At 33.8% G+C, this 72,089-nt stretch overlaps 1 protein-coding gene across 1 annotated transcript; it reads right to left on the bottom strand.

Annotated features, from left to right (window-relative positions):
- Nucleotides 1-26,895: 26,895 nt before the first annotated feature.
- On the bottom strand, nucleotides 26,896-58,117 carry LOC131800511 (dendritic arbor reduction protein 1-like). Its single transcript, XM_059119424.1, has 3 exons — nucleotides 57,156-58,117; nucleotides 36,108-36,848; nucleotides 26,896-29,040 (listed from the first exon to the last, which is right to left on the bottom strand). The coding sequence occupies exons 2-3, from the start codon at nucleotides 36,814-36,816 to the stop codon at nucleotides 26,897-26,899; spliced, it is 2,853 nt and encodes a 950-aa protein (XP_058975407.1). The 5' UTR covers nucleotides 36,817-36,848; nucleotides 57,156-58,117; the 3' UTR covers nucleotide 26,896.
- Between the last annotated feature and the right edge of the window lie 13,972 nt (nucleotides 58,118-72,089).

The following is a 72,089-nucleotide window of genomic DNA, read 5'->3' as shown; positions in this document are numbered from 1 at the left end:
TTACTTATTTGGTTAATAGCTTGGCTTAAGGTCATTAAAAAACTATGTTTTTATTTTTGAATTTTTCCTTTTTTATTCATCCAATATTTCGATTTCCTCCGGAAATCATCTTCAGGGATCTGTTTTACAAAAAACACAAATTACAAACTGATTTTAACAATATATAACACAATAAATAACATACATTTTTAAAGTAAAAAGCTCGTCTATTGAGTTTAAATGTCACTATCAAACTAAGTTTTCTTTCGTCGGTGTTTATGAACTAGGCTTCTGTAAATGTGAGCACAATGGTCTGTATCGGTTTTATAATTAATTCGTTTGTCATTTGGTAAACTTATAGTATGTAACATTTCCAATGTAAATCGTCTTTTGTAATTATTTTCTTGTGCTAATATGTCGACGGTTTTAAGGTCGGGTTTATGTCCTGTCAATGTGCAATGGGCAGCTAAAGCAGTCTTCTGTTCGAGTGGCTTGTCACTTTTTTGATCCGATTTATGTCCGGAAAGTCTAGTTTTTAATTTCGTCTTTGTCGTGCCGACATATGACTTTTGGCATACGTCAGCGTCGTCCCCATTACATGTTATCCTATAAACTACATTGCACTTGTCCTCATTCTTAATTTTAGATTTTGTTTTACTAAACAGACTGTCGACATTATTACGAGATTTAAACGCTAATTGATAGTGGTCCTTATTGTAGATGTTTGATTTACCAAGTCTTTCTGAGAATCCCGTGATGTAAGTAACAGCTTTATATATCTTTTCTTGTCTTGCCTCCTTTATTTGGTCCGTTTTTGCGTGTATAATTAGGTCGTCAATGGTGCTTTTTGGAAAATCATTTTGGCTTAATATGTGGCGTATTTTTCGTTCGTTCTCTGAGTGGAATTGTTCGTCACTTATATTGAAAATCCTTTTGATAAAATTAGTCGCTGTGTTTATTTTTATTCGTCGGGGGTGTTTAGAATAAAAGTTAATCAATCGTCCTGACGCCGTTGGTTTTTGGTACCAATCTAATATAAGTTTTCTTCCTTGTCTGATTATTATTGAGTCCAAATAATTTATTTATTTTAATAATTTTTAATTTCCAAATTCGTTCCAAATGGTGGAGGGCATTCAAAGTTCGGCCCGGCCGAACTTACTGCTTTTTAACTTGTTTATTTTTTATACCCTCCACCATAGTATATACGGCATATTAAGTTTTCATTCCGTTTGTAACACCTAGAAATTTACATTTTATACCCCACATAGTACAGGGTTGCCCATATTCGACGCACCCATCTGGCAACGCCATAACTTTTGACAGAGATGTCACATCGCTTAATGACATAACGCGTTTGAAGCGTCAGTCCAAGCAGATTTTTACCATGAACCAATGGGCCCAAAGGTCCGTCGAATATGGGCAACCCTGTATTATTATATTTATAGGGTATATACCTGTCGACTGATATTTTTATACCCTACGCCACAAGGTGGGCAGGGTATTATGTCTTAGTGCATTTGTTTGTAACAGGCAAAAGGAAACGAGGTAGACCCATAGTTCCTTTTGATGATCTGCATAAAATCACATTCTGAGTCGATTTATGCATGTACATCCGTCCGTCTGTCCATGTATTTTTGTAAACAAAGTACAGTTTGTTTTTATTGCCCTATCCAGATGAAATTTTGCACAAATCATTTGTTTGGCCCAAGGACGAACTCTATTGAAATTGGAAAAATTTAGATATAGCTCCCATATATATTGTTCATCCGATTTGTTATATTTGTCCTCCGCAGCCGTAATATGCACTCTGCAACAACAATATTTGGGGAAATATATCAAATACAGCTCAGAAATACATTTGCTAAATTTTATTGAGATCGGTTTTATTTTATTGTGCGCCAAAAGTCTAATATTTGTCCAAATGGGATGGAATTTGGCGCATACGACCGAATTTGGTCTATAAGGTAGTATGCCAAATTTGGTGAAGATCGGTTCAGATATAGTTGTAGCTCCCATATATATTGTTCATCTGATTTGTTGTATTTGTTACCTACAGCCGTAATATGCACTCCGTAACAGGGATATTCAAGGAAATATATCAAATACAGCTCAGAAATATCTTTGCCAAATTTTATCGAGATCGGTTCAGATTTGGATATAGTTCCCGTATATATTTTTATCCGATTTCAAATTAATTTCGCTCCAAATGGGCAATACAAGTCCGAATTTAAAAGATACAAATGCTTCGGCATATTTAGTCCTTTGAATTTTAAATTATAATGATAATCATAGCGTGTATGATTGAATTCTCCCATAAAAACTTTTAATTGTTATGTGGAGCTCTACTAAATTGACAAAGTGGTGTGGGTATCATAAAGTCGGCCTCGCCCGACTTTAAGACTCTCTTTACTGGTTTTTACTTGTTTATATACAACTTTCTATTTAAATTTGTAGGATAAAGTGTCCGATACGGTTCATGTTACGACACCACCATATATTCGATATTTTGAGGGTTTTAAATACATAATAGAACTGCATTGGCATTTAGGATTGTCAGCAATGAAAAACAGTCTTGCAAACAGTTGAACTGGTACATCGGACACATTTTCCTTCCTGTGGTGGGTATCAAAAATTAGTGCATTTTTCTTTAAATTTGTTTGATTTTCAAATATAAATCTTCACATTTCAACAGTGCTTGCATGACACCTCTTCTAACTTTACTAAATCCATTCTCTTTTTCACAGCAGAACACCATACTGAAGTCTCCAGTCATGTCCAATTGGTCTAATTACACTCTTGTGAAACAATAAAAAATAATCTCCACACAATTTGAATTAAATCTGCTTCTTTTATCTTTATTACTTTTATCCAGATACTATTTCGATGGTATTTTCATGTTTACTTTCAAAAACTAATAAAAATTTAACAGCATTTAAATCAAATAATTGAATTATTTAATATTTTCCACATCAGACAATGCTGTGGTGGTCTTTATGGGTGAACGCAATTCTCCAAACTCCAAAAAGTGGAATAGCAGTTATTTTCTTTAAAAGATTGAATTTGATGAATTTTTTATGGGTTTTTAATCTTTATGATACCGAATGAGTGATATGAACTTAATGTTCGACCAGATAAGCATTTTTGAAAGTTGCGTATTGAATATTTTTTTGTTGCCTATTTTCAAATAGATTTAAGTTTGATAACTTACAAAGAAAATCATATTTTGAAAACGAAATATATTTATATAGACAATTTATAATTTTTTTCCTCCCCTCAAACTAAAGAGTACCCTTTGTTGAATTACATAGCATCGACTCCACCCCATTTGATATTTTCTGTAAAAAATGTGAGACAAACACTGCTTTCTTAATTCTCTTAATAACTTCCTTGATCACTTCTGCAGTCCACTTCATCGGTCTCCATCTAACATTGCATGTTGTCTGCTGCAACATTCTTACAGTTTTTACAACAAATGTGTTGTTATCTAATCCAACGGCAACACGTATATGTATGACCACACCAATGAGTTGTGTAAAGGTCAGGTTTTGAGACCGAAATGTTAATGACATGCAAACAGAAAACTAGACCAACCGACCGACCGACCATTTACCAACAATGTTCTCTCAATTCTATTACAATTCTATTGTCGTCAACAGTGTTTTAGTTAGCTGTTGCAACGTGCGACATATCGCTGTGGCGTGGTGACCAACATTTGTTTTCACACCTTCCTTCCATCTATCCATCCAACTATCCATCCGTCCTGTGATTGTATGCCACACGTCGTGATTGTTTTGGCCCGACACTAACTCGAGGTAGACATTAAATTTACATTACTTGCGGAATATGTGCGCTCGAACTTTGACCCCATAAACAATAAACGTGAATGTTACAATACAATTTTTTTTGTTTAACTTATTTTTGTGGAATTTAACAAATCTATATTCGTGACCTTAATAATAATGAAGGAAATTACAACAATATTGGACATAATGACATTACGCTCTGATATTTTAGCCTAAGTAGAACGGATGATATGTGTAATGGGCAATACAGGGTTAGATAAAAAAACTGCAACAAAGTCAAACGCCATAATTTTTACATTTTTATACCCTCCACCATAGTATGGAGGGTATATTAAGTTTGCATTCCGTTTTGTTTAGCGATATCCGTCCGTCTGAACGTCTGTGGAAATCACTCTAGCTTCCGAACGAATTGAAGTAAATTGATATAAATTCACTCAAATGTATATTATGTCTGCAGGACTTTTGGTATTGAAAATGGACCATCTAGGTTCACGTTTTGGTATAGCCCCCATATAACGCGACCTCCCGATATTCGGTATTTTGATGATGTTTGCGACAATATTCATTGGAATTCTTTCAAATTTGGTATTTGATGTTCGTAGTGGATACTACAGCCTATGACAGAACATCGTCTGCGCAGGTGCACGTCTTCGTATAGCCCTCATATAACGGTACCTCCCGATATTCGATATTTTGATGATTTTAGCTACATTATTCACCGATTTTTTTTAAGTCTCGTATATCGCATTGGCTTTCGACAAAAGTTACCTATGCAGGTCTATGTCGTCGTATAGACCCTAATGTAACAGCGTACATTCGGTATTTTTAAGATTTTAACAGAATTTTTAACGGATTTTATTGTTTTTGAGAATTACCAAATTCGTTCCAAATGGTGGAGGGGTATTCCAAGTTCGGCCCGGCCGAACTTATAACTTTTTTACTTGTTTTTTTATTTTATTGAATGAAAGCAAAAAATGTCGCAAAAAGCATCAAATTTTAGAATAAGTTTATATTTGTTCCAATTGGCCAACTTTGGCACGAATTATGGCCAATGAAACAGTCACGCGCTGCCCAAATGTTGCTCTGCGGTATTTTGGCCCATTCCCAGCGATGGGCTGGTTGACAACGAATGTTTTCTCATCGGAGAACGGAGAAACCCAAATTCGGCAGTTCACTACTTTCGGCCAAGCGAAGCAACGTTTTAGTTCTTTTGAGCCTATTTTCTTTCTGTTGCGATGTAAGTTCTTGCACTCTTTAGAATTTTAATGACTTTACCCCGAGCTCATTTTTCAATATTTGCCGAATGGATATTTCGATATGTTCAGTTCACGGGGCATTTTGCGGCCACTGCGACACGGGTTTCGATCAAGTCGTTTCTTTGCTTTTCGAACCATTTCTGCTGATGTTGCTGTTTCTTCCGCCCACGTCCACTTCCTTGACGTCGGGCTACGCTATCAGTATCACGGTAACGAGCGATGGTACGAGGCACCAAAGATTTATTCACATTTAAATGCTAGGGTGCTCTAACGATAGCCACTTGTGGTTTTCCAGCCAAATATAAAGAAATCACACTATCACGCTTGAATTCCACCACGAATAACTTTTGTTTTTGGAAAATGCTCACCAAAATGCTCTTGTATGCTTGTAATCAATATAATGAGCTGCCATTGGTATAACATTAACAGCTGTCGTACGAATGGCTTAGAAATCACAGCAGTCTGAAGTTGGTTGCACTTTTATAATCTCTTTAATTAAGAAATTTGAAGCAAATTTTCGAACTTACTAGGGGAGGAACTGTAACGTGGTTTTTTAGGCGGCTGAGATAAGCTGGATTGGGATGTGGAGGTAGTTTTCGAAATTTGTAATTATGTGCACGAAAAGTGCTAAACTTGGTACAATTTCGATTTGGGTGAATCAAAGATTAAGAAGATTACTATTGCATTGTACGATTGAGGTATGTAGCTGGTTTTGGAAATTCGTACGTATGTGTACTAAATTGCACTAAATTTGTTACAATTATAGTTTAGAAGAATCGATAGGAATAGAATCCTGAAATTTGGAAGTAAGATAGCAATTGCATTGCTGTATTGGAGTTGTGGAAAGTCGTATTTACGTGTACTAAATGGAAATAAATTTGGTAAAATTCAAATTTTGGAAAACCGGAAGAGATAAAATCTTGAAATTTGTAATTTGGATTTCTATTGGATTTTATGATGTACAAAGTTATGAAATTTTGTACTTATGTGTACTAAACGGTACTAAATTTGGTACAATTTGGATTTAGGTAAACCAATAGAGCTGGTATCCCAAAATTTGGAAATAAGAAGTGCACAAAAGGTACTGAATGTTACTAAATTGTGTATTGCGTGAACGGATATGGCTTGAAATTTGGATCACTGTTCGTGTGTAGTTCTGACATTTGTAGTTGCTTTTGGAAATTCGTGCTAAAAAGTTCTAAATGGTAGTAAAATTGGCTTTTGGGTAAGGGACTGAGTTGGAAGTCTGAATTTTGACATTAGAATCACCTTTTGTACGGTTTGATGATACATGGAAGAGGGATTTGGAAATGCGTACCAAAAATGTACAAAAAGTACTAAATAGTATTAACTTTGGAATTTGGGGAAGAAATAGAGTTGCAAATATGATATATGGAATGAGATTCTTTGATTTTGTATTGAATAGACAAAGTAAAGTTTTTTTTTCCGAAATTCTAACAATATGTGCACCAAAAGTACTAAAATGCATTCAATTTAGTACTATTTGGAATTATGGTAACGTTAAGCGGTAAAATCATTAAATTTGCCATAAGAATCAATTGTTTGAAATGGAGTTGTGGGAGGTTATTTGGATGTGTGTACTAAGTGCAAGAACAGTTCTAAATGGTACTAAATTGGGTATAATTCCGTTTTGGAAGAAACTGGTAATTTGAATTGTTGGTATGGGGGCACTGATGGTCGATAGGGTTAAGATAGATATTTGGGGTTGAAAATTCGTTCTGCAGGCGTACAAAAGTTATCAAAGTCACTTGGAAATGTATGGGTAAATCATTTGGGAAATCATTGAGGTGGGAGTCTAAAATTTGGCATTAGAATCGCCTTTTGTACGGTTTGTTGATACATGGAAGGGGGATTTGGAAATAAGTACCAAAAAAGTACAAGACAGTTTAAACTTCGGAATTTCAAGAAGGAATAGAGCTGAAAATCTGAAATTTGGAATGAAAGACTTTAATGTTTTGTTGGATAGACAAACTAAAGGGGTTTTCGAAATCCGAACAACACGAGTACAATAAGAACTATAATGCACTAAACTGGTACCATTTGAAATTATGTGAAAGGATAGGGGTAAAATCTTGAAATTTATCATGTAAGGAGGTTGTTTTGGATGCGGAAATGGGAAAATCATTGGGTTGGAAGTCTACAATTTGCGATTGGGATCACCTTTTGTACGATTCGGTTGATACATGGAAGGGGGATTTGGAAATACGTACCAAAAAAAGTACGAAAAGTACTAAATAGCATTAACTTTGGAATTTTGGCTAAGGAATAGAGCTGGAAATCTGAAACTTGGAATGAGGGTTGCGTAATCCAAAAATTCTAAATATTGATCGAAATTAGACCCTGGGAACACAACTTTTAAGACTACCAACGAAAACCCTTTGACATGTATGTTTACCCATTTGCAGACGTTACCAACCATCCGACATTGTATGGAAGTCCCCTCGTTTTTGTAATTTTTCAAAGAGTTAAACTTTTTTGGTTAATAAATGTACAAATTGTCCAATAATAGTACCAATCATACTTTTTAGACAAACTTGTAGTTAAAATATCTTTATTTTACACAAGTTTCAGATTTCTGGTTATTTATTTGTGGTTATTGCTCAATCGCATCAGGTGACAAATGGACAATAAATAAAAAATACATTTCGTAATGAAACATTGTTGAATGTTGGTAATCAAAAGTTTCCCTTTCAGAATTCAAATAAAAATATGAAATTATTAGCAGACGCTTAAGATCGCCGGCATTTATTTGCATGTCTCACATAAAGGTCAGCATTCCTTTGGTTTAACTGATGTTTTCACACTTTTGAGATTTGTTTTTTTTTTTGCATATTTAACGATCGCACAGTCGCGTCAGTCAGTCAGAGTAACAGAATGACCAATGTGTATGTGTTGTTGTTTGGGATGTTTTTTTACAACTCATGTCCGTCATTATTAAAGTCACTATAAAATTGGCACGCATGTTGGTGTCGCAGAAGTGGGCAAAAACAAAACAATTCTACAGCAACAAAAACAATGCATCTGACCAACAAAAACAAAAAATCTCCGTTGTTGTTGAACATCATGTTTCACAATGACACTTTAAGGAAAGGTTGTTAAAATTAATGTTATCACATTCCGAACAATATGCGAAAATACAGAACAAAAACAAACATGCCACAAAACAAGATTCTAAAATTAAAAATGCCGAGTATTAGCAGCTCCACAGGGTCTGCGCATTCCTCGTCCACTTGTTGTGCGTGGCTGCTCTTTTGGCTTATTAAAGTTAACTGTCTTTAGTTTAAATGCTCACATTTTAATTCCTTTGGAGGATTTACATGTCCCAAACAGCATAAAATGACCCTAAGTGGACACGAGAGAGAGCCTAAGGAGGAAATCCAGAACGATGAGATGGACAGACAGACAGTCTATCGCCGTTGAGCAAATAAAAAACACACATTAAACCGTCGTAAAGGTCACAAATAATGATCACTTTTTGTATGCATTTTTAAGTGTTGTTGAAAAAAGAACTAAAAAGACTAGAGTTGCCAGGTATACTACAATTACACCCTACATGAGAGTATGGAACACGAACGAGATTAAAATTGGCAATCTACCTTCAGATTTGGATAGAACTACCATATAAATCTTATTACGATTTCAGGTTTACTGTGACAAAAATATGAAAAATCCGACCAAATAGAGTGGGTCTTAATACATATTACCAAATTCTGTGCAGAAAGAAGTCCGACCTACAGATGAGCCATATAATATAAATGTGCTTCGATTTAACTTTGAAGCCCTTTCAAAGCCAAAATATATACTTTAATACATTGATATTTAGTACGAAAAATTGAACACACTTTGGAATTACACCTCTGGAATTTTACTGAAATTAGACCGGTTATAGGAGTAATTATTCCACTGTGCAACGAAATTATTTTTTTCAAAATTTTTTCAAAATTAATAAAAAATATTCCTAAAATTTAAAAAACACTGGAGTTTACCATTATAAACAGACGACCAATTTTTTAACCTAATATTCGTTAAGTAATCCGTAGCACTCAAAAATTTTTCCTTTCAAAGTCCTTTAATAATTCTTTTGAAATAAATTTCAAAATATTTAAGTCCGATTAAGGGGCCAGAAGTCTTTAGCCTGAGAACCTAAAACTCTTTTGCTTTGCGTTTTAGACCCTAGTTCTCTTTGCATCAAATCCGTTTCAGGACATTTGGAGTCGATCTAGGGGTGTCCGACTTTCCGACTGACTGGTGGACGATTACTTTCGAAGGAAGTATCTGATTTGGTCCAAACTTGGAACATCGTAATATTATTATCAAACTTAGATCGAGTTCAGATATGGAGAACATCGCCCTGCACCTATTCGTACCTCCCCCACAAAAGTTCAAACTTTTCACAGAAAATAAGTTACCTTATAGAAAAAAAGCTGATCGCATTTTGTGTTAATTTGGCAATGCGTAGGGTGCGCCAATGGGAAATATTTCTCCACTCCAACAAGTACCTCCCCACAAAGGGTAAAAATTTGAACAATTTTAACTCTTATCAAATGTGAAATAAGAGTCCGATTGTCTCCAGATCTGTTGTGAAGATTTGAAATACCGATCCACTCCTTCTAGTAGCTCCCCCAAAACGGGTCAATATTTTGAATATCCATGAAGCTCCTAAAACGCAAAATGTTCAACCGATACCTCTTGCACTCGGTACATCCCAATATTCTATCAACACAAGATTTGGTGTAAAGATTGGACAGAGGGTTAATATTTTGAATAAGCGAAGTATCCATAAAATGTGAAATAAGGATCCGATTAATTCTTCTCATCAAATTTCACACTTCTCAATATTTCTACCAAGACAAGGCAAGTAAACACGATCATTTTGTTTGTTTACAAACTGCTGGAATCGAAAGTTTTCTCATCGGAGAAAACCAAATTCGGCAGTTCACCACTTTCGGCCAAGCGTAGCAACTCTTTAGTTCTTTTGAGTCTATTTTCTTCCTGTTTCAGTTTCGGTGTAAGTTCTTGCACTTTTTGAAATTTCAATTGCTTTACCCCGAACTAATTTTTTCAATGCTTGCCGAATGGAATATCACGAGCCATTTTTCGGCCACTACAACGCGGATTTCGATCAAGTCGCTTCTTTAGTTTTCGAACTATTTCTGTTGATGTTTCTGTTTTCTTCCGTCCACGTCTACGCTACCAGTATCACGGAAGCGAGCGATGGTACGAGACACAAAAGATTTATTCACATTTAAATGCTGGAGTGCTCTAACGATAGCCACTTGTGGTTTTCCAGCGAAATATATCACACACTAAATCACACTATTACGCTTGAATTCCATCACGAATAACTTTTTTCTGGAAAATTCTCACCAAAATGCTTTTGTACGCTTGTAAACAATATAATGAGCTGTCACTGGAATAATTTTAACAGCTGTCGGACGAGTGGCTTAGAAATGACAACAGTCCGAAATCGGTTGCAGTTTTTTTCTTCTCAACGGACGGACATACATAGCTAGTCGACTCAACTCGGCGAGATAGGAAGATCCATATATAGTTTCCTATGTCGGGGACCAATATTTCGAGGTGTTACATAATTTTTGGCCCACTCAAACTTTTGATACCCCCAACACATAGTGTTGTAGGCTATACATTTGTCTAAATTGGGGTATCCATTACGAATAGGACCGACTTGTCGCATTTTTTAAACCAAAGATTCGTAAATTTCTTATTTGAAGCTCGTAATGGATACTACAGCCTAAGACAGAAAATTACATATGCAGGTCCACGTCTTTGTATAGCCCTCATATAACGGTACCTTCCGATATTCGGTACTTTGATGATTTTAGCGACATTGTTCACCGGAATTGTTTCAAATTTGGTTTTTGAAATTCGTAAAAAATAATACAGCCTATGACAGGAAATTGCCTGTGCAGGTCCACGTCTTTGTATAGCCCCCATATAACGTCACCTCCCTATATTCGGTATTTTGATGATTTTAACGATATTATTCATCGGAATTGTGTTTTGGTATTTGAAGTTCGTAATGAATACTACAGCCTATGACAGAAAATTGTCTTTGCAGGTCCACATTCTAGTATAGCCCCCATACAACGGTACCTCCCGATATTCGGTACTTTGATGATTTTAGCTACATTATTCACCGAATCTTTTTTCAAGTTCCGCATTTTAATATTGTAATGGTTTATGCCAAAAGTTGCCTATGCAGGTCCACGTCGTCGTATAGACACTAATATAATGGCTACATTCGGTATTTTTAAGATTTAAACAGAATTTTTAACGGATTTTCTTTTTTGAAAATTGCTAAATTCGTTCCAAATGGTGGAGGGTATTCAAAGTTCGGCCCAGCCGAACTTACAGTTTTTTAACTTATTTTTTAATCAAAAACTAAACTATTCTAAAAAATCAGATCGATTAGTTGTATGAAAGTAAAATAATGGGTTGGTAGCAGTTACGACTACGAAAAAATGGATAGAAAACTCATTATTTGGAATTAGCAACGATGCATTTGAAGTTCATATCGATACACCTATCTGATATCCAACACAATTATGACAATATTTAAATGTAGGGCATTCGTCAAGTCATTAGTGCTCAAAATCGAGAGAAAAAAGTCCTATGTAACCTTTTTTAGATCGAGTGTTTCAGTTTAAGTCCAAAAATATGTCATTAAAGAATAGTAAAATTTTATTCATATTATGGTTTTATGACTTAAAAAGGTTAGTATATGACAGTTGTTTACGTTTTAATCCCTTAATATCCCAGAGAATATTGCAAGCTAAGGGGGAGAAGTTTGGACATGTTTTTAAACGCGTGTTTTTTTTTATTCTTCATCTTAAATAAAATCTAGTCATATTCAAAACTCATACAAACCTTTGGCATTCCTTTTCCCCAACAGAAGAACAATAAAAATACACATTGTTTTTTTTCTTCCATTTTAATGAATCGTTCCATTCAGAAACATTATGTTTTTATTGTAAATTTTCTTAAAGATTTGTAGTGTTTTTTTGTTTTTTATTTTCAGAAAGTCTAAATATATATGTATATGTATGTAAGTGTATATTTATAGTATGCATGTATATGGAACATATATATAAAAAAGACCAAATAATATTTGTATGATTAACATTCAACACAATCTTAGAGTACAATATGTAGAAGTAGTTATTATTCCGTTAAGAGTTAAGCACAATAGTTCGTTTATTTTGGTTTTTAAATTTTGTTTTCAATTCACACACACACATAATACTCTGAGTACCATGTTTTCAATGTTTTTTTTTAGATTGATTAAATATTTCATTCAAAACTTACATGAAAATGATTTTAAAATTTGTTTTCTTTTTTTTTAATTTTTGTATTTTGGTATTTTAGTTTTATGAACTAATCAATTTTAACTTTAGATGTAAACAGAAGTTTTTTTTTAATACGCAGTCTTACTAATGGAATAAATTATGAATTTATTGTTGTAAATTTTTAAAGAGACACAAATGTTCTGATTTTTTGTATATGTACGTCCAAGTGCTGGTAATAGCCTAACTCTTAAACCACTGGAAACTTTGTAAATTTTGTTTGTTTTTTTTTTAATTTTCAAAAATGTTTCAGATTTACTATTTATTGAGATATCTCATTAAATTTTCCATGTGGTTTAAGGTTTAAATAACCATGCATAAGTCTTTATTAAAATTTAATTTTTAACTGGGATTCATTTAATTTTGGGTTTTTATTTAATTCGATGATTTATTTAAATGGTTTATAAAAGAAAATACAGCAATATAATTTATGTATTTTTTATTTGTTTAGCTGATTTACACAGGTTAGTTTAAAAATAGAGAGAAAGAGAGAGAGAGGGGGAAATAGTGTTCATTTTCGAAACATACACTTTTGCATAAGAAATGACCACGATTTGTGAAATGCCAAGAAATCAACCTAGCAAAATCGTAGGAGCTGTGAGAGTCTAAAGGCTCATTTTAAAAATATAATAACGGCACCTCTGATGACCGCAGTATCCCGCAAATGTAGTTAACATTTAAAATTCAATAATGTCAACCGAAACTGTATTTTCCAAAGCAATGCGCTTTAATATAATGCTTTATTATCGGAAAAAAATAAAAGCCGACACCAAATGACAATGGTTTTAGCGTTTAAGATTTTTATAATAATAATAATAATAATAATAATAATAATAATAATAATAATAATAATAATAATAATAATAATAATAATAATAATAATAATAATAATAATAATAATAATAATAATAATAATAAGAACAATAATAATAATAATAATAATAATAATAATAATAATAATAATAATAATAATAATAATAATAATAATAATAATAATAAAAATATGAATTTTGCCATGATCTCACACAGGAGTTATGGATTTGTTAAAAAAATATCAAGGCCAGAAGTTGTGCATTTTTTAAAAATATTTTTAAGTACTTCCCGGCGGATTTTTAAAAATAATTGTTAATAAATTTGAAACAATTTTCAATCAAGAATTTTTAATTTTTTTACTCAGGATTTCTTACCCCTTTTTTAAGACAAGAATAGTGATTTTTTTAAATATATTTTTCTAAGCCAGGAATCGTATTTTTTTATAAAGTAACTAAGGAATTCCTGCCTAAACAGCGAGTTTCTAAAATTTTTAATTCACATAATCATCCAATTTTAAAAAATAATTTTTCAAGAACTTTTTTACCAGAAATAGTGGACTTTTGGAATATATTTATAAATTACATGGAATTGCGGATTTTAGAAAAATTAAGGATTTCCGGCCAACGAATTGTGAATTTTTGAAGAAATATCTAAAATCGTGGATTTTAATGAAATTTTTCAAGGAATTTCTGGCCTGAAATCGTGGATCTTTTTAATATTGTCCTATTCAAATTCAACAATTTATTGTATTCTTTATAAATTTATTCAAAGATTTCCTAGCCTGTAATCGTGGATTTGGTAATATATTTTTTTTAAATACAAAAAAAAATAGTTCATATTCAAAGACTTTGCATCTAGGAATATAATTTAAATTGATTGTGATTTTTCAAGGAATTTCAGTTCTGGAAGGATTTTAAAAATCAAGAACTTTTTCAAAAGCCTCCTGGTCAAAATCCCAATTTAAAAAAAATTGTTATTACAAGCCTCCAAAAAACTTGGGCATATTTTAAGAATATTATTATCGAGACATTTCGTTGCAAAAAAGAAATCGTCGTTGATCATCAAATCTTGAAGTTTTATACAAAGTTGTCCTATACCAAAATATCGAATCATTTAAGATAAATGGTTTGTAATATCCCTAAATACTTGTCGTAGACACCATAAAGTATATATTCATGATCAGCAAAAAAAAATTGAAAATCCTAGTCACATTTAAAGTTGTCTATAGAGGTTTCAGTTTTGCTATGGCCCCCATACAACGGCATCACCCACTTTATGCATTTTTGAAAAGTTGAACACCATTAACCAAACCATTCTTACTGGTATTTGTAGTTGAAAGTGGAATAAGTTTGAATTCAGATACTTTTATACAAAAACGTTTTTTTTTACCCAAAGGTGGAAGGTATTAAAAGCTCGGCCGAACATAATTTTTTCTTACTTGTTTCTTTTTTTTTTTTTTTGAATATTTGAATTTTGGAATTTCCGTCCGACAGCTGTTAAAATTATTCCAGTGACAGCTCATTATATTGTTTACAAGCGTACATAAGAATTTTACAAAAATAAAGTTATTCGTAATGGAATTCATGCGTGATAGTGTGATTTCTTTATATTTGGCTGGAAAACCACAAGTGGCTATCGTTAGAGCACTCCAGCATTTAAATGTGAATAAATCTTTTGTGTCCTGTACCATTGCTCGTTACCGTGATAGAGATACTGGTAGCGTAGCCCGACGTCAAGGAAGTGAACGGAAGAAAACAGCAACATCAGCAGAAACGGTTCGAAAAGTAAAGAAGCGACTTGATCGAAACCCGCATCGCAGTGGCCGAAAAATGGCTCGCGAGCTGAACATATCGCAATATTCCATTCGACAAATATTGAAAAATGAGCTCGGGGTAAAGACATTGAAATTCCAAAAAGTGCAAGAACTTACACCGCAATAGAAAGAAAATAGACTCAAAAGAGCTAAAGAGTTGTTTGGTGAACCGCCGAATTTGTTTTTCTCCGATGAGAAAATATTCGTTGTCGAGCAGTTTGTAAACAAACAAAATGATCGTGTTTACTTGCCAAAGAGGTCAGCTGAAAATGTGCACCTTCGGTTGGCCACCAGAACTCAAGCGCCGGCCATGGTGATGGTGTGGGCCAGCCATAACAGCCGATGGTCGCTCTCCGCTCGTGGCATCAGAATAAATGCCAAATATTATCGCGAAAATATTCTGGAGAGTGTATTAAGGCCTTGGGCACGCAAACATTTTGGCCGCAGACCTTGGACATACCAACAGGTCTCAGCACCTTCGCACTCAGCACCCTCCACCCAAGAATGGTTACAACATGAGGTTTCTCGCTTCATTTTCAGCGCAGAATAGCCACCAAAATCTCCGGATACTAATTTGTTGGACTATTGTGTCTGGAGTATTTTGGAAGGCAAGGTTGGCACTTAAAAATACCGAAGTGTCGATCACCTCAAGCAAGCGCTTCCACAAGGAATGGTCCAAAATCAGCAGAGCAATCCTTGGGCACACAAACCTTTTGGCCGCAGACCTTGGGCATTCCAAGAGGACTCAGCATCACGCGCCACCCAAGAATGGTCACAAAATGAGGTTCCTTACTTCATTTCCAATGAACAATGGCCACCAAAATCTCCGGATACCAATCCGTTGGGCTATTTTGTCTGGAGTAGTTTGGAAAGCAATGTTGGCACTAAAAAATACCAAAGTGTCGATCACCTCAAGCAAGCGCTCCCCAGGGAATGGGTCAAAATACCGCAGAGCAACATTCGGGCAGCTTGTGATGGTTTCATTGGCTATTTGATGCTATTTCCGACATTTTTTGCTTCCATTCAATAAAATTTAAAAAACAAAATTAAAAATTACGGCGATTGACTTTGTTGCAGTTTTTTTTTATCTCACCCTGTATATGTCTAATATTGGCACTATTACACTTTCAATAACCCTGCATAACCTAAACGTGGGGAATTTAGTTTTTTTTTGACAATACATTCGTCACCTCTCTCATTTTTCCCCCGTCAATCTAACCTGTGTATGTGTCTTTTTTTGGTATCCAGTGTTACTTTGATAAATTTGTAGTGATGTGTTTTTGCAGCTCAATTCAAAATGAACGTTTTGTATTTTTAATTCAATTTTAATTATGATTACAACAATTAAACATTTATTAATAAACACTATCTACAATAAATATGGGTATATTAGCTACGGAGTGTATAAGTTTTTAGTTCTGGTATACATATGAATGCTTCAGTTTTTTTTTTACTGTATTCATTTTTAATATTTATGTATATGAATGTGTGTATAATTTAATTATATATTGGCAAATGCATTTGGTTTTTTTCTTTTTTTGGTTTATGTCAATAAAAGTAATGAACATATTTTGTTTATTTTAAGATAATTAAAAACAAAGTTATGCGATTTTTTGTTTTGTTTTGGAAATAAAATATTATTTCGTTTGATAATTAAAAATGAACAAGTTTTTTTTTTTACAAATTTAGATGATTTGGTTTGTTTTTTTTTTTTCTCACTCGATCTAATTGTTTTTAGGTTATTTTGCTTAGAAATTGTTTTTTCATTATTTTCTTTCTTTTCAATATATTTACACTAAATTTAACTTTGTTTTAGTAAAGATCAGCATGTTTTTTTTATTTTAAAATACCACTGAAAATATTTAATATAGTCGATGATGATGAATTTAATTCCAATAAATTGTTTATATTATTTATGTATCTTTTTCAAAAGTTTCCATTTTGTGCCTATTTTTTGTTGTCATTTGTTTTGTAGAATTTCACCTTCTTTGGCAATTTTTTGTTTTTGAAAAATACTAATTCACAAAATACTTGTTTCTAATTTTAGACTCATTCTCATTTATTTTCTGTTTATTCGGTTATTATTATTATTATTTTTTTTTTTAATTTTTATTTATATATCATAAGTTGTTTTGTTTCTATGAAGGCCAATTAAACCTGCTTCATATTTACAATTACATTTTTAATGTAGAAATTAAAGGGAATATTTTAATTTATGGTATGTATAATTGTGCCTATTTATTGACTTGATATAATAAAATAAATATTAATTTAAACAAAATTCTATTTAATAATTATATATAAAATTAGATGTAAATTATTCTATCTACAACAATAAAACAAGCAACGTATCAGATCGACAAGCGAACCTAATATTTAGGACATGAAACGCCCGGCTACAATTAGCGTTTATTATATTGTGAAAGCATAACAAAAACCGAATTAATATGTCGCATTCGATTTTTTTTTTTTTTTCAAAATTTGCAGAAACAATATCTAAATTAATTTCAAATTTTGATCGAAGCAATGTTTATTCAAAATTTTGTACCATTTTTGAGGGAAGTACCAAAACGATTTGTGCACCTGAAACGAATTTCGTACAAATATAATGTTGTGCGAAGATTGGGCTTAGTCGTATTGGGTTTAATCCATGACTTTTTTGACCGTTTGACCTCTTCGCATTAGAGCTAACGTTGATTGAGATATAGAGATGCGCAAAGTTCAAAGAGGATAGAGCTATGGTTACTATAAATGTCGAACATATGGGAGGGCCTGGAGACACGGTAGGGAGGATCTGCCTCTTAACCGATAAAACCCGTTTTAAATCTCACAAGGTCGAATATTTGTAATTAAATAAGGATCTTTAAGGGTGGAAGAAAATTAGGGGCTTAATTTGACTTCTATGATTTTGGCTATCCTATGTACGTCACTATGCACAAAGCCATGAGATTTAAGATTTTTTTTAAAATGTTGACCATTTGTGGACTGATGTAGTCGATTTTAGAAATTCGTTTCGAAAGGAATATTCGATTTGTTCCAAACTTGCTACAACGAAAGACCTATACGTAACTTAAAAAAACAGTCCCAATAAAATTCAATCTGGTCATAACATGTGTATTTTCCCAGTAGGCGGGTTAAGTTGGTAAATGGGCCATGTCGGTCTACGTTTTCGTATAGTCCCCATATAACGGTACCTTCATATATTTGGTTTTATGATGATTTTAACGACTTCATGAACCCGAATTGTTTCAAATTACGCATTCGAAGTTTGTAATGAGTACTACAGCCTATGCCTAAAAATTTCATATCCAGGTCCATGTCTTTGTATAGCCCCATATAGCGGTATTGTTTCAAATTTCGTATTTGAAGATCTTAATGGGTCTATGACAAAAAACTACCTATGCAGGTTCGCTTCTTCGCATAGCCACCTTATGAAGCTCATCATTTTTTCGGAATTTGTTGAAATGTATCAAATTCCTTCTAAATGGTGGAGTGCATTAAAAGTTAGGCCCTGCCGAACTTAGCTTCTTTTTTTACTTTTTAGTCTATCTATTTTGCCCCATCAGCTACAAAATTCCATTCGTTTGTCCTTTAAAATTGGCCAAAAAGCCAACTTCGGTTCGGTGGAAGGCTGACGCTACGGAGAAGAAACCGCAACTGGTTAATCGTGAAATTGGCATTTCCAACAAGAATCGAGATAAAGGGGAAATTCCTCAAGAATGGGTTAGTGGATACCCAATATGCAGAGCCATACATTGAGTGTAAAGATATCGGAAGATCTCAGTGGGCAAGTCTGCAAAGAAACCACAGGCAGGGTTACAGTATTTTAAACCACAAAGAAAGGAACACCAAACCATATAATAGCCAAATTGAGTTCTTTAACGTAGAACTATTCATATCCTCAACCATATGAAAAGTAAGAGTAAAAACAAATATGTCTATAAATAGAATTCAAAGGACCGCCTTCAAAAATGTGGCTATAGTCACCAAAATATCGAATATCGGATGGTATCATCATATATTTTCTTCTCCTCAACTTAATCCTCTATGAACAGTTCTTTGCAAGGGACTCGTACTGCCAATTAACAGAAAATTCGGATGAAAACTATAAATAAAACACCAAAAATATAATCGCCCAATGCCATTGGTGTATTTCCGAAATAGTGTATTTTTAGATGTATTCAGAACATTTTCCTTTAAAAATTACATTTTGTTTCTTTTCGGATAAAGACATATATGGATATAGCTGGATATCTGAACCAATCTTGGTACATTTTGACAGAAGTATTTCTCAGCGGTGTCTGATGTCTGGTATCAAATATCATTGTTTTGAAGTGTATGTTACGAATAAGGGACTTAAGCCAACCAAATCGGAAAAAACACGTATAAGGGAGTTATAGATATATCTTAACCAATTTTCACAAAGTATTGCTTCTAGGCTAAATTCTGTCGTATGTTCAAAAATCCCCTCCATTTGAGCTGATATTTACAATTTGGTGAACAATAAACATAAAATCGGATAATGATATGCATAGAAGAGCCATATTCAAAATTTGATCCCATCTTGATGATATCTGCTTCGAAAATACATATATAGAAATTTATCAATGCGTATGCTAAAGCCCAGAGAGAAAGAAAAATATTTTTCCTCCCTATAAGTGGTATTTTGATGACTTTAGCGACATCAAAACTGTTACAAATTTCGTATTTCAAGTTCCTAATTGGTACCACCAACCATAAATGAAAATTGCCTATGCGGTCCATGTCTTCGTTTGGTATTGCCCCCTCATAACGGCTCCCTATATTCGATATTTTGTTGATTTTAGCGTTACTATTCACCGGTATTGTTTTAAATTTTGTATTCGAAGCTCCTAATGGGTACTACAGCCTATGATAGAAAATCTCATATTCAGGTTTTTTGTCTAGACCCCATATAACGGTATCTCCCTATATTCGGTATAAAGTTGATTTTAGCAACATTATTCACTGGAATTTTATAAAATTTCGTATTTAAAGTTCCTAATGGGAACTACAGCCTATGACAAAAAATTGGATATGCATGTACAGGTGTTCGTATAGCTTCCGTTATAACAGTACCTTCCTGCATTCGGTATTTTAAAGATTTTACCATTATTTTTCAACTTTTTTTATATTTTGAAAATGTGCAAATTCAATCCAAATGCTGCTCCTTCAATTTTTTTTCTCTTAATCTACAATATTTGTCTCAATTCCACCTCCTCCGAAAGATGGCTTGATTATAACAGACATTTATATTTAGCTGTCTCGTATGTCTATATCCACCCTTTCACACATCCAATTTTCTTTTAATGCCGCAATGTTAAAGTCCATTTATTTTTTTATTACCAACCAATTCAAAATCCCCATTAAAACCTCTTCAAGATTCTATTTCAATTTTTGTCAAGGTATCATATTTGGCCTCTGGCCAATTTTCTCCAATTAGCCGGACATAGCTTAGCTAATAAATTTATTTAATGGCATGCATAAATTTTGCTAAAGTAAAAAATAAATACACAAAAGAGTGTGAGAGAGAGAAAATAATAAATAAAACACATATTGTTGTTTAATATTTTTCAAAAACATTTGTTATATATTTTTTGTTTTTCTCAAAATAAAAAAAATAATATAAATTGGAAATAAAAAATAAATTATAAAAAAAGATTTTATTTTTTCTATGAAAAAAAAACATGAGTAGAAAATAATTTATAAAAAATAAGGAGGGTTGGAGGGGGGAACATACACTTTCAGTTGATCTTAGAGATAGGGGAAGAAGTTCATAAATTTTAAATAATAAAATTAAAACAATAAAATATTTAACAAAAATAAAGGGGGGAAGAGCCGCAATAAACAATTTGTGTATAATACAAAAAATGATTTTATCATATTTATAGTATAGAAGAGAAAAAAATAATAATAATATTTAATAAAAAAAAATAGTTGTGGAAGGATGCCGTTCGTAAATTTCGTTTCGTTTTTTTTTTAATTTTTTTAACAATAAAAAATATAGTTACAATTATCTTGTGGCACAGTTGTAATTTTTGAGCTTTTTAAAAAGCAAGAAGAAAAAAATATATATAGTTTTTTTAATTTTTTGTTCAATGATATGCTATAACAATTGTTTTTTTTTATTTCATAATTTTATGGTAGTTGTTTTTTACTTAGAAAACTAATTATTTTTCTTAAGGGGGGAGATTTTGTTAATTTAGTGGCTTAAAAATTAATTTAATTTAAAGTTTGTTTGTTTTGCTTAAAATTTACACAAAAAAAAAACTTATTAACTACTTTGGGCTAATGGCAAAATAATTATTATTCTTTTGTGTTTGTTTTTTGTATTAATATAATATAAAGTATTTGTTTTTATTTTATAATTAATTAAAAGAAAATAAGCAATAGTTTGTTAATATTTATAAAAAAATAATTAAATTAGACAAAAAAAATATAAACATTTAAGAATAATTGGCTAAAATTACATTTCTTTGTGGGACATGTGTGTGGTCGTGGTTTGTGTTTAATGTTTGAGTGTATGTGCGAGTTATTTTTTTTATATATTTATATATCGATATATTAAAGGAAAATTAGTTTAAAATTATTCGTAATTTGTGAGGGCTTTATTAACAAAATAAAAATAATAATAATAATGATATTAAGGAAGAATTGTATTAATAATTTATTACACATGAGATCACAGTATTAGAGATATAAGTATGTTTTTGTGTTTTTTTCGTAATATATAATATTTATAATAATAATAATAAATTAGTTAATGTGTGTGTTTTTAGCTTTGTGTGTTTTTTTTAATAAATTAAGCCTTGTTTTTTGTTTGTTAATAAGAATCTTGTTAGCTTTTTGTGTGTATGTGGTATTTTGTGTATTGTTTTAAACAATACGTTTTTTTGTATATATTTTTTAATATTTTTTTAACTAAAATGTCTTAAACTTTGTTCGTTTTTGTTTCTTCATTCAGCAATTTTTTTTAATAATTATTTTATTTTTAATTTATTTTTTTAATCCTTTTTACAACCTATTACTTTGTGTGTTGTCCAGGATTGAATAAATATCTTTTTTTATTTTTTCTATATAACATCATCAATAAAATCCCATATTTTTCTTGTTGTTGTTGTAAGTTAGTTGAATGTTCTTTAGCTACTCAAAAATTTGTATTTGTTTTATTTTAATTGTTCATTTTATTTTTTAAGAAAAATATTGGCACAAAAATACAGCTCTGTGTTTTGGCTTGAAAAGATGTTTCCACAAAAAAAGAGCCAGAGAGAGATTAAATTACTTAGGATGTTTTTTAACTGTATACACGCATGGAAAAGTACGAAAGAGAGAGAGAGAGGGAGAAGGAGAGAGGCAATAATAAAAAAAACGGTCGTTAATAAAAGTCACTGCAAATTTACCGCCATGGCGCCCAAATGGTGAGATAATGACTAGGGTCCGAGAAAACAAAGAAAAAGAGAGAGAGGAACAAAAATATATAGTGAGTGAGAGAATTTTAGCTCGTGTTGAAGGAAGTCTTCAAAATAGCTTGTAGACGGCCTTTATTAAAAGACACTAAAATTTTACCGAATTGGTGCCTAAATGGGGAGATAGTTACCATGATCTGAGAAAACAAAAAAAGGCGAGGAGAGAGGAACTAAAATGTAGTGAGAGAGAATTTTAGCTTGTATTAAAGGAAATCGGTAATAAAACTTGTAAAAGTCCGTTATTAAAGGTCACTGCAATTTTACCGCCATGGCGCCCAAATGAGGAGTTAATGACAATTATCTGAGAAACAAAGACATCGAGAGAGAGAGGGTAAAGAGATAATGAAAGAGAGAGTTTCAGCTTGTATTGATGGAAGTGTCAATAAAAATTGTGGACGGTCGTTATAAAATAATAAGGAGTTAATAACAAGGATCTGAGAAAACAGAGAATAACGACAGAGAGAGTGACAATGATTTAGTGTATGAGAGAACTTCAGCTTGTATTGAAGGAAGTCGGCAATAAAACTTTTAGACGATTGTTAAGACAAGTCATTGCAATTTTGCCGTCATGGCGCCCAAATGGGGAGATAATGATAAAGACAAGAGAGAGGGAAAAAGAGACTGTAAAAGAGAGAATTTTAGTCGGCCGTTTTTAAAAGTCGCCAACTGGGAATATAATGATAATGACAAGAGAGAGAGGCAAAAGGTGACTATGAAGGAGAGAATTTTAGTTTATCATCAAAAACAGCAATGGTGCCCAAATGAGGAGATAATGAGAATGACAAATGAGAGATAGAGAGAGGGAAAAGTGACTGTGAAAGGGAGAATTTTAGTTTATATTGAAGGAAGTTGTCAATATCCGACATGGCGCCCAAATGGGGAGATAATGACCAGAATCTAATAAAACCAAAAAAAAAACGTATAGGATCTAGTATTTGATATTGCACTATCCACTAAGAAAATGAATGTCCCAAATGGGAGAGCAGCAACTCCAAAGCTCAAGGCAAATCTACGTACGTGTGCCTTCAACGAGCGTAATTCTCTCCACGCTCACAATAAGAACCATTGAAAAACGATTTAATCAGAAAGTAACAAAATTTGGAGAACAAAAAGAAGTGACTTTCTGACCTGTCCTGGTTTAAATTGGACCCGCTGTTATAGATGTGATCATAGTGAAAACCATATTCGAACTTGGAAATAATGCCGGGGACTAAAGCAGAGCAAGGCAGAGAGTCAAACATTTATGTTCTCCTAATTTTTTCCGCTGTTTGGTTGCATTGTTTTGAAATGTTTCTGTGAAGAATGTTGGTGTGGGGAAAATTACTCTCAGTGAAAAAATGCGCGCCTACTGTTGCCTGGCTGTGGTTAAAAGCTGGTAAAGTGCCCGGGCGCAGTCCCTTATCTCATAGCTATTTAAACCTAAACCATTGGTAAATCCAGCGATATGTCAAGTAAAAAAAAAATTAATTGAAAAAGGATGCCATACCAAGTTCCCTTAAGTGGGAAAATTTTCCCCTTAGGAATAAAGGCGTAAGAGGGAATTTGAAACCAATATGGTTATTTATAAATAACCATTTTTATATTTATGGCCACTTAAAGCCTGCACTTTGAGGTCATTTACAAAATTCGGATGATGTTAATCTCAAAATAATTCAAATTCTTTCCCAAAAAAATTTTTTACAATTGATAATTTTTTGACATTTATTTTTGGTGCGGCCATAATTTTACAGCTTTTTAAGCCGGTTACTCAATTCCACACAGGCCACTCACCCAGGGAAATTTGCTGGTATTCACAAAATAATAAACTCAAAATCATTCCTTTGGTTATTTTTTTTCAAAAATTTTCATTTTTTGCATTTGGTCAATCATTAAAATGTCGACTATTATTAAAATACATTTTTATTGTCCCGCCATTCATCCATCCAGCCAACAATTGCTAAATGCAAAAAAAAAAAAAAAAAAAAACATTTCAGTGTCAAACAAAATGTTAAAAACTTGTTTCGCGTTTTTTTTTTTTTTCACTCTTTAAATTTTTGCGGTATTTATGAGCGTGAATATTCGTTTTTATGGCCGATTTCCGTTAGGGAACAACAAAAACAAGACACATTTAATGTCGAATGCAAAAATCAAAAAAAATGGGAGGAGTTAGAGCCATCACAAGCAATCAATTGATATATTATTTCAAACAAAATAACAGGTGTTTTAAAATATTTAAAAGAAAAAACTGTGGCATAAATTTAGGGGCAGTTAAAGGACCATTTTTTATATCCTACACCACAAGGTGGTCAGGTTATTACGTCTTTGGATATTTGTTTGTAACTGGCAAAAGGAAATGAGATAGACCCATAGTTCCTTTAGATGATCTGCATAGAAGCACATTCTAAGTCGATTTATGCATGTCCGTCGGTCCATCTGTCTGTCCATCTATTTTTGTAAACAAAGTACAGGTCGCATTTATTTCCCGATTTAGATGAAAATTTGCACAAGTCATTTGTTTCTAATATCAGCCCAAATGGGATGGAATTTGGCACTTTTCACCAAATTGAGCATAGAAAGAAGTATGCCAAATTTGATCGAAATCGGTTCAGATATAGCTATAGCTCCCATATATATTAATCATCCGAATTGATATTTTTGTCCTCCGCAGCCGTAATATGTACTCGCTAACAACGATATTTGGGAAATACTTCGAATACAGCATGGAAATACTTTTCCCAAATTTTATCGAGATCGGTTGGATATAGCTTTCATATATAACTTCGTCCGATTTGCCTTTTATTGTGCACCAAATGTGTAATATTAGCCCATGTAGGATGGAATAAGGCACTGACGACCACTGATTGAACCTAGAAACAAATATTCACCTATTCGGTAAGGGAGCGCTTTTAAATTTAGTTTGTTCTACGAATCAGCTGTTTTATGTTTATGCTGTTTTATGTAAGGAAAATTTAAGATGCCTTCAGCCTTTTTAACTCTCCCTCCCTCTCTCTCTCTTTCCTTTTATCCATATCTCTCTCTTCAACTCCCTACTCATTAGGACCTAGGAGCACATTTGAATTAAGTTACCAACAGCTGTTTTATGTAGCAATCAGCTGATTTATGTTGTTCTGCTGAGAGAACGCATTTTAATTAGGTTGCCAACAGCTGTTTTATACAATCAGCTGTTTTATATTATTGTTGGTGAGACATTAAGATGAAGGTATGAATATTTGAATAAAAGGAAAACTTAAGATGCCTTCATCGTTTCTCTCTCCCTCTCTCTTTCCTTTCCTCTCTCTATCTCTTCCTCTCCCTTTCCTAATTTTTTCTCCATGTTCTGTAGAGTTTTCTATTTTTTTAAATAACTTTAGCTGACTATTTTTGTAATTTCCATATGATTTGTAATATTTTCCTTAATGATTTTCCTGTTTCTATTTTCGTTTTGGTTTTTTTGTTTCTTTAACAAGGTAAAATTTTCTGAGACCTACTAAAATTTAGTTAGTTATTGTCTTTTTACTACTTCTTTAGCTTCTTTGTATAATTTACTTAAAACGTGTTTTTTTTTCTTTGTTTTTTTCATTTTAAATTTTAGTTATCTGCTTAATTCATTAGGGAGCTCTATTGGAATATTGTTGTTAGAGGCGGAAAAAAGAATAACCTTTATCTCTAGCTAATTGTATGTAGGTATGTTTGTGTATATGTATGTGTGCATATCTGTTGTATGTATGGGTAGGTAGCCATATCCCGCAAAAATCTACTCGGTAAGGAACAATATAACCATATCGTGATTATTTTCACCACTCAATATGGCAATGTGTTTGTTGTTATTTGCTTCTCGAGATTTCTTGACATTTACCAATTCCATTGTGGCACAACCACCTGGACCCGGTTCTTCACTGCCTGCTCGTTCGGGTGAAGTCGTAAGAATCGTATCATTTGAATTTGAATTGGAATTTTCGTTTGCATTTTCTTCCATTAAATCCAATGCCATTTCCAATTCAGAATCTTCAATGAGTTCGCCCTCGGTGCTGGCGGGATCATTGTCCACATCCTCATCCACCTCCATTGCCCTTAGGTGGTCCATACCGAATTCAAATTGTTGCTGTTGTTCACTTTTTTTCAGCGACAATTCGGCCGTGGGCATTGTGTCGAGCGGTGTGTTGGGCGAGAGCGGCGAGTGCCATATGGTGGTGGAGAAATCGTCGGGTTTTATAAGCGGTGGTAAGCGTTTGGCCTCATTCACAGCTCGATAGATTTTCAATGAAGACCCCATTGCCGTCGTCGTCGTCGTCGCCCCCGCCGTTGTTAAAGATGGCGGTGGCGGTGGTGGTCGTAAGGGTGGTGGAGACGGCGACGGCATTGTTGCCTGGGATTTCTTCTCCACCTACAAACTGGTAGCACTGGATGTTACTATGGAAATATCGGCGGAATGAAGCATATGCGAGTGATGCGAATGATGTTGATGATGCTGCTGGGCTGCCGACGACTGGGCCAACTGGGCCTGCATTTGTTGCTGTTGCTGCTGCTGTTGTTGTTGTTGCTGCTGCTGTTGCTGGCTAAGCTTTTCCTTTTTCACCCTCTGCTTCAGATGAACTTTGGCATGCCTCTTCTTTTCATCGGAACGTGCAAATTTCCTGCCACAAATGTCACAAGAGAATGGTTTCTCACCCGTGTGCGTTCTAATGTGGGTGGTCAGGTGATCGGAACGACTGAAGGAACGCATGCAAATGCGACATTGGAATGGTTTTTGCCCGGTGTGGATGCGTATGTGGCGGGTTAGTTCATCGGAGCGGGAAAAACGGCGATCACAGTTCTCCACCGGACAAGCATAGGGCCGCTCATGCACCGGTGTCTTGCTGGGACGGTTGGGATATTTGCGCGGCTTCACCGGGACCAGTTTCAGTGGCATGGCACTCTGTTGATAGACTTGGGAAAGGATTTCATGGCCCTTGCTGGTGGAGGGACTGTATTCGGCCAGTTGGACCACCGAGAATGAGGCCTGAGATCCAGTACCGGCCGGTCCACCCGAAGATGAGCTGGCCGATTGCATGTGGTGGGTGGGCGTGTGTGTGGGCTCAGCATAGGCTTCTTGTTTGGGTATAATGCCGCCACCCAAGGCCGTGCTTGATGAGGCGGAAGATGGGCCGGGTAGAACCAATGTGGCCGTTTGCTGGCCACCCGTTGAGTATTCTGCCGGTGAATCAAGCCATTGATATTTCGGTGTGGCCACACCCATTTGCTGGCGATACTGCTGCAAATCATGGGCATTTTGGGCCTGCTGCTGCATATCAGCCAGGCTGGTGAAGGTGCCGGCACTTCCATAACTGGGCGGAGCTGTTTGCTTGAGGAGTATGGGGGAGCAATCCATTTGCAGGCCCAAAAGCTCTACATGACGATCGTCATAGGCGGCGGCAGCAGCAGCCGCAGCTGCAGCGGCATGCATGTGATGTTGGGCCGAGGGTGAGGGAGTTGAGGCGGGAATGGTTGACTGTTGCTGATGGCTGGCATAGTGGGCTTGGCTGGCATTTTGGGGTCCAGGACCCAGCAGACTAAACATTGGCGGTTGGAAGAGGGCCTTATCGGGACTGGGCAGATTCCAGCTGTTACCCAAACCGGCCGAAGGTGGGGACATGGGTCCGGGCAAAACAGCCAGGGAGGGTGAATGCATCTGGGATTGTTGATGTTGTTGTTGTTGTTGGCTGTGTTGCTGTTGTTGCGATTGATGATGTACATTGACAGCAGAGCCGGCGGCGGCTGCTGCAGCCGCAGCTGCGGCGGCCGATGCGGCATTTAGGCCACTCATGGCGGCGCTATTACCTGTGGTAGTAAAAATGCCACGATATGATATTTTACCACTACTACTACTACTAGAGGAGCTATTGTTAATTGCATGCTGTGATTGTTGTTGGTCTTGTTGTTGTTGTTGTTGCTGCTGTTGTTGATAGTGATGATGGTGTTGGTGTTGTTGCTGATGATGGTGATGGCTGTGGTGTTGTAACTGGTGTTGGTGTTGTTGCTGTTGATAGTGTTGGTGTTGTTGCACATGCAGTTGGTGTTGTTGTTGTTGCTGTTGCAGGTGTTGTTGGTGTAATTGATTGTGATACATTTGGTTTTGTTGTTGTTGTTGTTGATAGTGTTGATGATGTTGTGGCGACTGTTGGCCCACATGCATGTGTTGTGTATTATGTTGCTGTTGCTGATGATGGTGTTGATGATGCAGCTGGTTGTGTGGCGTTGTGGTATTGCTTTGTGTTGTATGTGTTTGACTGGATGTGGCCGGTGTCTGACTTAGTTGTTGCTGTTGATGATGATGTTGTGTTGTTGTTGTATTGTTGTGTAAGGTTGCGGCACTTGTGGTGTTTGTGGTGGTGGTTATGGGATACATGGTACAACAATTATTACTTGTCTCTTCCTTAACAATTGTTAATGTAGGCGGGGTACTGCGCTCCTCCTTCAGGGGGCTGCACAACACCGGACTGGCGGCCACCGGGTGTGGCTCCAATGACAAATCGTCAGATTCAATTGAACCTGAAATGAAAAAAAAAAAAAAATAAAAATGAAAATTCAATTAATAAGGGAAACATAAAAATTGAAAGGGGTATTGTGAGTTTTGAAGAAAAAAAGTCTACTTTTGGGGGTCAAGTAAAAAATACATAGAAATCTTCAAAATTTTTAAATCTTCTCTTTTAAGAATTTCTTCCATATGGAAATGAAAATACTTGCAATTTTTGGTGTCTATTTTTAGGAATTCAATTTGGTGAAATATTTTCATATTTGTTTCTTTCCAATAAAATATTGAAAAGGGTTTAAATTTTAGGTTTTGGTAGATTTTTAAAAATTAATTTGTCATTCAGAAGTATTCGTCAGAAACCCCAACAAAGATATGTGTTCCTGATCAGAATAAATTGATAAGGCGATTTAGCGATGCTCGTCTGTCAGTCTGTGATGATAGAACCCCCATTCTTTATTCGATAGCTTTGAAATGTGGCACAAAGTTTTATATTATATGCCGGCTGATTGGTATTGAAAATGGGCTGTATTGATCCACATTTAAATATATTTTCCCTCCAGAGTTTCTATATTTTGATGGTTTCTGACACAATTTCCAACCAAATTAGCTGAAACTTGACAGTTGGGGTTCTTCGTAGGTCTGTTTCTCTCTTAAAAAATATTCTCCACAGGCCCAGTAATTGGTATGGCCCCCATATAACGGTACCTCCACATTTTCGGTATTTTTTAGGTTTCTGCTACAATTTCCAACCACATTAAAAGAAGCATGACAATTGGGGTTTTTTTCTCCATGCAAAAATGTTATATTCCAAACCATATAAGTTTATCTCCCGATTTTCGGCATTTTTTGCAAAAAATATTCCATTCATGTCCACTAATTTAGCGCCTATATAAAGGTAACTTCCGATTTTTTTGCATTTTGAAAGTTTCTGCCAAACCCGATGTGGTGCCTACTTATGGGCACTTGGGCTACCAGCATTTCCAAAATATTATTTTTTTTTTTTTTTTTTTTTTTTTTTTGTTTCAAAACTTCCTGTAGTTTGATTTCTTTCCTTCATTCCAAAATCCACCAAGTGTTTTGTCTTTTGTGACAAAACAGAATTCCCTGAAATATTTCTCTTTTGAAACTAAACATTCCTTGTCATAATGACACTTTTGGCGTTCGGCAAAATAACATCAAATGAAATGAAAAAAACCGAACGTGAATTGAAAGTGAAGCCTTTTCCATGTCTAGAAATGTAACGAAGATCATTTAAAACAGAGACACTCAGCTTCGGCGAGAATTCCTGGGAAATCACCTTACGGGAGGTCTAACTTAAAGGAGGGTTTATTTGTCTCCGATGCTATTTTATGCTTGGCACTTGGGCTTTTGATTTGACGGTTCGATCAATTACATTCTCAGGAATTTACAATCATCAGCATCAAGAAATGTCGTTTTTTGTTTTGCCAAGATACGGAACAGAAGCAGTATAACTGGTGTCAACTCAATAAACAGAAAGACAGACGGACGGACGGAGAAGATTGGAGAAGACCAACCCAGCAGCCAGTCAGTCGGCCAAGTGTTAGTTGAGACATCTCAGCTGTGAGTGGCAAAAAAAAAAAAAAAAACGAAACAACAAAGTCAAGTAGAAAATCACAGCTTTTGCTTGATCGCAATAAAGGCAAATGGAATAGCAAAAAACCGCCTCAAACCTTACAATCAAAGCAATTGCAATGGAGTAGAGCATTAATAGTTGCAATTGTTGTTGCTGTGGTTATTTAAGCTTTTGTTGTTGTTGTTTTTGCTGATTTCCCCCTACAGTGGCGCTGTAGTTAATGATGATGCCAAGCTAAGAAAAAAACAAAAACAATGAACCCTCCAACAACCCTCCTTCTTATCGCACTCACACGCTCAGCTTTAATGGAAGCTGTATGGAGTATTGTTTTATCGTCTCAGTCATTTCTTAATGTGAGGTGACATCAATCTCTTGGAGCGTTTTAAGTTTTTTTGTTGTTGTTTTTGCGTTTACATTCAATTCATTTCATTCATTGTTTATGATCATTTAATATTGGTTTTCAACAAATGACGGATATTCGATGTTGGGAGTTGTTTTTTTACGGGGTGTTATGGTCCTGTCCGGCTCTCCGTCTGTCTGTCCGAACACTCAGACCAATAATGACTTTATTTATTTATGCATGTGTAGTACAGATGACGAATGACTCGTTACAAGTTTATTGACATACTGTACTCAATGTCAATGTTAATGCCTGCCGGCCTGGGAGAACGTTAAAGATAAATAAATCTGGTGCAGTTTTTTTTTCTGCAGTTTTATCGCAGAGTGAATAGAGGGGAGGGGGTTTCGTTGGGAAAATAAACGACTGTAGAAAAATATTATATAATATTGAGAGTTATTACTTATGGTGATGTATTGTGGGAATAGAAGTTGTAATAACATTTTTTGTAATTTTCTATTTAAATGCAGAACTGTATGGAGTTCTGAGTAATTTCATTTTAAATATTTTTTCTGAAAAATTAAAGAAATTGGCGTTTCTGAGTCTAAAAAAGGCGAAGTTGAAGATTTTCAAAAAAAAAAACTTTATGTAAAGGTCAAAACTTGGGCGGGGTCAAATTTGTGCATCATCGGCCGGGCCAAACTTTCACTTCCCTTTGATAATAAAACAAATACAAATCGGAATATCTGAATGTACAGTTATGAGGCCCATCAGATATAACTTATATATAAATATGAGAGCTATAGCTATATCTCAAGCGATTTTCACCAAACTGTAAGTACTTGCTTCTAGGCTGAGTTCGAACTACAATTGCGAACTACAAATACTAAATTTGAGAAAATTCTGTTGAAAAATCCTTAAAATACCGAAAATCGGGAGGGATCTTTATATATAGGATATACAAATAAATGGAGCTGTAGCGAACATTTTTCGCAGAGAGAAAACAGACCTACCTAGAACCCCAAATGTAAAGTTTCAGTTTCAGCTGATTTCATTGGAAATTGTGGCCAAAACCTTCAAAATACCGAAAATCTAGAGGTATCGTTATATGGGGGCTAACCTAACCGTAGATCAATACAGCCCATTTCACACACCGATAAGCTAGCATATAATATTAACCTTTCAAAGCCCTAGTTTTAATAATGTGGACTCTGTCGCGATTTGTGATATCACACTTTTGGAGCACAATAACCTTGAAATTGGATGAAGATATATATGGAAGCTATATCCATATCTGACAAAATTAAGCAAAGGTATTTCTGAGCTCTACCTTATATCTGGTTCTAGGTATCATTGTTGTAGAGTGTATATTACGAATGTGAGGGACTTAAACATTGGATGAAGCATATATATGGGAGCTAGAGCTATATCTGAACCGATATTCATCAAAATTTAAAGTACTTTTTTCTGGGCTGAATTTCGTCGAAAGGGCTAAAATTAAGTCAATTTGGACTGATATTAGCCATTTGGTGGGCAATAAACCTGAAATCGGATAAAGATATATATGGGAGCTATATCAACATCTGAACTGATCTCGATTGAATTTGAAGGAGGTATTTCTGAATTGTATCGGAAATCTGGTACCAAATATTACTGTTGTGGAGTGCATATTACACATGAAGCGTATATATGGGAGCTAGATCTATATCGAACCCATTTTCACCAAATTTGAAGTACTTGCTTCTAGGCTGAGTTCAGTCGTAAGTGAAATGATGATTTTGAACACTTAAAATTAAGTCAATTTGGACTGATATTAGCCATTTGGTGGGCAATAAACCTGAAATCGGATAAAGATATATATGGGAGCTATATCAACATCTGAACTGATCTCGATTGAATTTGAAGGAGGTATTTCTGAATTGTATCGGAAATCTGGTACCAAATATTACTGTTGTGGAGTGCATATTACACATGAAGCGTATATATGGGAGCTAGATCTATATCGAACCCATTTTCACCAAATTTGAAGTACTTGCTTCTAGGCTGAGTTCAGTCGTAAGTGAAATGATGATTTTGAACACTTAATTTTTTAAGACCCCTTCAAAGCCTTCTTATTTTGGGCATTTTATTTCAGCTACAAAATGCGTATGGAAATGGGGATTACATGTTATCCCCCCCCCATCCACTCAAAACCGTTCCAAAAAATTCAAATAAAAATTTATTTCCATAATGCCAACAAATCTTAACTGAAGTTGTCATTGTGGAGATTTTTTTTTATTTATATTTTTTTTAATTCTCTTGAGCAAGCAAAGCGTGTGCATGTATTTATTTATGTATTGCGCTCGTTTTTGACATTGATAAATCAGCTTTTAATCGTAAAATTTGGCAAGCGAAGCTCATTTATTAGAAATGACATAAAATCACCATAAATACCCTTTAAGATAATAAAGTGGCGGAGAAAAAAGCGATGGAAAAAGAAACAAGAGCAAAGCGACAAACAAGACAAACAAAGTCGATTTTAAACAAAACGCAATTGTTTGGCAAAGGACTGCGACAGCTACTTAGTAGTAGATGCTTTGACCCCCCGAGTTAAGATAATAAAATAATATGCTGGAATAAGAAAGTATTTTTGGGGAAGGGGCGGGGGTGGAGACTTAATCAGCCAATATGAATAATAGTCAACGACAATAATTCAATGAAATGTCAAAATAAAATATATAAATTTGCCAAAAAGCCAAGAACTATGGGATTTTTTTTTTGGCTGGAAATATGCCATCAATGGCATTTCCCAGAAAACTGCATGGCATTTTCATTGTCCATCCTTGGGGATCTATACATTATTATGTCTTGTGTGAAATTTTATGGCTGCTTGTTGTCGGAAAAAAACTAACAACATTTATGGCTTTTTATTTAAATCATTTGTAAAGTTATAATTGCTTGGTGTTACTCCCAATAAATATAAATTTTTTTTTGCGGGGAGGTTGACTGGACCATTATTTTGTCATAACACATTTAACTAGTCAAGTATTAAAACAAAAAAAGTTTTGTTTTTAAGAGTAATTAAATTGGCTGTGATTTATGGCGAAACTTATTCTGGTAATGAGCCAAGAATAGGGGGAGAACAAAACATTTGTATTTTTGGCTTGGCCAATAATTGGAGGCTAATACAAAAAGACTTTAGAATTTACAAATTGAGTTATGACTTCATTTAAAAATTGGCTTTAATAGCTACAAACCATATCCCATTAAAAAATAATTCCAAACCAATTTTAATTTTGTTGCAGAAAAATTGAACTTAAATTCAGAATTTCCTATAGCAAAACAAAAGGAATTCACTATGCACAATTAATATAATTTATAGTAACATCCACAACTTAGGGGAAAAACTAAATACAAACTATTCCGCATTAAAAAAAAAATAAAATCCGCAGCTACATAATAACTCTACAACATGATCTCGTGTTCAAATCTTCATTAATTCAATTAGAAAAAATTACTATAATGCACATAATCTGACCAGACCTCCTCTTCTACAAATCTTTCAACTACTAAATAATATTTAATTATCAAGATTTATACTTTGGGTTTTCATATGGGGTTTCCTTGTTGTTGTTGTTCTTATTGCTCTAATAAAATGAGCAACATGCCATCCGAACAATAATTTGTTGAAATGTAATTGAGCAAGTGACCAAGCGGGCAGTCAGCTAGCCCGCCAGCCAGCCAGCCAGCCATCAAGGCAACCACTGCCCAAGTTCCCAGTTCAGATTACTGTTTTAATTTGCAGCTTTATGCGTTTCGTTTTGAGGTTTTTTCTTTCTTTCGAAAAAAAAGAAAAAATAAAACAAAACATTGACACTGAACGGAAATGTTTAATAAATGATTAATTAATTCCTAAGTTTGCATGTTTGCTTTTTTCCCTTAGTTTTGAATTTTATTTAATTGTTAATCTTTTTTTGCCACTGATCATTCAGTAATGCTTTGAAGAAATACAAATTATCAAATTTATTACGAATTAGGTTGGGGTTGCAATTTTTCGAAATTATTTCAAAATTGCATTATAAAAAATATGAGAATATTTTGTTGAGAATTATAGGAGCAACATCCACGAATATTTTAAGAATATTTCGGAGAATGTTTTTTAAGCTCTTGAATTTTCTTTCAAAATATTTTTCAAAGATCCGGAGAGATGTTGTCGAGAATTTCAAGTAATAAGGTTTCAATTCCCATCAAAAATTGTGATTAATAAATTGTCCAATACTTTTAAAAATTTAAATAAATGAATAAAATAACTCTACCTCCCCGTACCTCCCGATATTCGGTATTTTGAAGATTTTTTGCCAGAATTTTTAAGCAAATTAGATGAAACATGACAATTGGGGTTCTCGGTAGGTCTGTAGTATCCTTGCAAATAAAGTTTGCTACAAGTCCACTAACTGATATAGCCACCATAAAACGGTACCTTCCGATTTTCGGTATTTTAAAGCCTTCTGTCACAATTTCCAACCAAATTGGATGAAGCTTGACTATTGGGGTTCTCTGTAAGTCTGTTCTCCCCATACAAAAAAAATTTTCCAACAGGTGCACTAATTGATATTCCCCATATAACTGTACCTCCCGATTTTCGGTATTTTAAAGGCTTCTGTCACAATTTCAAACTAAATTAGCTAAAAGTTTACATTTGAGGTTCTTGGTAGGTCTTTTCTCTCCTTGCAAAAAATGTTAGCTATAGGTCCATAAACTGATATGCCCCCCTTATAAAAATGCCTCCCGATTTTCGATATTTTGAAGCTTCTTTGCTCGAATTTCCAAACAAATTAGATAAAACTTGACAATTGGGGCTCTTAGTAGGTCTGTTCTCTCCTTGCAAGAAATATTCCCCACAGGTCCATTAATTGATATAGCCCCCATATAACCCTACCTCCCGAAGATTGAAGATTTTTTGCCAGAATTTCCAAATAAATTAGATGAAACTTGACAATTGGAGTTCTCGGTAGGTCTGTTCTCTCCCTACAATAATTATTTTCAACAGGTCCACTAATATTGCCCTATATATAACGATTTTCGGTATTTTTGAGGTTTCTGTTTCTAGTGGTGGAGGGTCTTGGTTTCTTTGTGATAGTCACCTAAAAAAAATATCCAAAAAAATGCCTTACCTGTTATGGGTGGTGGTTCGACAACGGTGGATGGGCCAAAAAAGGATGGTATATCACTCGATGTGGTCACGGGTGTATTCAAATCACCCGACTGAGCCTCCAATTGGGAGTGTTTAATATCGGCACTATCCGCCACGCTGGCACACGCCACCGGACTATGTTGCGTGGTGTTCAATAGACTCAAATGTGATGCCGAGCTGCGGCCACTGTTCGTATTTGTCGATATGGTAACAGCGGCACTGGCAATTGAAGGACTATTATGATGCTGATGCTGCTGCTGCTGATGATTGTGTTGATGTATTGGTGAGCCCTGGTGCTGATGCTGTTGCGTTTCAGGTGCCACCGATATACTACCCAAACGTTGGGAATTCTGATGGCGTGATGCTGCTGTGGCTACGATACTCGTTGTGCCCGCTGCCGCTGACGTGGCACTGGAACTTTCCGCCAACGAGGTTGGTGACAATGAGGATGAGGTCGATGTTGATAGATTATAATGCAGCAGAGTTTGGCTGCCCAAGGGGCCGCCGCCAAAACTAGATGGTGTGGTGAGATATGTGGCGCCCGACGTTGAGGGGCTCGACTGGGCGGAGGTCTTAAAGAGGCATGTGTCGAAGCTCAAAACATTGAAGTGCGCCGCAGCAGCTGATTCGGTGAGTAGGAATGTGTGATGCGATGGCGCCACTAGGGTTTCAAGCCCTTCCATGATCATGGCCGCTGATGGGGTTCCAGGGGCTACGCCACCTAAAAAAAAGAGGGAAATAAATGTCAAAAATCGTAATAAATTTTGAAAATAATCATGAAATTAACAATTTAATTAATTTTTTTTTTCATAGAAAGTTCCTCTCTTAAAGGCCTTTGAGGGCCTCTTCAAGTATCTGCTGCTAGACAAAATCTAATAATTTGGCCAATTTCATTTTGTTATTTTGAACTAATTTCAATTAATTTTCCATTTCATTTAAAAGCCTGGCCAAGTGTTTCTGTCGAAAATTTGCCTAAATTTAGCCGACGGCAGCCTGTTGCCTGTCTGCAGCCTCTATGTAAATTCGGAAGACATGAAATTTCACTTTTCAACACTTCAACTCAAGGGTTCTCAATGTGTGCCAGCCAACAAAACAACATCGTCAAATATGAAATGTACAAAAGCAAAATAATGGACACGTTTTTTTTCGGTGATCATTAATGGCATAATGGCTATTCTGCTGATTCCCCCTTCTGGGGGGGGGGAAGGCGGCAAATGCCACTATCGTAAAAACACAAGATTGACAATAAAGAAACTGCAATTAAACGGTAGTGATTTTTAGCGCATATAAACTTTCATTATGGCCACTTTAAATGCAAATAATAATAAAAAAAAAATAAGTCAATACAAAGAGGAGGGGAAAAATAAACCGCTTGCAAAGAAAATCATGGGTTATAGGCCCGGCTGGGGCCAAAAGAAAGAAAAACAAAAGAAGAAAACGCCGAACGGTAAATAGTTGTTCAAATACTTCTTTTGTGTGTCAATCTTGAATTCAAAAAAAAAAGATATTTTTTGATAAAAATGATAGACAGTGGAACTTAGATATAAATAATTTAAAAAATTATAGGAATATTGACATATCCATCCCTGCAAAGTTGTCTTTTGGAGGTCGTCCCTTTATGGAAGTCATGTATTTGAAAAATACATTTTATTCATTTTAACCCGGTTCCACTGTATAATTCGATCTGCTCGAACAACATCTCCCATCTAACGAAACATCAATGACGCCACACTCTCAATTGAGACAAAGTTGTTGTGCGTTTTGTTTTTTTCTGGTCAATAAAATCTCAAGTGTTGTTGTTATTTTGAGAGATTTTTTTTTCGGCTATTTTCATGATTTGTTTCAAACCTCATCAACACTTCCACAACTAGCTGGACAAACAAAAAACACAAAAATAATTTCCAAAAAAAAAAAAAAAAAAAAAAAAACAACAACAACATAAATGTCTATAATGTTAAAGATAATTATGGATTCCTATGAGATCATTACAATGCATGGTTATGAATGAATATCGAGACAAAGGCCATGGGTCATCATTATTAGGTTCACCAAATTTTCAAAATTCAAATGATCATTTTGCCTTAATGTTTAATGATCATTAGGCGATTTAGAACACATGGCTGGCAGGCAAATTATGAATGAATTTTTATTATGTGGTAAACCTGATTTGGGGAATCGGAGTCGTGTTTGTTGGAGGTGAATTTTGAAAATAGCACACAACAAGTTCTAAGGTGAATATTTGTTCTTTTTTTTAATTTTAAAGAATTAGTAGAACTGCAAGCTGTAAGAAAATGTTTTCAAGGGCTAAATTTTTTTTTTCAAAATTCTAGAGATATACTTCAAGGAAGGATTGGAAAAGGATTTTAATAATTAATATTGATTTTTTTCTTTTTTTAATTATTTAAAGGATGAGCTTAAGTGAAATGTATACTTCAAGGATGGATTGGAAAAGGATATTAATAATTAATATTGTTTTTTTTTTTTAATTATTTAAAGGATGAGCTTAAGTGAAATTTTTTCAAGGGCTATTTTCTGAATTATTTAAAGGATAGCACATCCTGCAATTTTTTCAAGGTCTATATTTTTTTTTTGTGGGAATTATTTTTTTTTTTAATAGTGGAAATATTCTTCAGTAATCTATCTTTCGTAAATTTTGTAGTAACTAAATTTCTAGGACAAACAACGTTTTTTTTTCAGAATTATTTCCAGGGTGAGATAAAAAAACTGCAACAAAGTCCAAAGTCATAGTTTTATATTTTTTTTTTTTTTAATTTGAGCTTAAGTGAAATTTTTTCAAGGGCTATTTTCTGAATTTTTTGAAGGATAGCACATCCTGCAAGTTTTTCAAGGGCTATTTTTTTTTTTTTTTTTTTTGGAATTATTTTTTTTAATGGTGGAAATATTCTTCAAGAATGTATCTGACGTAAATTTTGTAATAACTAAATTTCTAGGACATAAACACAACTTTTTTTTCAGAATTATTTACAGGGTGTGATAAAAAAACTACAACAAAGTCCAAAGCCATAATTTTTAATTTGAGCTTAAGTGAAATTTTTTAAGGGTCATTTTTTGGATTATTTAAAAGATAGCACATCCTGCAATTTTTTCAAGGGCTTTGTTTTTTTGGAAAATTTTTTTAAATTGTGGAAATATTCTTCAGGAATGTATCTGACGTGGATTTTTATAAACTAAATTTTTAGGACAAACACAACGTTTTACTTTTCAGAATTATTTACAGGGTGAGATAAGAAAAACTCCAACAAAGTCAAACGCCATAATTTTAACATTTTTTTTTTAATTTTATTGAATGAAAGCAAAAAATGTCGGAAATAGCATCAAATTTAAGAAAAAGTTAAGATTTGTTCGAATTGGTCGCCTTTGGCACGAATTATGGTGAATGAAACCGTCACACGCTGCCCGAATGTTGATCTGCGGTATTTTGACCCATTTGAAGCGCTTGCTTGAGGTGATCGACACTTTGGTATGGTACCATCGCACCATACCTGAGTCTTGTTAAAATGTCGAAGGTCTGTGGCCAAAATGTTTGCGTGCCCAAGGCTTTAATACACCCTCCAGAATATTTTCGTGATAATATTCGTAATTTATTCTGATGCCACGGTTTATAAGCATTCGATTCTCTACAAACTTCACATATTCCAATATTTCTGGTAGGGCAGGAATGGGTGTGAAGATAGAAGATATAGGTCCCACCCTTTTGGTACCTCCCCCACAAAGGGTTCAATATTTTGAATAACCAAAACCCTCATAAAATATAAAATATGCATGTGATTCTCTCTAAACTTTTCACATCCCAATATTTTTACCACCGCAAGATCTGATGTGAAAATGGTAGATGTCGAATTCTTCTGGTACCTCCCTCACAACGGGTCAACAATTTTGTATAAGTATATATCTCATAAAATGCGAAATAATCATCCGATTTTCTTCAAATCTCAAACATCCCAATATTTATTCCTAAAACAAGATCTGGCGTGAAGATGATATATATCGACCCTCAGTTTCATATACCTCCCCCACAAAGGCGGTCTTAAACATTGCTTAGACCCCTTTTTGAGGCAATTGGTAATCTATGTGTTCAATATTTTTTTTAATATTTTTAATTATTTATTTAATTGGCATCCCTACCTTTGTAATTAATTAATTAATTAAATTCTATTTTATTCTGGCTTGTTAATTTAATTTTCATTACATCAAAAAAAACAAATTTTAAGTTTTTTTCTAATTAAACAACAAAAAATAAAATACAACAACAACAACAATTGTCTCTAAACTTTTTCGATTAATTGCTTGTTGTCTTTTCACGATTTCACAAGACATTGGAAACGAAACAAAAAAATATGCTGCAATTTAATTTATATAAATTAAATAGTAATATGACATACAATCAAAATACAACAAAAGACACCTAAAAACAAAAAAAAAAAAAAAATACAAAAACCCCATAAAAAAATAAAACAACAAATTGAGAAACAAAAATGCCTAAAAATTTCACCCACACAAGATTTTTTCGTCTGCGTCTTCTATGTGAGGTTTTAATTCATTTTATTTTTTTTTTATTTACCCCACAGCTAGCAACAAAGTCAAAATATAAACAGAAATAAAGGTGACAGCTGTCATTGAGTTGAACATAAACAATTAAATTAAAATCGATTAAATATTGTTTAAGTCACAAAAAAACACAAACAATGCCAACGGTTAATAGGCATGGAAAAAAAATAAAATGACCAGAGAGATGTTAGGAGATGTTCAATTGAATTTTTATGGCAAACCAATAAATGCCCAAAACAGTTAAGGACAGAATGAACGAACGGACTTTCCATAATAATCGAAATCGAAACAATTGAAATTGACAAGGGAGACTAAATGGAAACACCATAAATATCATCATTATCAATGGCAATGAAGTTAATGATGATGATCATCATCATCATCATGATTGATTTCATTGATCGTCATCATCATTGGCAAGGAACAAACTACTGACCCACATTCTGCAGCGGTGAGAATGTAATTCGGCAGATACACATGTTTTTGTTGTTGTTTGTGTTTTTTTTTTTATGAAATTATGTGTGTCCCCCTGTGTGCTTCCATGTGATGTGAGAAATAATTTTTAATTGAAAACTAAAGACGACACACTTAGTTTTGTGATGGCCTGCCTGGCCAGTTCCCATAGTAGAGAGGGAAATTTTGTCTGTGTGTGTCTGTTTTTTTTTTTTCAATTTTCTTTAATTGGCGCCACTTTTTGTCTTTCGCTCCTCCACTTAAATATTTTTATTGGAATTCATAAAAACATAAATTTTGATGGAGAGAAAGAGGTGGAATTTGTGTTTTTTGGTTTGAAAATTTAATTAACGGAAAGGAAGGCAGGAGGTGTGGAAAAATTTCGATCTGTGGAATTTAAATGAAGTTTTGAACGACTGTTTTTGAGGATTTTTTTTGGCGTATGATCCGGGATTTAGAAGAATAATCCAGGGACTACTATTCCAATTTTTTAAAACCTTAGCTATCTTCGTTTCATTGCATTTGGAGTCGAATCAGGGGTGTTCTTCCGTCCGTCTGCCTGTTTGCCAGTCTGGCTGGTGTGCCCGATAACTCTCGAAGTTAGTAACTGATTAGCTCCAAACTTGGTGCATTGTAAAATTATTATAAAACTAAGATCGAGTTAGGAGATGGGCAATATCGGTCCACTCCTTCGGGTACCTCCCCCACAAAACATCAACATTTTCACAGAAAATAATTTGCTTCATAGAACCAGAAAGGATCAGCCGATTTTATGCAAACTTTGCAAAACCTAATATTTTTATCATAGGTTAGGTCCGAAAATTGATAATATCGGCCCACTACGTGTAGGACCTCCCCCACAAAGGGTCAAAATGTTGAAAAATTATTACGATCCTAAAATGAAAAAATAACATCCAATTCCTTTCAAACTCGGCATATCTCAATATTTCTATCAACTTAAGATCTGGTGTAAATATGCAATTTATCAGAACACTCCTTCTGGTACCTCCCCCACAAAGAGGTCAAAGTTCTGAAAAATTATAACTCCCTTAAAATGCGAAATAAGCACCCGATTCTCTGCAAATTTCACACATCCCAATATTTTTACCAGCACAAGATCAGGTGTAAAGATGGAATACGTCGAACCACTACTTCTGGTATCTCCCCCACAAAGGGGTCAAAATTCTGGAATATTATAACTCCCATAAAATGTGAAATAAGCACCCGATTCCTGTCAAACTCGGCACATCTAAGTATTTTTATCATCACAAGATCAGGTGTGAAGACGGAATTTATCTGACCACTCCTTCCAGTACTTCACCCACAAAGGGGTCAAAATTCTGAAAAAGTATAACTCCCACAAAATGTTAAATAAGCACCCGATTCTTTGCAAATTTCACACATCACAATATTTCTTCTAATACAAAATCTTGTGTAAAGATAGGATATATCGGTCCACTCCTTCTGGTATCTCCCCCACAATGAGGTCAAAATTTTGAAAAATTATAACTCCCATAAAATGCGGAATATGCATTCGATTCTCTCTTAATTGCAAATATCCCAATATTTTGTCTAACACAAGTTTGGCGTGAAGATATAATACATCAGACCACCCCTACCAAAGAGTCAAAATTCGTTCAAAAACAAATTTTTGTTTTAGGATTTTTAAAATTTTATGCGTTCTTTTTGTTCTTAGTTTTTTTTTTTTTTTTTGTTTCAAAACTTCCCCCTTTCCCCTCTCAAAAATGTCACTGTGCTCCCCCCGTGGACTACTTAACACTGTGCCGTGCAGCAAAGTCAATCATTCACCCAGCGGGATCATAAAGTACTAAATTGGCAGTTGTAAGACGGCTGTCAGGTCCATCGAACAAGTTGGCTAGCCAACTGACTGACAGGCACATAAACTAACACCCTAAGTGACAAGAGAACATAAATTTGTTAAATAAATAAAAATAATAATTTCACTTCATGGCAATTTTAATTTACATCCAGAGTAGAGGGTGGGGTAGGTTACAGATCAAAAATGCAAAAAAAAAAAATTTACTAAAAACAAAACTTTAAAATAAATTGAATTTATGTTAATTACTAAGAAATTCTTAACCGGCTTAAAATCTAAACCTAAATCAAACTCTGTTGAACTTATTTAAGTTAATTTTTTTTTTAATATAAATTTTGGTTTCAAAAACTAACAAGACGATTAGAACCAGATAAAAACCTGACACATTAGATGATAGACAAGAAACAAAAAAAGCCAAAATAGAATTTCATTCATAAAAACCAGCCAGGTTCGAAACCTAAAACGTTAAGGTAACCCAAGAATTTGGGAATTCAAAAACAAAAGAGTACAAGCACTACTCAATGGGCCTACAGCGAACACATGCTCTGTAATCAAAGTCAATAAAACAACAACAAAAACTTAAGATGATGACTGTTTGTTTCCGATATCCATTTATTCATTCATTCGATCAGTCATTCATTCATTGATAATCGTGTTTTTGTTCTTTTTTTATTTTATTTTTTTGGTAAGAAGACCCCCCCAAAATAAAAATCAAACTACAAAAGAAAACAACAATAACAACACCACAAGCAGCAGCCAATTTTTTCTCTGATTTCAGAATAAAAAATACAAAAAACCTAAAACCGTTTAAACCTGAAATCTAAGATTGCTGGATGTTTGTTTTTTTATGAGAGATATATCGATGAGTTTGATGGCATGCTATGGTTGGGATCGAACATTGGTGTAGCAGTGGTGGTGTTGTAAAGGCAATTGACACTCCTTTAAACCAAGAAAAAAAAAAACAATTCACTATATTGAAGCCACGGAAACATCACGACACACCGAATTATTCGAGACACCACCAAGACTTGCTTTGAAACATCAAGCCAAACAAACAAGTTTCCTTCTTGCCCCGGCTAACATTGGCATCAACGTTTGTCTTTAACTCAATATATTTACACACACACATATGTATGACGTGCTCATACATATATGCATATTGAACTTGACTATATTCTAGCAAAACGACCATAAAAACTGTCTTTTATAGGATGTCTTTAATAATAACCTGGTTGTTGTTTTTTTTTTTTTTTTGCCATAACTTGGCCGGTTCATTCATTCATTCATGTCTAGCTAGAAGTTTAGTGCAAAAACAAAAAAATCGAGAAAAAAAATAAAATTCATAACAACAACCAGAACAGCAGAAAAAAAGTCGTGATTATACCGCTGTCTGTTGAAAAAGTCATTCTTAAGATCGAAGGTGTTCTCTCCAAAAGGTTTTTTTGTTTTTTGAAGGTGTTACAGCAGACATTTGCTTCGCAAGCATCACTTAATAACCATAAAATATGGAAACAATTTTTTTTTTTATAATTTAGAAAAAACGGTATTTCAATTAAAGGAGAAAAAAGTAAATATTTTATTATTTTTAAGAAAAAAAATAATAAATGAGATGGTGTTAGTTTTATGGCAACGAAATAATTTTAATATTTTCCCATTAAAAAAATCCAATAATTGGGGAAAAGTAAATAAAATCTAATATTTATATGTGGATTTTTATGAAGCCTAGTACATCTGAAAATTTCAATTGATTGAATATCAAAGGAACAACAAACAAGTATCGAACATCAAGCATGTGTATGCCTTACAAGGTAATGATATTACCATTGCATTGGAGAAAAATTAATAAAATCTGATATTTATATGGATTTTGATCAAGACTTCAAGATTTCGAACGATTTCGATTATCGAACATCAAACATGTATTATATGCCTTATAAGGTACAATTAAGGACAATTAGCATCAGCAGTACCAATCAATCAACACGAATTTAGTAGTTCCTCTCTCTCTTCTTCTCCATTTCCCAATTTCCGTTATTATTTATGGATTTTTATAAAAAAATATTAAATGAAAATATTTCAATTGATTGAAAATTGCGAAAAAAAAATAATCAAATGTCGAACGTCAAAATGTCTTCTGCATTAGCAGACACTCAAAAATTTATAAGTGGTTACTCTAATTCTCTCTCTCTCTTTCTCTGAATATTCCCCCGCTTGCCCAAAATCTTAAGGATACGCCATTTGAAACGCCCAGTACCGGATACAGTCATTAACCAGGTAATACCAATGCCTTCTACATTAGCAGTCCTCAACAAGTAATAAGTGGTTATACTCTCTCTCTCTCTCGCTATCTCCATCTATCCCGCATGCCTAAACTCTCATGGATATTTCAACTGGAACGTCCAGTACATGCCCTGACTTGCCATGAAAAAGTTTCTCACTACTACTGCAAACTGAGCCCCTTTATTTCTGCTGCCCCTTTGGAAGACTTCCCATCTCTTAACAAATCCTGTCATCCTCTGGAGATGTAAGGAGCTCTATTGTAAGACAGAAATTTAGCGGAAATATTCGTAAGATTCTGATAATCATATTTGCAGCCTAGTGTTATCCCGCAAATTATTCCCTGATATATTTTCCATTATCTTTATCTTTCTTCCAAAGTAAAAATCCGATAAGCACGCCATCCATGAGACAATTACAAAATATCTATAATTTGCAGGAATTCCAATAAAACTACTTGGCTCTTCAGAAGAAATGTAGCTTTGACAAAAATATGAAATTACTTTAAAACTCGAACATTTTAATTTTATAGCTTCCATGAAAAACATAAAAAGATAAGCACGCCATCTATCGTTCAAATCAGTTCTGCCTTTAGCAGAAATATTCTTTGCCATATTTAGGGGAAATACTTCTTAGGATATTCCTCGGAATTCAGGCAATTTTCAATGTATCTTTTATTAAGAAGTGTCAGAGAAAGAGTAGTTTTCGTTGCCTCTTTATTCAAGTATAGATGGCGTACTTCTCTTTCACTTCATAATATAAGATACAATGAAAATTGCATGAATTCCGAGGAAAGTCAAATGTTCGATATCAAAAACGGCTTATATATATATGTATATATATGAATAAGAATATCAAGAATATATTTTAAACATTGCACTGTTTCAAAAAGTTCTTCACTACATCTATGAAAATATGCATATGCATATTTATTTGGGGTAAAAGGTTGCTACGCCATCTATGTGTCAGAGGTACAATACTAATTGATATTGAAACAATTTTTAGAGTTGTTCACTACAATTGAAAACACAGTTTGTCTAAAGTATACCTGACAATAAACCAAAAAGGTGAGGAGATTTAGATTTATTATAACCATATATGAGAGGAATATTGAATATAAAATACAATAAAATACATAAGAGAAATTTTGAGAATTCAGGGGAAAATTTGATTTGTAAACTAACCCACCATAAATTCAGATACGCAGATATGAAACAAAAAATATAAGAAAATAATGAGTTTGTTCTATATGTTCTATAAATACGCCATCTATAAGTCAAATGTTCAACATTTGGAACAGGGGAATGCAATCTATTAAAAAAGTGTTTTAAGCGTTAAATTCTTCGAATTTCCGGACTATAGTTTATTTACAGAATTTATGAGCCAACGATTGTGTAGACAAATATGGCATACTCCATTAAATGTTGAAATATAGATGGCTCTTCTCAAGTCAAATGTTCGACAAGTAGTAAAGGTGAAACCGTATGATGAATTCAGTTTAAAGTGTTACAATCTTAAAATGTTTTAATGTATTTTGAAGACCATGTTGTAGGGGAGACAAATATTATATTCTATTAATTTTTCAGATGTAAATGGCGTTCATCAAGCTGCTCACTTTTTCACATTATTTCTCACATTTCTTATAATTATTCTTCAGGCTTGCAAATTAAATCCTCACTACTAATGACTGACCATTTTTGCATACCGGTCAATTTGTAGTTTTCTCCATGACATCACCCCATGCACAACTTCCCAAATATAGTCAACCCCATTGTTCTGCATTTAAAGTGTTAATCATTATTAATCAATCAAATAAAGGTGTCAGTGTTTTACACTTTAATGTCACAGTGACCAAAATGGCTTTGAAGTTGTAAAAAAAGCGTTTGAAGAAAAACCGCTAAAACAAATTTTCAAATTATTTAAATAAATAAAAAAATGTGGCCGGTGGCGTTTGAAGGAGAAAAAATCGTTAAAATAAGCAGAGGCTACAAAAATCCATTAATGTTGGTTATTGCCGTCAGTTCATGCACTTAAAGTCCAGCTACTTAAATGGAGGTGTGCGAATCTATTGGTTTAAGGGCTGGATTGGCCAAGATATTGAATTAAAATATTCCGTAAAAGTTGTATACGCCTAAAAGTAGGCCAATCATTTTAGGTTTCTTTGACAACAATATTGATATAAAGATGTCACTCTTTTGAATTTGAATATCATTTTCGCCATCTGTATACAAATTTCCCTTCATTATATTATACGTGTTCTGATAATAATATGCTCCTATTTATTGTCTCTTAGAGAATTACTTCATTGTCCAATATCACCATCAAGATGGCGCTCTTTTCCCATGCATAGCATATTCTATGCCTCAAGCGCCATGTGGGTATCAATTGCCATTCATTCTAGTATTGTTGTCTCCTGATGTGAATTTACACCAATTTACGTTTCTCGGACCACAACTCGTTTAACCAATATCCATATCAAGATGGCGCTCTGTTCAAGGTGTGTATCATATTCCATACCACAGGCGCCATCTGTGTATCAATTGACATTTATTCTACTATAGGTGGCTCCTGATTTAAATATGCATATTTTTTGCCAACCCCTACTTTGTTTCCTTGTTGGATTAGCATAATTGTAGTTCTTTTCTTGAATAACTTATCTAAGATTGTCATTGCCTGCTAATCGCCCCATAGCTACTCGGTAGCTTGTTTCCATAGACAAATCAGAAAAAGAAGTGGACACGGCAAATTTTTAATTTGTTTTCGCCTGCAATCTACAATGAAAGGTAACAAATCATTTTAAAGAAAACTGGTTTGTGATAACACATTTTCCCCTACCAACTTGGCCACAGCCAGTGCGAATCATAAATAAATCATAAAGTATCAATTATAATTTATTTTCTAGTGTTGGCTGCTTGGTTTTTGCACCTCTTTCTTCACTTTTCTGGTGGTGACCATAGGAACCTTGGGTTTTTTTCTCTTCTGTCTTAAAAAAACTAAAACTTCTGTTTTCTTTGGATATTGTTAAATAAACACACACACAGTTTTTTTTTTTTTTGTTACCAATTGTTTGCCTTAAGATCGGACTTGCAAATCTCGAGCTCTCTATGTTTGTTAGTTTGTGTGTGTTCGTTTTTTGACTGATTTGAATGTCGATTGTCTACTTAATGGCTCCAATAACTGACATTGTTATTATTTTTATTATTATTTTGAAATATATGTAAAGTGTCTGTGTGTCTAGCTGTCTTGAAATGGATTTGTATGCAATTTGTCTGGAAATCCTAAGCTATGATTTGAAATAAAAAACAATTATATATTTCCATTAAGTTTTTTTTTTTTTTTTTTTTTTTTTGTTTTATAAATAAATAAACAGCTAATTCAAATAATAGTGAGGATAAATGAGTATTGAAGTTTACTTTTTGAAACTTGAAATTGGCTACTAAAATGTTAAGTTCGTTTGGAGTTAGGCTTAGCTTTGAAGAGAAACTAAAAAAATTAAAATTTTCTTGGAGGTCATGGGAAAATATATTTAAAAATATTTTTTTTTTTTCAAAATGAAATCTAAAAACAATTAATAGGTCCCGGATGGCCCTAATTTAGTTAGTCAAATTGATATTAACTCAAACTTTTAATATTGACTACAATTTTCCAATGACCTTCAAGAAGGTCATTTGAAAACTTTATTCAAAATCAAATCTAAAACCAATTAACAGGACTCGAATTACTATAATTTAGTTAGTCAAATCAGTAATCTAAAAACAATTAATAGGTCCCGGATGGCCCTAATTTAGTTAGTCAAATTGATATTAACTCAAACTTTTAATATTGACTACAATTTTCCAATGACCTTCAAGAAGGTCATTTGAAAACTTTATTCAAAATCAAATCTAAAACCAATTAACAGGACTCGAATTACTATAATTTAGTTAGTCAAATCAGTATTTACTCAAAAATTTAATATGACATGCTTATCTTATTCCACAATCTAAGTGTGAATGCATTTTTCTACACGCAGATGGCGCTGGGTTAAATTAAAAATATTTTTCTTATATTTTACCAGAATCAAGCCGAAAATTTTCCCGAACCTCTATAAATTAGTAAGTTAACTTAATCTGCATAGAAACCTTCCTTTTATTTCGCTGTGTTTCTTGTATAACGAAAGTATGCCAGGATATTTCTTACATATAGATGGCGTTGGCTTAATTTAGGAATATTTTTCTTAAATTTTATTAGAATCGATCCCAAAAGGAATAGCTGTCTTAGGACCAAGATTTTTTGTCAGTTCGCTCCAAACTTTAACATAATTTACTTGTTTTCTTCCATTCCTGAAGTACATATGAATTTTGTGCACATATAGATGGCGTTGATTTGATTTAGGAATATTTTCCTTAAAAAAAAAACTTTTCTGAATAATAAATTGAAGAAAACTTTTCGCGCTCTGGGATTTTAGATTGTTGTTGGTTTTTGAGTTTCTCAATACTTTTACATATTAAAATTATATTAATTGTTTTAAATGTAGAGGGCGTTGTGGCAATAAAGAATATTTTTAAAAAAGTTTTTGGGCAAAAATATTGAAGACCTAAAAAGCCTTCATTATCTCTTTAGATTAAACGAATGGGAAAGTTTTTTTTTTTTTTTTGTTTTTGTAACGGATTTATATTTTTTAATGTAGATGGCGTTGTGGCAATAAAGAATATTTTTCAAAAAGTATTTAGGTAAAAAGATTAAAGACTTTAAAAAAGCCTTCATCTCCTAAGATTAAGGCTATGTGAAGGTTTTCTGTAAGATTTGTATTTGGCGTTCAAGTGTTTGTTTTTATTTTTATTGTTCAAGTTCATACCTGCATTTTCTACATAGAGATGACGTTGATTTAAATTTAGAAAATGTTTGTTAAAAATTATCAGCAATTTAATGTGGGAAAATATTCCATATTTTTTCCACTTTAGTAGATTTTAAAATATCTATCTCCTTGGAATTTCTGATAATTTTTTCGTATAAGAATCATCATGGTTTTAACATATAGATGGCGCTGCATAAACATTTTCAGCAAAAAGATTCATGAACTACCAAAAAAAACTCCACCCTATACGATTTAACTGATTTTAAAGATCTTAAGCTGGATTTTTATTCGATGATGCAGCGATTTGAGTTTTTTGTATAACATTTCCAATATTCACGTTCATACATGGACTTTTCCACATGTAGGTGGCGTTGGCTTTAATTTAATATATTTTTTCTGGAAAGCTTTTCTCAATAACAAATTAGCGAACATTTTTCATAGTTTGATTTATTATATTTTGGAGCAGTGTAGCAGATTATGGTTATGTAGATGGCGTTGCAGGTTAAAAAATCCCTATTTCATTAATTTTTTTAGTAAAAACTATGAACTACAAAAAATCTTCATCCCATAAGATTCAACGTATTTGAATATATTTAAGCAGGACATTTATTTGGTGTTTGGAATATTTGATTCTGATTTTGATTTAAAGAATTTTTCTACATGTAGGTGGCGTTGGCTGGAATTTAAAATATTTTTCTGAACGGCTCTTCTGATCAACAAATTTGGAAATGGGACAGTGGAAACACTGTCTGATTTATTATATTTAGGGGAAGTTAAGCAGATTTTAAATTATTGGTGTTCTTTGATCTGTTACATATTTTACATATATATGAATGATTTAGATTTTTTTATATATAGATGGTGCTAAAAGCTCCAAGAATATATTTCATAAACGTTTTTTAATTAAAAGATTTGTTGAGTTTTTCGGCAAAAATCTAACATAATTTTAGTATATCATTTGTATACATGTTACCATCTACAAGTAAATGGCATTGTCGTATTCTGTGGCACAAAATATTGGTATTTCTGATTGACAAGGCTAAAGATCTGCCCGGAAAACGAGTCAATATTTCAATAACCAAAAAAATTAAAAAGATATTTCTACCATAAACTTATGAAAAATAAGTAATTCAGAATGTAGATGGCGTGTTTATGAACATTTTTCGTATGAAGCCGTCTGCAAAAAATCTAAGTTAGTATTTTTGACTTGGTGATGGCATTCTGGTAACATTTTTCTTAAGAGACTTTTTCCAAAAATCCAAGTTTGTTTGTTCCTACACAACATTGGCATGCATATATTTACTCATACATATAGATGGCGTTTCCAGCAAGAAGAAACTTATGAAACGTGTTCATAAACTTTATAATTTTATGGGCATCGAGAAAATAATAGAATTGTTGGCGCTGATATTTTCTCATATTTTAGGCCATGTTAAGTAATGTGATGGCCAAAAAACATGAAATGATCCTCATTTTTGTTGTTCTAGCTTCAAAACAACCTAGCAAATAAATTATAAAAATCCAACTGTTTACATAGTATTCTTAGTGACATGGCTAGTAGTAGTTTTTTTGTTTCTTTTTTTCGGGGGGGATTTAAAAACTATTTTGTTTTCGTTGTTTTTTTTTTTTTTTTTTTGGTTTTTTTGAAAAATCCAAATGTCTGTCTGACATTTGGACCAGCAATCATATCAGACATTAAGAAAGACATGTCTTGTGGTAATAAGTTGAGCAGTATTATAGAGCGGCACAAAAAGCTGCGACACTGATGCCGATGATGGCTAAGGTGGCTGAGATGCTGCTCAGATGTGTTAAAGGCAGTGGTCGGTGACAGTGTCATGAAGTGAAGTGTATAGTAGTGTGTCAACGTCAGTCACACCCCACTTAGGAGCGCAAAAACGACATACAAACATAGACACACACACACATTGTTGGCGACAACACAGATCACATTATAAACTATTAAAAATAATGAAACTGAACGATAAAGAAAAAAAGAAGCACAAAAAAAACGAACAAATTAAATAATATAACAACAAACTTTGCAAAGAGCCTAACAACAGAAATTGAAGAGGAGGGGGTTGTTGAGGATCGGTTTTGTTGTTGGAGGGGAGGTAGGTAACATTTGTAGACGTAAATTAATATAGTGCTTAAAATGTTGTGGTTTTTGTTGTTTTTGCCGCGCACTGGCAATCTTCCATCCATGAAATTGTGAAAATCAACAACAAGCCAGACAGACAGACAGTCAAGCGGGAAAATGAGTTAGGCCCCCAATATGGAGAAGAAAAAAAAAACTGAGACATTGTGGCAGATAATCCGCATGAAATATTTGCTTAAATGTAGATTTTTTTTCATTTTGAAAAAAAAAATTATAAGAAAAACAACCTTTTGACTGGAAGAGTGCAAAAAATTTAGCCGACGGCCCAAAGTTTTCCTCAGTTGCAGATTTGATAAAAATCTTTTGGGTTGGTTAATGGTTTTAAATCTAATTAGTCTTCAAAGACGCAAAAGTATGTGGTGGGTTTTAGGAAAAATATATATAAACGAAATAAAAAATTAAGTAACAAATCAGAGATGGGAGTTGTAAATTTCCAAAAAAAAAAAAATATTTCTGAAATTTTTTTAAAGATATTGGAGGATAGGTTCCATTTCGTAGGACATAAAACCAAAATGGAAAAATTAAGTAACAAACCAGGATTGGGAGTTGTGAAATACAGGATAATTTTCGGCATTTTTTTAAAGGTATTGGAGGATAGGTTGTATTTAGAGTAAAATAAGGTTTGTGGTTTTCACAACGGAAGAAAACAGCAACATCAGCGGAAATGGTTCGAAAAGTAAAGAAGCTACTTGATTGAAACCCGCGTCGCAGTGGCCATAAAAATGGCTCGTGAGCTGAACATATTGCAATATTCCATTCGGCAAATATTGAAAAATTAGCTCGGGGTAAAACCACTGAAATGCCAAAAAGTGCAAGAACTTACACCGCTATAGAAAGAAAATAGACTCAAAAGAGCTAAAGTGTTGCTTCGCTCAGCCTAAAGTGGTGAACTGCCGAATTTGGTTTCTCCGATGAGAAAACATTCGTTGTCCAGCAGTTTGTAAAATAACTTGCATTGTTTACTTGCCAAAGAGATCATCTGAAAATGTGCACCCTCGGTTGGTCACCAGAACTCAAGCGCCGGCCGTGGTGATGGTGTGGGCCGCCATAACAGCCGATGGTCGCTCTTCGATCGTATTATTCGACCGTTGCATCAGAATAAATGCCGAATATTATCGCGAAAATATTCTGGAGCCTTGAGCCTTGGGCGTGAAATATTTTGGCCGCAGACCTTGGAGCATTCAGCACCCTAATTCCAACATATCTATACTTTTTTCAAAATTTGATGCTATTTCCGAAATTTTTTTGCTTTTATTCAATAAAATTTAAAAAAAATGTAAAAATTATGGCGTTTGATTTCCCAAAATTCGCATTTGTTACAGGTAGATGTCGCTGGTTGAAATATATGAAAATTATTGAATGGTATTTAAAATATAAATTTCCAACTACCTTCGATCCGATACATTGCCTTTATCATTTTCGGCCTATTGTTTGAAATCCCTTTGTTTTATTTATCACTCTTGTATTGTGGAATACCATTTCTCTGCCTTAGATATTTCTCACAGACTGATGTCGTTGCTTTGAGGCTCCAAAAACCTTAAAGACCATTGCTATCATATAAGCGGTTAGAGGGGCACTACATAAAGCCAAAAAAAATTACAAATTGGATATTTGGGTTCTCTTGTTCGAATTCTAGTTCCAATTTAATTTCTCACAGGTAGATGTCGCCTTTAGAAAAAAAAAATTAAAAGCAGTATTTGAATCATTTCGGTAGTATCCGTGGTGGGGTTTTTGACACAACCAACTACCAATATTTGACTTATTGTTTGAATTCCTAGTGTTTAATTTACCGCTCTTGCATTTTGCACACCCATTTCTCTAACATCTCTAACGTATCTCTCAAAGCAAAATGTTGTTGCTTTGCCATCCAATAAAAAAACTATAAAATTGGATTTGAAATTAAATATATATTTTTTATTATTTATTTAGATTATTATTAATATTTAATTGCCACGATTCTTTGCCATTAGATGGTATTTTCAAACTCATTTAACAAAATGGCCATGAATCTTGACCAGACGAGAAAATATTCCAAATTAAAATGTAGATGCAATTTCGAAATGGTCATTAACAACACGCATGGCATGGCATTTCTATAAAATATTTTCCATATATATTTCATATTTTTTGCAACAAATTTTCTGGCCATAATTAAAGCAACATGAAAACAAAAAACAATATATATTCTTGCCAAAAAAAAAAAAAAAAAAAAAAAAAAATCGAAACTCAATTCTTTAATGAATGAGTTAATGAGCGAAAAATGTATTTTTTATTGGCGACAACAAAGTTTTTGGCCAACAAATAAAACCAATAAACATATATGCATACATAAATATATTTTCCATTTGTTGTTTTTTTTCTGAAGACCAAAAAATATGCTAATATTAAGAACAGAATCTACTCTAATTTGTTGCTCAATAACGAAAATAAATGACCAGAGCGATTTTTGTCTAGTTTGTTTTCCAAAAAATTTTAAAACAATTCTTTGTCACAGTCTAGCATAAAAAATGACAATTTTCTAGACAAGCAAGCCAAATAAAAAACATAACAATATTATTAAGTAGCTTATTTTTTCCAAACCGAAAAAATTAGCTGAAGGTCAGCTATAAATATTCTATGCTGGGGGGAAATGGAACCTACGGTAGCAAAATTTGTATAAAAAAATATAGAATTAATGATCTACTTTTTTACGATATTTCTTTATGGGTTAGTTTATAGGTTTTCTATATATAAATTTTCAAAAATTTTATTTTTAAAAAATTCTCAATGGAAATTTGCTAAATAAATAAACCTATTTTTAAAGATGACATTTTGTTTTCAATAAAACATTTTTTTTAAAGATTCAATTTATTCTAATCGATTGGTAACAGGGAATGAACAAAATACAGATAAAAAAATGGATTGAGCAGAGTCTGATCTTGTCCAGGATTCTTATCAAGCATATTTTTTATAGTTTTTTGTTTTAAAAATTCTGTTCACTTGAATTTTTTCCTTTTTTCCTCGGTATTCAGAGGAAAGGCAAAAAATTGAAATCTCTTAAAAATATTATCATGGTCAGAATTCTTCTTGATTTGATTTTCTTTTATAAAATCTTCATGGAAAGTAAAAAGCTACTATTTTACACAAAAAACTTCCCCAACTTCCAAATATAACCTCGTAAAAGATTTTGGTATGTTCTCCGGTTGATTTTTTTATTTAGTTCGTCATGAAATGAAATACGAATTCAATTCAATTACAAAAAGGAAATATGTTGTGTATCCACTAAGTGAGACGCCATCTGGGGCCAAGACGATTTCAAAGTCTATTGTTTTAGTCTGGATTAGAATTGTTTTCTAGCATTTTTTATTTATTTATTTATTGTTTTTTTTTTTTTTTTTTTTTTTTTTTTGGCTTCGATATAAATATATGTCTGCCTGTGCTTCGGAAGAAGAGTATTTCAGCAGAATTAATTAAAAAAAAAAAAATAAAATAAAAAAAAAAAATAAATAAAATAAATAATCTCAAATCTCATTGTATCACTAGAGCTTCGAAATATTATCTGGGTCACTATTCTTGTTTAGATTTTTTTTTATAGTTTCATATTTTCTTTATAATTTGATTTTTTTTATAAAATCCGCATGGAAAGTGAATTGAGCCCTTATTGATCTTCCGAAGGGATTTCAAAGTAAATGTCAGGGTGTGTCGGTAATTTATTCGTTTTTAATTATTACCATAAAATCAAGCTTAAAAATATGACCGGGTCAGTATACTTTTTTTTAAATTGTTTTAGCTTGCATTAATTTCAAACTGTGGTCTTAAAAAAAAACAACTCCCAATCCTAGAGCAAATAAAAAGTACAGAGGGGACAGCTTGTATCAAATCTTAGAGCTTAATATATGATCAGGACCAGGATAATTTTTGTAGAATTTTTTAACCATTTTTTTATTTTTTAACTTTTAGTCATTTTAACATTTTATTTTTAATATATTTTTTCATGGAGCCATCCGAGGTAATATCGAATTGAATGTCTACATTTTTTTTGTGATAGATAGTATTCATGCAAAAAAAAAAAAAAAACATTAACACCTTAGCTCGATTAAATTAAAAAAAAAAATAAAGAGGATTCTTGTCTAGCATTTCCATATTTTTAAATCATTTTTTATAAATCGTATTATTTTAATTTTTTATGATATCCTTTATGGAAGCATCTGAACTAATATAGAAATGAATGTCAATAACTATATTGAGTCTATTGTAGTCTTCACGCGAAAAAACCTTAAATCAATTCAATAATTAGAAAAACAATAATAATAGAGGGTGCCTCTTGGACCAGGGACTTTTGTCTAGCATTTTCTAATAATTTTTAATTTTTATAAGTTGTATTAATTTGAAAAGTTTTTTTTTTATAATATTTTTCATGAAGATATGATATAATGGTCAAAATCTTTTTTGTGATTTGGAGGAATAGAAAAAAACAACAACAAAAATCCGAATACCTTAACTCAATTCAAAAACAAATAAATAAATAAGAAACTACAGTTAGCTATGTTTGTTTCTTGAAGACTATTCCGATATCTACTATTTTACACATAACATATCCAGAGCTTAAAAAAACGCCCTATATCTGCATTTTTTATAATTTAAAAAAAGGCTAGGAAGCTATGGGTTTCTCCAAAACCATTTCCAAATCTGCTATTTCTCACATAACACCTCAAGAGCTAAAAAAAGGGCCTAGATCTGAATTCTATTTTTTTATTTATTTATTTTTTGTTTTATTTTATATTCTTTCACAAATTTTCATTGATAACTCTTTTCCCCCATCAGTAGTTTTGATATTTATTTTTTATTTATTGTTATTATTTTTTCATAGTTGTTTATTTATTATTATTTTTATTTTTTTGTTTTTCAATAAAACACCCACCTGGATATGAATGGCACGTGCAGAGAAGATTGAGACCCAAATGAAAAAAATGAATTTGAGAACACGAAGAATTTTGCGGTGAAAGCCAAGGAAATCGTAGGCGTCCGTTTACGATACGCAAGTGGCTATGATGACGAGGGTGGTGGTCGCTTGGGGTTCTTCCTTCGGCTAGTCGATAATGTTGTTGTTATTATTATTGCGGGGTGATCACGTTTTGGTTTTCTGCTTTTTTTGATTTTCCCCGAAAAAACACTTGTTTGCAAAACAATTTTTTTTCAAATTATATTTTTGCTCCACACATTTAAAAAATGTTTTTATTTTTATTAAATATTATTTTTTTATAAATTTCAATAATTTTCCTCTTTGTAATGTTTGTTCCAATGTTATTTCATTTGCTTACGATTTACGGAAAAAATCGATAACGAATTTTATTTTACTGCAATGTTTTTTTTATTTTTTACTTTGCTTTGCTGGCTTTGTTGCCATGTACCTACGTCACAATGTAATTTTTGCTTTTTTTTGTAGGAATGGGAAATTTAAGCTTTTTTGCTGCCTTAAAGTTTGCAAGTTAGTAGTCCAAGTTGTGCCAAACGAAATTCTTCAATTTCATTCATAAAAATCTGCAACCACTTTTTTTTGTTTTGCTGGCGAACAATCAATCTATGAATGGTGGAGGTTGTGGAGGGTAAGGTTGGGGCCCGGTTTGTTTTTTTTTCTCTCTTTGTAGTATGGGGGAGGAGGTTTTTTTGCTTTCAGTTTCACTTTATTCCTTGGTAAATTGCTGTTTTCACTTTCTTTTTTTGTGTTGTCACAAGTATTTCAAATTATCTAATTGGCTTGGCAAATTAGATAGCTAGTTAGAGATATCCATGATAATTCCAATAAGAATTTATTTTTGAACTGTTTTTTCCACAATATTTTATTTCCAAATTTATTTGCTTTGTTTTTAATTTTTTCTCTTGCTTTGCAATTCTATTTGTTTAAAACAAAATTTATTTGTTGCTTTTTTTAATGATTTCTTTGCTTGCTTTTCTTTTGTGTATTTGAAACTAAGATTTCTTTCCTTTTTTTATTTGCTTTTCTTTTGTGTGAGAAAATTTTATTTTGGTAAACTTTTGCTTTGTAGTTGGTTATAACCGATACGTTTGCTTGTTCGAACACAACTGAAGCACGAGATGAGTATTCATTTGGTTTTTATGAATGAAACCGGCCAAAAGATACATATAGCCACAGCCGTACGTTGTACAACAACAGCAACGGCAAAAACGGGCAGAGTGGTGCCCCTTTGGCATACACAAAATCGATATGCTCACTGAATGGATGGATGGTTGAATGCATGCACTGGCTGCCCATAGATAGGTTTTCCGTCTAGCAATGCGCTCTCGCACACAGAGTGGCCCCTCTTTCGAACACAAAACCCCAAAAACACACACAAACCCCTTACTCATGCTCTCACTCTCAGCAATACTCTTTTCTCACACAATGGTCCCCAGTCAAACAAAAAAAGGGGGATTGTTTTGTTTGGGCCAGCAAGAGGCACCAGCAAATGTGTGTATTCGTTTTGCATTGCACACTCATAGAGCGTACAAGGAGAGAGCATAAAAGTGTGTGTGCGTGCGTGTGTGTGGTGAACCAATGATGGTGTGGTTGCCTCCCCATTGTGTAGCCATTTTCAGGCTGTTAGGCTGGCGCAAGCGCACAACAGCCAATCAACAGTTTGTTTAATACAAAGGGGGGACTCTCGCTCACTCACCGCCACACTCTCTACACTCTCAGTGGTCCCAAATACAGCTCTCTCGTGGTATTTTCGAAATTAATTACCACAGCAATTTCCCCTTTTTTCAAGAGCTTTCTTGGTTGGAGAGGGCTCTCTCATATGATGTTTGAAAGAAGGGGCAATTCGTAAAACCCAACTCACCCGCTAAAAATATAACCAACAGGTATTTTGTTTTTCATAATTCTTTTTTATTCGTTTTTGCTTTCCTGAAAAATAAAATCGTAAACATCTTTAGGTTTTATTATTAATTTTTCCGTTTTTTTTTCTTCGATTTTTCAAAACAACGTCAATAACTTCGACGTCATTGTCTTCATCAACGGCATCATCATATGAGCCACAAACTTATTTTCATGCAACAAACATCATCAATTTTTGTTTGTTTTGGGGTTGGAGGCATATTAGAATTCATGCCCCCCTCATTGATTACCCGGCATTTGCTACCGGCATAACACCGCCGTTTTGTTTATTAATTTAAAGAAAATCTCAACAAAAAAAAATTGTTTTCATTGCTTTGTTTTTAAAATTAGCCAAAGAAAATTCATAATATTGCAAATTTTAGCCATATGATTCATTTCGTAGATGATTTTTGTTTAGTTTTTTTTTTTTTCGTTTCGATTTTGGCAATTGTGATGTTTTCCTATCAGGTGGAATTGTAGTGAAACGTATGTAGTATAATGAGGTATTTGAAGCGTTTGAGTTCATTGGCGAACTGTATTTTCTTTGTGAATAATTTTCATTAAATATTGTCTTGATATAAAGAAAACAAAGCTACAAATAAATATTTCATTTTGCAAAAGTGACTATTCGAAGTAAGTACACCATGAGATTATTAATATTCCGCATACGTGTATTCTTGATCAGCACAAAAATATAAGTCGATTTTACGATGTCTATAGACATCGTAAAATCGACCATATATATATATATGGTCGATTTTACGAGGTCTATAGATAGAGCATACATCATATTACTTAGAGCTTTGAAAGTATTATAGTAGTAGGCACTTTTAGGATTTACGTATTTTTTCATCTTTAACCATTCTAAGTGACATTTTTCCATAACAACAAATTTAATTTATTCAAATTCAATGGTTCGAAAAGTAAAGAAGCGACTTGATCGAAATCCGCGTCGAAGTGGCCGAAAAATGGTTCGTGAGCTGAGCAGATCGCAATATTCCATTCGGCAAATATTGAAAATCGAGCTCGGGGTAAGGCCATTAAAATTCCAAAAAAGTGCAAGAACTTACACTGCAACAGAAAGAAAATAAACTCAAAAGAGCTAAAGAGTTGCTTCGCTTGACCGAAAGTGGTGAACTGCGGAATTTGGTTTTCTCCAATGAGAAAACATTCGTTATCCAGCAGTTTGTAAACAAACAAAGAGGTCAGCTGAAAATGTGCACCTTCGGTTGGCCACCAGAACTCAAGCGGCGGCCATGTTGCCGATGGTCGCTTTCCGTTCGTATTAATCGACAGTGGCATCAGAATAAATGCCGAATATTATCGCGAAAATATTCTGGGGGATGTATTAAAGCATTGGGCATGCAAACATTTTGGCCGCAGACCTTGGACATTCCAACAGTATTTAGAACCACCGCACTCAGCACGCACCACCAAAGAATGGTTACAAAATGAGGTTCCTTGCTTAATTTCTATCGCATAATGGCCACCAAAATCTCCCGATACCAATCCGTTGGACTATTGTGTCTGGATTATTATGGAAAGCAAGGTTGGCACTAAAAAATACAAAAGTGTCGATCAAATCAAGCCGGAAATGGGCCAAATACCGCAGAGCAATATTCGGCCAGCGTGTGACGGTTTCATTGGCCATTTGAAGGCCATAGTTCGTACAAAAGTGACCAATTCGAACAAATCTAAACTTATTTTAAAATTTGATGCTATTTCCGACACTTTTTTTTTGCTTTCATTTAATGAACTTAAAAAATATGTACAAATTATGGCGTTTGACTTTGTTGCAGTTTTTTTTTTTTATCTCACTCTGTAGTTCTGCCTTTTTGTACAGCCCTTTTAAAAATATATCCCCTGGTTTAAATTAATGGGAAGGTCTTTGCCCGTATTTTCTCATTGATGTGTTTTAAGCAGATTTGTACTAGCGGAGAAACGGTTTCCTTCACAAAGGTTTTAAGATTTTTAATAACCATGAAGCACATAGAATGCGAAATCAGCATTTGGTACCTCACTAACCTCAAAATTTTGAATAATTATGTCTCTCATAAAATTCGAAATAAACATCCGTTTCTCGTCAAGTTATTTTTTTAAAAATGATAGATATCCGCCTACCCCTTCTGGAAATAAATTATATTATATGAAGCAATGCCACCAATACAAAAATATTACATTATTTTTTTAAAATTTCTTTTTAAATAGCTGCTTACTTATATATGTAAAAAAAAACAACATTTTGATATCAATACGTCAATACAACCAAAACTCCATTGAAGAACATTTTTAATTAAATCTACGACATTTCTATTGTTTTTCTCATTGATTTTCGAGGGAAATTCACTCCTACTCCAGTTTTTTGAGGTACCGAAATATAGAATGTATAAAATAATTCAATTTTATAAAACACAAATTAATATGTACTCAGGTACTAAAATTGGAGTCTTTCTTTCTCAATTTTACTCCGCCCTTTATCTAAAATTCTTTTAGTGTTTTCTATTTTCTTTCAGTTAATTGATTAAATTGTTCCACTTCACCTAAAAGGCACAACACAGTTTCCATTGTGAGCAGCCCTCAACAGCGAAGATATGGGTTCATGTTCGACACGTGGCAATTTCACACTTGTTGATTTGTGGCGGCACTCTAATACATCGAACAAAGGGAGTGAGTCTCTATGGGATGTGCCTGATTTCGAATGGTCGGTGTACACATTGAAGTACAGCGTGAACGGCAGCCACCGCCACCATCACCACCATCATTAACAGTCAGAGATAATAAAGAGGCACGCGTTTGTTTCATCGACATATCATCACTGGATGGATAAATAGATACATACACATATCTCTACATTTCCTCATGCCTTACTGACCCACACAATTCGATTTACAGCAATGAAAATCGAATAATGAAGTCAGATGTTTGACTGTGGGAATTTGCCGGATGTAGAGTAATGTTCGATATAAAAGTACTGCAAAAATGGGTATCAATGACCTTTGGTGAATACTAAAATGTAACATTACGAAATTGGTCGTAATAGGGGTAGGCCGAAAAAAGTAAGAGAAAAATGAAAAATTGCAAAACACGTTAAAAATGTCCATCGGTTTTGCCGACAGATATTTAAATATATTTTGACTTTTGTTATAATTATTTAAATTGTTGGCCCCCTATGGAGTAGATTCCGAAGGAATGGGCCAATACGATATAAATATTGCGACGTGCCAGATTTGGACTATATGTGTTACTCCTGGAAATACTCCTGTAAGACCCAACAGAGTATATATTCTTGATCAGCATAAAATTCTATGTCGATGTAACGATGTCCGTCTGTCTGTCGTATCATTCGAATGAATCGAGATAGACGGCTAAAATTTTGCAGACATATATATTTTGCCAGTAGGCAGGTTAAGTTCATAAATGGGCCATGTAGGTCCACGTTTTCGTATTGCCCCGATATAACTGTACCTCCCGATATTCGGTATTTTGGTGATTTTAGTGACATTATTCACCGAAATTGTTTCAAATTTGGTATTTGAAGTTCGTAATGGATACTACAACTTATGACAGAAAGTTGTCTATGAATGTCCAGGTCTTAGTATAGGTCCCATATATCAGAACCTCCCTATATTCGGTATTTTGACGATTTTATGTACAATACTCACTGAAATTGTTTTAGATGTCGTATGGATGATACAGGCTGCAACAGAAAATTGTGTATGCAAGTCCAGGTCTTCGTATAGTTCTGATGTAACGGTACTTCCCTATGTACGGTATTTTGATGATTTTAGCTATATTATTCACCGTTTATTTCAAGCTTCGAATTTGAATATGGTAATGGCTTATGACAAACAAAGTCTATGCAGGTTCACGTCGTGGAGACCCCAATATATCGGCAATATTCGATATTTTTAAGATTTTAACAGAATTTTTAATGAATTTTATTTTTTGAAAATTTCCAAATTCGTTCCAAATGGTGGAGGTATTCAAAGTTCGGCCTTGCCGAACTTACTGCTTTTTAGCTTGTTCAAAATCTTTAACCCTCTGTGGAGAGGTATCGGAAGAAATGGTCCGATCTCTACCATCTTTATAATAGATATCCTTTTGATAGAAATATGGAGATGTGCCAAGTGTAAACGGAATCGGATGTTAATTTTTGGTTATATAAGCTTCATGGATATTCAAAATTTTGGCCCTTTTGTGGGCCAAAGGAGTGCGCCGATATATCCCATCTTCACAGCAGATCTTGTATTGGTAGAAATAATGGAATGCGTGAAATATGAAGAGAACCGGATGCTTATTTCGGATTTTATGATAGTTTTGGTTATTCAAAACTTTGACCCTTTGTGGGAGAGGTACCGGAAGAAATGGTCCGATCTCTACCATCTTTATAACATATCTTCTTTTGATGGAAATATGGAAATTTGCTAATATGAGCTTCAAGTCTGAATGGAACCAGTTGTTAATTTTGCATTTATGGGCTCCATGGATATTCAAAATTTTTACCCTTTGTGAGGGAGAAACCGGGAGAAACAGTCCAATCTCTTCCATCTTAATAACATATCTTGATTTTATGGAAATATTGAGATGTGCCGAGTTTGAATGAAATCGAATTTGAATTTCTCGTTTTATGAGCTGCATGAATATTCAGAATTTTTACCCTTTTTTGGGGGAGGTACCAAAAGGAGTGGACCGATATATTCCATCATCATACCAGACTTTGGGTTAATAAAAATATTGTGATGTGTATTATTTGAAGACAATCGGACTCTTACATCACACTTTATAAGAGTTATAATTATTCTCAATTTTTGACCCTTTGTGGGGGAGGTACTTGATGGAGTGAGCCTATATTGTACATTTTTGCACTGACAATAATATTGCGATTGACCAAATTTGAGCCATATCGGTAGAGCTTTTTTATACTGTTCTATACGAAATATTATTTTCTATGAAAATGTTGAACTTCTGAAGGAGTAGACCTATATTGCCCATGTCCGAACTCGATCTAAGTTTGATAATAATATTACGATGTACTAAGTTTGGAGCAAATCGGATACTCCCTTCGAGAGTTATCGTGTACACCAGTCAGACGGACGGACACCCCTAGATCGACTCCAAATGGCCTTTAAGGGATTTGGCCCAAAATGACCTAGGCTCTAAAACCGTTATTTCGATGAGGCACGTTTTGGCCGTATGAAATGATATATACCTTTTGTAGCCTTTGTAGCTGCGGTTGTAAGTAAGACAGTGAACTATTCCGAGTGAGCAGTGGTCATTTGCAAGACAGATTTTGTGTTAAAAATTTAATTCTTCTTTAAACCCAGTCTTCGTACTCGAAGATCCTTCTAATGATTGAATATCCCCTTTGACTCTTAAGTTACATATTCAAGTTAATCTAATTTACCTTTTAAATATACGATCTCACTTCGATATTTTCAATCAAAATAAATATACGTGATGATTGATATGTGAAAATATTCGCCATAATATTTTGAAAATTTTTAGAATATTTTCAAGTGTTATTCATTAATCCGACAGATTGTATCGTAACAATAAAGGCACTTGAAACACGCGACACACTTCCTTTGCCACAGACACAGTCACACTTCCACACTTCCACACATCCCACTTTCACGCTTCCCAGCCAATCATTTGGGCAAAAAAAATGCAAATTATTTTGTTGCCTCAAAAATAAGTCTATGAATTTTATTCATCGGCAGAAAATGAGAAGAAACAAATATTAACCGGTCAGTTGTTGATAGTAGCATTGATTCTCAACTTTTCCCATCCAATGGCTGATTGGTGTGGCATGCCTGCCGCCTGTCTTGCTGCTGAATTTTTGTATGGTTCCGTCTTCTCTTCTTTTTCTTTTTTTTTTGTGGGTCAATATGTGGATTGCGCGCCCATTTAAAAATAACTATGAAACAGTCGTGTTTTGATCTGAACATTCCGTGTAGTCTATTATGCTATCATTTTTCTCTGTGTTTATATTAATGCAAAACATTTTTTGTTTACATTGTTGTTTCGTTCAGTTTTGCGCTCTTTCACATTGGATCGGAACTTGAACATTTCTTCTGATTTGTTTTTAATGTGCATATGAATCTTGAACTTACGTAAAATTTGGGCAAAACAAAAATATTAAGGAAATGATGACGATGCGAAATATACGTAGGGTGGTTCGAGGAGTTCGGAAGGTAACATATTTTAAATAAAATATTAATAATTATGATAAAAAAAAACATTCTTATGTTTTCATACCCTTCACCAACAAGAAATTTTGCTAACAATCCAACGATAATTTGTGACCACTATTTGATTGCTTACAATGCAAAATACCAATACGGTTGTAAAATGACGTAAAAACCCTTATATTTTGAAAAAAAAAAAAACAGGTATGACATGGAACTATATGAAAACCTGGACATAGATATACAATTTTCTGTTAGGTGGATTGGTCCCCTATTACCCAAATACCACATTCGTTCTTCGAATTTGAACTGCAATCCCTTTCCTCGATTCCTTGATAAAATATGCCAATTAAAAGGGAAATTAATTACACTGAGCGACAAAATTAAATTGTTTCAAAAGTTATTTTCATATACTTATGGAAGTATGTTTAAAAGAAGTTAAAAAGTATAATTCGGTTCTGCCGACATACCCTCAGCAAATGATCGATTCTTTCAATATATTTTGACTTCTGGTATGATTATTCAAATTGTTGTCCCCTACTCTAAGGTTCCAAAGAAATGAGCCAATATTGCGCATTTCGTATCGGACCTAAATAAATATGATATAAATATTGCGACGTACTAGGTCTAGACTATATCGACTACTTCCTTCATTTTATATGAGATATGTGATAATTTCTAGAAAATCTTAAAATGTGTGGGAGGTATCAGACAAAAAATTTTCATGCTTCATCCAATACAGATAAAAATATTGGTATGGGCAAAATTACAAGAAAATCGAACATTTATATCCAATTTTATGCGAAATCATAATTATATATTCATCTCAGATTTCTGGTTATGAAAAATATTTAGATACAGCAGGTTGTAAAGAATCAGTGACTTCTTTCGCAAGTTATGACAGATAAAAGGTGATTTTTTTGAGGTTAGGATTTTCATGCATTAGTATTTGACAGATCACGTGGGATTTCAGACATGGTGTCAAAGAGAAAGATGCTCAGTATGCTTTGACATTTCATCATGAATAGACTTACTAACGAGCAACGCTTGCAAATCATGGAATTTTATTACCAAAATGTTGGCAGAAAATCCGCTTTTTTATCGACAAATTTTGTTCAGCGATGAGGCTCATTTCTGGTTGAATGGCTACGTAAATAAGCAACATTGCCGCATTTGGAGTGAAGAGCAACCAGAAGCCGTTCAAGAACTGCCCATGCATCCCGAAAAATGCACTGTTTGGTGTGGTTTGTACGCTGGTGGAATCATTGGACCGTATTTTTTCAAAGATGCTGTTGGACGCAACGTTACGGTGAATGGCGATCGCTATCGTTCGATGCTAACAAACTTTTTGTTGCCAAAAATGGAAGAACTGAACTTGGTTGACATGTGGTTTCGCGATTCTATGGCCATTTTGAGGGAAAACTTCGGAGAACAATTCATCTCAAGAAATGGACCGGTAAGTTGGCCACCAAGATCATGCGATTTGACGCCTTTAGACTATTTTTTGTGGGGCTACGTCAAATGTCTACAGAATTAAGCCAGCAACTATTCCAGCTTTGGAAGACAACATTTTCGAAGAAATTCGGGCTATTCCGGCCGAAATGCTCGAAAAAGTTGCCCAAAATTGGACTTTCCGAATGGACCACCTAAGACGCAGCCGCGGTCAACATTTAAATGAAATTATCTTCAAAAAGTAAATGTTATGGACCAATCTAACGTTTCAAATAAAGAACCGATGAGATTTTGCAAATTTTATGCGTTTTTTTTTAAAAAAGTTATCAAGCTCTTAACAAATCACTCTTTAGAAATGGTGAGCGAGGTACCAGAAGGGGTTGGCAGATATATGTAATCCTCACAATAGATCTTGCGTTAGTAAAAAATTTTGATGTCTAAAATTGAGAAGGAGTTGAATGTTTATTTCGATTTCTTTGAGCGTTTTGTTTTTTTTTTTTAATCTTGAATTCTATGAGGGGGCTGAATCAGACGAAACAGTCCAATCGTACCAACTTTATAACAGATCTTGCGTTCATGGAAATATTGAGATGTACCAAGTCTGAATGGAATCGGTTGTTAATTTTGCGTTTTATGAGCTTCATATATATACAAAATTTTGGCCCTTTGTGGGGCAGGTACCAAAAGGAGTGAACCGATATATCCAATTCTCAGATAAGACCTTGGGGTTTGATGTGAGTAATTTGAAGAGATCCGGATGCTTATTTCGGTTTTTATAATCGTTTTGGTTATTCAAAACTTTGACCCTTCGTGGGGGAGGTACCAGAAGGAATGACCCGATCTCTATCATCTTCATAACAGATCTTGTGTTTATGGAAATATTGAGATGTGGCAAATCTGAATGGAATCGGATGTTAATTTCGTGTTTTATGAGTTTCATAAATATTAAAAATTTTGTCATTTTTTTGGGGTGGGGGTGGTACCAGAAGGAGTGGACCCATATATACCATCCTAATACTAGATCTTAGATTGTTTAAAATATTGTGATGTGTAATTTGAAAACAATCGGACTCTTATCTCACATTTAATAAGAGTTGTAATTATTCAAAATTTTGACCCTTTGTGGGGAAGGCACTTGATGGGGTGAACCGGTATTATCCAAAGTTGGAGCAAAATCGGATTAATGCTTCTCTTTCTGAGCAAAAAATATATATTTTTTTTGAAAATTTCGATCTTTTGTGGGAGAGGTACTAGAAGGAGTGCACCGATGTAATCCATCTTGGCACCAGACCTTGGGTTAATAAAATTATTGTTGGGACTCTTACATCTAACATGTGATGTAAGGGGGCGTACCAGAAGGAGTGGATCGTAACACTAGATCTTAGATTGTTAAAAATATTGCGATGTGTAATTTGAAGACAATCGGACTCTTACATCAAATTTTATAAGAGTTGTAATTATTAAAAATTTTGACCATTTGTGAGGGAGGTACTTGATGGAGTAATGCAAAATACTAAATTGAAGCTGAATCGGATTATCGCTTCTCGTATTTTTTGAAAAAAAAAAATCGACCTTTTGTGCGAGAGGTACCAAAAGTAGCGGACCGATATTGATGGAGTGAGTCCGATATTGTCCATTCTCGTACCTGACGTAGCATTGACGCAAATATTAGGATTTGCAAAGTTTGAGCAAAATCAGATTACCTTTTCTCATTCTGTGCAGAAAATATTTTTTTTATGGCTGTGGCCGACACACTCTGCCCGAATGTTGCTCTGCGATATTTTGGTCCATTCCCGGCGAAGCGATTTCTTGAAGTGATCGACATTTTGATATTTTTTAGTGCCAACATTGCTTTCCAAAATACTCCAGACACAATAGTCCAACGGTCGCAATTGTGCGCTGGAAATGAAGCGAGGAATCTCATTTTGTAACCAATCTTGGGTGGCGCGTGCTGAGTGCGATGTTGCTGAGTCCTGTTGGAATGTCTAAGGTCTGCGGCCAAAATGTTTGCGTGCATAAGGTAATACACCTTCGAATTTGGTTCAAAGAAACCTAGAGTCTAAGGCCGTTATTTGGATGAGGCACGTTTTGACCGTATCTAGCCATATGGCAGAGGGTATGACTAGGCATATGGCTGAGGGTATGACTAGCCATATGGCTGAGGGTATGAAAATAAATTAAATGATCATTCGAGATATATCATCAGAATCGGATGCACCATCCAAAAATTTAGTTTTTATATGCACATATCTATTGATCGATTACAGATACAGTTTCCAAATTTGGAATGCGTTCGAATGAGTTCAAATTTACTAAAAATGCTTTGGCACATCTATGTTACACTCTTGGCAAATTTCTAACTCTATCCAAATACAAATATTAACTGTACTATATTAAGTACTTTTCTTACATTTTTAGTACGATTTTCAAAAAGGTCCTCCGCTCACATATTAGATTATCATAGACAAGAGTGCACAGGAGTAAAAAAGAAAAACAAATACTCTTCAAAGACTAACTAACTACCGCCTTCATTTGCAACCCAAAATACAAAAAAAAAAAAAAAAAAAAAAAAAAAAAACAATAGTACACATAAAAAAAAAATCCCCATAATCACCGACTAACGTCATTGTTATTTTCCGTTTCCAATATTTTTTCTCCCGAGAAAAATCATTCGTTGGACGTCATAACGAAATTGTTTATCCCATTTCTCTGCTCGACACCAACTAGACGTAAACAATTGCCGTGTTGTTTTGGTTTTCACTGAACAAAAAAGAAATTACGTATTTAATGCATCATCTGGTCGGAGAGTGAAAGAAACCCTAAGAATTTCCCAAAAATAGGCATGTTTCGTGTGCCCACCAGTTTGTGCCGTTCTATCTAAATTTTGCCATCACGCGAATCTATTTTTAACAATTTATAGCGTAATGAATTCACGATCAGCGGCCAATGTTGTTTTTTGTTTATTTTTATCGAAGCTACAGGTGGCCTGGCCGTTGGCATGAATTTGGGGGGGTTGAGGTTGAGGAGGAGTGGAGGTACAAAAGAAATTTATAATTTCTCTTATAGGTATGTACACAGAGAAAATAATCACTCAATTTTTTATTCCCCTAATGGATTTCAATCTCGAAGGTATTGCTGGCAATTTCTCTCAGTGTATTTGTAATATAAACATCGAAATGAATCACCCATGAAATTTTTAGAGGCTGAGTACGTGTAAATGTTGTATTTAGAAATTTAGCAAACAGTAGATACATTCAGGTGGTTGGTCATACATCAGGGCCAGGTGAGAGAAACTAAAGGGCAAGGGAGGGAGTCTCGAAAAAAGGGGGTTGGTGTGCCCCTTTTTGGCATCGACACACACACATTCTCTGCAACCTCACTCACCTTCACCTTGTTTGCCAGCTCTCTGTTTATGTTATGTTTTTCTTCTTCTGGCAGGGCACATATGCAATTTTCTTTCAAATTTCCTCTCAGGCAAATGAAAAATTTATGAAAAAAATGAAAATGAACAACTGTGTGTGTATTTTTTGAAATTCTGAGCAAATATTGTGGACATTCATCTAAACGTATATTTGACTTTGGCCATAATCAAGGGTCTGTTTATCTCAAAACAATTTATATTGTATCTATCTATTGATAATCATGATGATGATGAGGATGTTGATGTTGATAATGATGAAAATAGTGATGGTGATGCTACATTGCTGCCGGGTTTTTGGCTTGTTTGATGCCGTTGTTGCACCTCGTTGACGTCAGTCAGAGTAGGGAATGGTTGTCGTGTGTGTTGCTGTTTTTTTAATTTTGTGTAGCATTCTTATGTTATTTTTTTTAAATTTTTAATTGCCGACAGAGGTTCTGATAATGGCTAATTTTATATAAATATATTTTTTAATTATAAAGAAAGCGTGTCGGAATGCCTAAAAATAGATTTGTTGATAAGATTAAAGAAACTGAATAAAACCTATAAAACTAAAACCTAAAGATATGCGGACATTTTTTTTCTTGATAATTTGTATTAATAAATATTATAAGGGATTTCGTTATGAACTATCGTCGACCTGGCGAACTGTCTGAATCTAGTTTTTTAAGTTAGACATAATGGGAAATTATGAAGTGCATGAGTTAGACTTCATACTACTGCGAAAAGTACTTAAAGGTAAAAAATGCTGCCACATTTCGTGAAAGTCATTTGGTTGTTTTTAATTAGAAAGTGAATAGGATATAATGTGACCGACTAGGGGGAGAGAGAGGTGCTAAAAATGATAGATACAAGTTAAAAAGTATCAGTCGGTATTGCCGACAGATATATACCCTCAGCCTGTGTTCGATTATTTAAATATAATTTGACTAGTGTTACAATTATTCAAACGTTTGACCCTCTATGGAGCAGGTTCCGAAGGAATAGGCCAATACTGTCCATTTCGTGTCGGACCCAAAAATATTATATAAATATTCCGACGTTCCTGGTATGGATTATATCGACTTACTCCTTCACTTTATATGAGATATGTAATAATTTTTAGAAAGTGTTAAAATGTGCGTTATTTACAAGATGATACAAATAAAAAATAATGAGCGAAATATTGGGCAAACTTCCAATTTTAAGCGAAATCAAAAATACCGATAAATTTCATATTCATATCGGGCTTCTTATTGAGAGAAATATTTGACATAGCAAGTAGTAAAGTATTGCTAAATTGTTTCGAAAGTTATAACATATATAATTATTGAAAATTGTGACCCCAGAAGGGGTTGGCTGATATATATCAACTTCACAACAGATCTTGTGTTAGCAAAAATATGTGTGTGTGAAATTTGAAGAGAGTTGGATATTTATTTCGCTTTACTTGAGTGCTTTGTTTTTCAAAATCTTGAAACCCATGTATGGGGGAGAAGAAATGGTTCAATCTATACCACCTTTATAACAGATCTTGTGTTGATAGAAATATTGAGATGTGCCAAGTCTAAATGGAATCGGATGTTAATTTGGCGTTTTATGTGCTTCATGGGTATTCATAATTTCGACATTTTGTGGGGGAGGTACCAGAAGAAGTGGACCGATACATCCCATGTTAACACCAGATCTTGGGTTTATAAAAATATTGAAATGTGTGAAATTTGAAGACGTGCGGATCCTTACATCACATTATTTAAGAGTTATAATTATTCAAAATGTTGACCCTTTGTGGGGGAGGTACTTGATGGAGTGGACCGATACTGTCCATGTTCGCACCCGACCTAGCACTGACGCAAATATTAGGATTTGCAAAGATAGAGCAAAATCGGCCAATCGTTTCTCTTTCTGTGCAAAAAATATTTTTTATATATTTTTTTTTTTTTT

Source organism: Musca domestica, unplaced genomic scaffold (assembly GCF_030504385.1).
Source record: "Musca domestica strain aabys unplaced genomic scaffold, Musca_domestica.polishedcontigs.V.1.1 146, whole genome shotgun sequence".
Lineage (NCBI taxonomy): Eukaryota > Metazoa > Arthropoda > Insecta > Diptera > Muscidae > Musca > Musca domestica.
This window is presented reverse-complemented; position numbering and strand designations above follow the sequence as displayed.

Excerpts from the sequence above, each read along its gene's own strand:
- LOC131800511 (XM_059119424.1), bottom strand. The coding sequence starts at position 36,816 with ATGATCATGGAAGGGCTTGAAACCCTAGTGGCGCCATCGCATCACACA. Across the intron at positions 29,041-36,107 it reads CGAACCACCACCCATAACAG|GTTCAATTGAATCTGACGAT; the intron begins GTAAGGCATTTT and ends TTTTCATTTCAG.